The 72,089-nt window shown below is 46.0% G+C and overlaps 2 protein-coding genes across 2 annotated transcripts in view; both read right to left on the reverse strand.

Moving 5' to 3' along the window:
- Positions 1-16,168: 16,168 nt before the first annotated feature.
- On the reverse strand, positions 16,169-39,644 carry LOC144146781 (uncharacterized). The gene is made up of 13 exons (XM_077678710.1): positions 39,486-39,644; positions 37,510-37,598; positions 35,060-35,146; positions 32,459-32,600; positions 30,952-31,007; positions 29,924-30,013; positions 26,697-26,790; positions 25,614-25,672; positions 24,622-24,711; positions 23,958-24,240; positions 22,914-22,957; positions 20,476-20,565; positions 16,169-19,114 (listed from the first exon to the last, which is right to left on the reverse strand). Exons 1-13 carry the CDS (start codon positions 39,550-39,552, stop codon positions 16,433-16,435), a joined length of 3,873 nt encoding a protein of 1,290 aa, XP_077534836.1. The 5' UTR covers positions 39,553-39,644; the 3' UTR covers positions 16,169-16,432.
- An 18,428-nt stretch (positions 39,645-58,072) lies between these two features.
- Positions 58,073-72,089, reverse strand: part of LOC144146782 (techylectin-5A-like) — a 16,240-nt gene continuing 2,223 nt past the window's right edge. The window contains exons 2-6 of the mRNA XM_077678711.1: positions 71,911-72,066; positions 69,138-69,280; positions 67,439-67,544; positions 64,976-65,143; positions 58,073-58,447 (exon numbers count right to left, since the gene is read on the reverse strand). Coding sequence (XP_077534837.1) covers positions 58,149-58,447; positions 64,976-65,143; positions 67,439-67,544; positions 69,138-69,280; positions 71,911-72,061 — 867 coding nt within the window. The 5' untranslated portion in view covers positions 72,062-72,066 and the 3' untranslated portion in view covers positions 58,073-58,148. The remainder of the gene's footprint in view (positions 58,448-64,975; positions 65,144-67,438; positions 67,545-69,137; positions 69,281-71,910; positions 72,067-72,089) is intronic.

A 72,089-nucleotide genomic window follows, 5' to 3' on the forward strand; every position in this document is an offset into this window, starting at 1 on the left:
TCAAGGAAACCTAATATGCGGCCAAACAAGGTCAGATATAGCCTACACTCGCTCACCAATCTGCATTTTTTCTGGTGACGAGGTGAGCCCCCATCCTTAAAGCACAGGCATGCAATTGCGAGATCGTCCTGCAGCGAGATATAGTGAGCAAAATGAATAAGACACCTTTGTATATCATAGTACGTGGGAAGCAATGGACTCCGTTTAAGGATCTGGCGTATTAGCGGATTGTTCAGCTACCAAATGTGTCAAGCTAGGAACCTGCCGGTTAACGTACGTCACCTAGATTGTTTGAGGTCATCATGCTGACGACGAAGAGATACTGCTTGAATATACGAAAAATTGAGAACTAGACCAAGAGGATGGAGTGCAAATCAAGATTGGCAACTGCAGTTTGAAAGGCACTGCGGGAAATTAGGCGCATGGTGTAGAAAATTCATAAAGGCATTTCCTGAGCAGCTAATACCTGCACGGTGCGTGTACTAAATTAGCACCGAATATAATGTGTAGCATGCTGCATGTTGAAATGCTTAAACACCCGCCCATTCACCACGCACTCCATATTTCACACTCGGATGGTACGCCAAGGTTACAAGAGAAAACAACAAACGATTGCCAACGTGGTGCGCATTTTTTTGCTTTTATTTAACAAACGTGATCCTCTCCATAAAGTAACAATCTTATTAACAGCACAGGAATAGCAATTTATTCTACCTCTGTTTCGACTGCCCGCCATACTTGAAAGAGAACATTCTACTTTGTGTTTGATGTATTATGTATTTCTTCGAACAGTTCAGAAATAGGCAAATTTTGGTACCTTCTTCGTTCTTCTGCGATCGAAAAGACAGTACTCATTTCTGAGATTCGTGTCTAGAGTTTAGGCCGAAATAAAGGAACACCCAATGCACATCAAAATGTGGTAAAGAGATAATTACTGCACACTGATATTAGAGCACGGGTGCAAACAGCAAATCCGTGAGGTCAGTAATGAACATAAAAAGAGATTAATAGTGAATGGCTTACCCGTTTATTTAAAATTTTAAAAGTAAGACGTGAAGCAGTTAATTTTGTAGGCCGGGTAATTTCTAAGAGCTTCTTGCGTGCTCATATTTTCTCGATATTTATCACGAAAATATGCAAAAGCAGGGACGTTCCAGCTTATATTTCGAGCCTTACCGTCCAGTGTGTAGTAACACCACAGACCACCTTACACATGAAGTACGTTTTCAGTCATAAATAGCTCACAAGGTCACATGTGTCGGTAATCTTAACACATTGGCCATCTTTAAAGGGGAACTAAAAGCTGAAAATATTTTATTTGAACTCATTTTGTAACTTGGTATTACGTAGTCTAACTACGTAATAGCAAGTGTATTTAGGTGTAACTAGCGTAACTAGGTGCATTACGTAGTGTAACTACGTAATACCAGGCGCAACTACGTGCGCTAGGCTGTCGCGCTTACCCGCATGCATGCATCGATTGATTGTGCTTGTACGCAGGCAAGACGTTTCAAACAAATCAAAACTGAAACAAAGCTTTTACCGTCGGGGCTGACGACTCCTATTAAAATGTTTGGTAGTATAGGTTTCTGTCTTTTCAAAAGCACTGTACAAGCAGGAGTCTCGCACACATGTTTTATATTTACCTATCCCTGCTGCCTCAGTGTTGGTTTCAGAAAAAATCAAGAACACCTGGTACACTATGCTCTAGTGGATGGGGCGACATTAGTGCTGAATTGTAGGACGGACATGCCGGCATTGCATGCGTGCCTTATTCCAAAGCTGCTTTTCATAGAAACGGTTAAGAGTTCATCTCTTCCTACGCCGCACCATGATATTTGTTGAACTAGTGTAGCGTACAATGCAGTTCTTTGTCCTCTTCCACACATTGAGACGAAGCCATTAACAACTGCCACTGTCTCTACTGGAAGTTGTTAGTGTTTGCTATTACTATAATTACTATTTTCCCTTGCGAAGTGTTTTTTTTTCTTTACCATTACAGACCCTTGGCCAGACGACCTTGTTACTCCTATATATACGCTGCTCGAGGGAACGAACTTGGAACTTACCAACCTACTTCTCGTGTTGTTACCCGGCTCGCATTCCCACCGTACGACACATTACATGTCCCTAACGTGCGTTTTCTAAGTCGAAAGCATCCACCCGTTCACTAGGTTCACACTTGGCAAAGTGGGACCATCAACCTGTTGTGGTAAGACTGGTAGCGGGGCTCTCCGAAGTGGGGGAGATGACAGCGTCCCACTATTTCGCTCAGAATGTCATGTATTTCACAAAGTACGTGAAATGTAATGTAGCGAATGTACTGTAATGTGCTGTTGCGACTGCCTATTCCAAAGTGTTTCACTAAACTTTGTCTCATTGTCCTTTTAACTAGCTTTGCGCTTAAGTCTCCCATCCCCATCGTCAACAGTGTTGTTCCCTTCTTCATTGCTGGTTCCACGTCCTCGTGGAAACTCTCAGCGGCTTCACCATCGTCTCCTTAGAAAGTGCCAAATCACTGATGGAATCAAGAATAACGTGTACAACTTTATTTAAGGAACAGTTTTCGGTGTAATTGATCCTATAAAATGTTTATACACATGAAAATCGCAAAAACTTTACAATGGCTGCGACTCAAACACACCGTTCATTGTCTGAAACCCAGAATTATACCGTTATACCATAAAGGCAATGTGGCGGCCTTCTTTCAACCGTTTCTTGGCTCTCTTGCTTGGCTCTCTTGCCTATCTCACGCTCAGTTTTTCAAGACAATAGCGGGAGTGCTCAAAGCGAACTGGTAGGTGGCATCAGCTTATGCAGGAAGTGTCTGCCTTGTGTTGACAGGGGAACGGAGCGTCTTTTTTCCCTCAACTTCACCTTTCATTTATTCAGTTTTTCCAAATGATTAAACGCAATTCGCATTGCTAAGCCTAGTCTCTCTGGACACAAAAATCCTACTAAACGGAGCACATGGCCCCCATCCCTTAAGGTTCCGTTTAACAAGAACCCACTGTATCATTGCTGTCCACTCCATCTCTCTCTTTTCTATTTGGGTCGTTCTTATGTGTAGCTTTCTGATCACGCGCAGTATTTTGTACTGCTACTCTCGGTGCACTCCCACAACTTTCTTTTTGAAGCCACACGTACACAAAGGGTACAACAAATGCTTACGAGTTCTGTGAGAGTTGTCCGCATTTCATTGTTGGGCTACTGCAGAAGCTTGCAGCAGCCCAATATTCAAACCTCTACCCTGAATGGCGTTAAAAGTCGCTGGATTCTTATTGCACCGGTTTCACTTTCAGACGTGGAAACTATGCTCTGTTTAGCTGGGAGATTGTTCTGAGGCAATATTTTCATCACTAGTAACGTCTCGTGAGCCATTAACAATCCGTTTCTTTCACGAGCCCTCAAGGTGAGAGGCGCTTTGATCTACACCCATTACGAAACGCCGCCTCTAAAGCTGAAGCACCTGGACTCAGTTTCTCTCCGCAGCATGGGCGAAGTTGTGCCGTGAAGCGATGAATTTTTACTGTTTATCGTGCATATTTCGAACTCAGTTTCCACGTTGAACTCACAATAAAAGCACCAGACAAAATGTGAAGAAACTTGAGAGCAACTTTTTTAATGTTTTCCCGCATGCTGCGTAGACAAATATTCCGTTCAAGAGGACTGTGATTTGGGCGAGTTGGTGAATGTTCATGATTGACAATCCAGCGCGCGAAAACACGGCACAATATATGACCAATATGACCAATATATATGACCAATGTTTTCTTCAAAATAAATCAGTTGTGAGTGCAGCGCTGTCCTGTCTAACTCTCGTTCTTTTTGTGCCGTGTTTTCGCGCGCTGGATTGTCAATCATGAAATATTCCGTTGCCTAGTCGGCTGACATTTGTTTTCGTTTTTTCATAAATATTGATTCAAACCATGCAACTTCAATTTATTTGTGCAATCAGTCACCAAGAACACGTTCCCTTTATGATTATTAGGTCGTCTTGTGTCTGCTGTAATCATTCATACTGTAATCTTGCCCTTACTGCTCAGTTTGAATAGCTGTGAGGAGTCCCTTTTATGTTCCAGTTACTTTTGCGGACATCATTTCTGCGCCTAGAAGTTAGAGGCACATTTATACCACAAACTACGAAACATGTGCCAACAGCCAAATACCAATGCGCAATGTTTGGCAGATATTCTGTATGACATTCGATGGACACATTCCTGCAAATGTGGAGATTAAGACTTCTTGCTCCACAGAGGGCGGGTGTGTTCTCGGTGTAGTGTCCACCGAGAATATTCTCCTGGTCCTCTGAAGTGTCGAAAATAGTCTGCCCCGTCCGGTTGAGTTTGCTCGCCAGCCTTTTACGAAGAATTTTTCCCTTTTTCTTTGCTTATTACTGATTAATTCATTACAGTGGTGGCCACATAAGCGACACGCCTCAGATCTAGGGAAAAATAGTGTTTGTAAGCACAAGCGAGGTGTGAGCTTAAGATGTAAGCTGCCCATGCACACTGGCAATCGAACTTTGGTTTTCGAGATATTTACTTATTATAATGGTCCCGCTTGACTACGCTGTAAGTCGCAGTGTAGGTGCACACACAACGTCGTCCAAGCGGCAGCCTGCGCAGCAATATCCTGGTCTCAGCTAGACTCAAAATAGCAACGCAGCCGAAACCGAGAGCGAATAAGCGCAGCTGGGTTACTCGTCTGCTGCGTATACACGGGCAAGAAAATTAACAAGGCTTGTCGTGTTGTGGGCTTTGTTACCGGCATGCCGTGTTGAATTGAGCTGCGCGACGGCCTAGTTCGAGGAATGGAGAACAAACGCTTTATTACAAGCTGTAACAGTGGCCGCTGAAAGAGCAGAGAGATTGCTGCGTGCTGATGCCTCATTCGCGTAATCTTACTTCGACATTTGGCGCCCCGCAATTCATATCTGGGGTAGAGCGTTCTAGTCGACGGACCATGTCTGTGGGAAGCATTTTCCGGAATTATTGCCATTCAATAACTACTGTGGTAGTGCTCAAGCGACCCGGTACTCGTGGATTCCTCGAGAATGTCGATGCCGTCCGTGAATGCGTTCTCAGCAATTTTGCCCTGTTGTCTGAACAACCTAAAGAGGAAGCAAAAGTCTAGAAAGCAATATTGGAGAGGACAGATTGCCGCAAGTGACTGGCCAATCGTGAAAGAAGCTGGGTTTCCTGCTAAAACAGAAAACGCAGAAAGTGCGAACTAGAAACCAAAGCGAGGCTGCTAAATAAATTACGCATTGACAGCTACGGTGTCGCACCACGCCGTGCACTTTTGAAGAGAACATTCGAAGAGAAGCTCCGCCATCGTGGACGCCATCTTTAACGACGCCTGGCTTGGATGACACGAAGGAATGCTTTTATTTTTATTCTGTAAAGTGTGTGTTTCTGTGCAGCGCTGTACTTATTGGCCTAGTAAAGCTTTAGTCAGTTTAAGCGACACGGTAAGCTACATGGTGTCGATAAAAGGCAAGTAATCTCAGCGTGCGGACGCAGAAAGAGGTAAAGTAAGCCAATGAATTCACCAGTAAGAAAACCAAATAAACGCGTGGGTTGCAAGACAGCAGAGTTAAAACGTATAGGTTGGCAGGCCTGCGGGGTCGTAGCAAGTTCACTCTTTCAATCTCGGACACTCGAATTGTTTCAGGACCTGGAACGTTCGTGGATAAACTGGTAGGGTTAGTCCAACAAGTTTTAAAAACCAACTTTACTCATAGCGAAAGATGAACTACAAGCTGCGGCATTTCTTGCGGCGAACTGTGAAGACTTAAAGTGAGTTTCCCAAATCTTCCACGTATTTAGACTACGGTGGACGAACTACGCATCAAAGAATGTGTTGTGCGTGTCGATAAACACTGCATGCCAGCCACCAACATACTGCACAGGGACTATGTATTCTGCGCCTCAGCAGAAAGACGGCGAACCTGGGACAAATAGTTTGCCGAGCTCCATACGTTTTCAAGCCAGTGTTTTTTGACCCTACATTTCTCCCCAATACGCAAGATATTGGCATGGTTTATAGGATGACAATGTCCCGTGGCGCAATTGCCCACCATTGACAACGACGAGGGATAGGTTGACGTTCAGCCTGTACGAACTCTCTCATGGCAGCTGTGTTCATATTGTAAATAGATCGTTCTCGTGTACTGTGGTCCGTGTATTCTTCGTTCTCCCGCCGCGGAACAATATAATACCGTCGTTTGTGAACCGCTTCAATATGTAAATTAGAGAAACCAGGCATTATTCGAGAGGGGTGCTAATTCCAGACACTATTTCTGGCCAATGTTAAATTAAAGTGAATCATCAGGTTTAGAGCACGGTTAGAGTTTGTGGGAGCGAGGGTGAAGTTACTGGAATGTTTACAAAACCTTGGTATCCATAGCTCCTAACTGCTTTAAACAGCGCCGCGCTTCTGCAGCACCTATAGGTACCAGTCACTGCCCAGAGGGCGACACTGAGCCAACGACACACAGCGCAGCTTTCTGCAGATACGTGCAACACTTGGTCGGTCACCGCGCACCAGCACGCTCCTCACTGAGGTGCGCTCCTTTCTCGCCGCGCCCGGTGAATCATATTAGTAGCCCCTTTTATGTTTAAAATAAAGTGCGCTATTCTACATTAATTATGCCACAGATTGCAGTAGAACTAAGACGGATTTTCTCGATTGAATTAGCGTATGGTATGGAAGGTCGAAACGAATTGGCGTAACGCCCAGAAGGAAAACGCATGGGCGGGAGAGCTGGGGTGTCTTTTGACTGGCACGCACAAAGTTGTCATGATATGCGGGTTTTGATTATAAAAAACAGTACTTTATTGTTTTCGAGTTTCCAAAAGGTGATGATTCGTTTGTAAATACGATACCCGAGGTCGCGGGATGTTTCAGCGCGTTACCCGATCCATGCGAATACACTTGTCGAATTAGGTTGCTGACTTCAGAGCTGTAACTTAGCAACATGGGCGTTACATGGTGGTCTCATCTGAATATGGTGCCTCAGCATACGAAACATTATGAAATTCACACTTGTTTCTGTGTATGAACAGCGCTGACAATAATGAATGAAACGCACCATCGAATACGACGTCTCGACAGCTAAAAATGTCATGCTGCGTTTGAATTCATGACTTCGATTACAACAATCGAAATATTACAAGGTTGTGTATCAGGCACACCTTGTCATCCACTTTTCAAGTATCTTTGTTAGCTTCTGCAGGAGCACCGCTTGGCCGATATCAGCATCTCTATAATTACGGATAGAGAAAAATGCATTGCTTTGGGTCTATGTTGGCCCCTCCACCAATAAACTTACGGGTTCTTTGGTGCAACCCACCACGACAGCTGTGTAAAAACGCGCCACGAAAAAGAAAATTCGCTCCAATCAAAGCTGCGAGGGTGATTGGAAAGCAAAGCTTTAAACGACACCCTCAACAATTGCCCGTGCGATGTGACTTGAATCCACACACCTGGGTCTAGAAAGAGTGAAACGAGAGATTCTGCAAGCCGTTCCCTGGAGATCGCGGGGGCGGCATTCCGAACGCAGCAGAGTCGGGCGCCGCCACTGTAGCCCAGCCGTGAGTCGGGAGAAAAAAAAAACGGAGAGGAGCGTGTTTCGAGGGGTGAGACAGCGCAGACTAACCATCCTGATGTGCTAGCTCAGGGCTACACCACCGCGCGACACAAGCGCTGACACCGAAACAATGCGGCATGTGAGTTTAGTGATTCCCATTTGTAACTATCTAAACTAGTTAGTTTAGCAAGTTTGAAAATTGCGACAAAGCTGAGGGAACTTTTATAATAACTATTTATGAGCACCCGTTGCTCCTTCGCCTTTGGCCGTGATTCTCAAAACACAATCAAATTGGCATTCACCAATTTAGAAAACGGAGTCCCGTTCGTGGCAAGCAGGGCGCAAAAGGTAGGGTTTCACTTGCGGCCAGATGTCTGTATGGGGTCTCGAAATTTTGCTTGACGCATCCAATCCTTGACGCATCCTTGCCGTACGACCACTTAATTCGGTCGGGTCCGTGTTACCCAGGAGCTTCTGTCGAACAAGTTAATCAAGTCGTGTGAAGGAAGCGCGCAATGGAAGCAAAGCGCCGCCTAAACAGGCCCAAAACAACCGTGCTTGAAGCAGACAACAAAGCTGTATCGCCGATGCATCCGCCGCCTAGCAGGCACCTCCGCGCGGGGAACGCTGGGTAAGTTCGCCTCGCCATCTACAGTTTACTCGATGGGTCATAAAATGTGGAAGTCATGGGGGAAGGCTTGCGCGCTGGTCGGAAGTACCAGCTGCGATCGCGACCTCAAGGTGTGGGACGAATCGCCATGGGAGTTTTACTGGCCGCCACTTCACAAAGACTGTCCGTGTGTGCTGACTCTCGCAATGCACCGCCGCACAGTGAGCGCGACACGGAGATAAGGCTGCGCAGAATCGCCATTATCCAACGGTTGAATATCTTCCAAGAAAATAAGCAGGGCGACTTTTTCAGACCGTAATGGAAAGCTGCTAACAAGAGTAGTATAGTCAACACCTATCTGCCTCGACACGCCCATTCTAAAGCATGGCACCTGTTGTGTTTACTCGTTGTGTGCGTGTCGTCGCGATGAAACGAGTCAGCCTAACTGGTTAAGCTGCCAATCAGAGCGGTGACTCCAGATCTTTTAAAGACGATAGTCTTTCTTGGGCTACTTAAACCCAGAAATTTTGGTCTGTCTGTATGTCTGTCTGTCCGTCTGTCTGTGACTCGATTCAGCCACCCGGCCAAAGCAAAACAATGTTTGCGCAATAGTCTTATATAGTCACAGCTAAATCTACCCGTCTATGTCCGGTGTAATGTGCATACTTGTCAACATTGTTGAAGAAGAACAAGACATTACGCAAATATGAGACAACAAATCAATACACAAGTGATATTTGCAGTGTTCCTTTATAAAAAAACCAAACATGCTTGACTTTTGCGAAATTAAATACTTCATCAACTGCAGAAAAAGAATTCACTTCGCCGTCGCCTGCTGTCGCCCGCGCCACTATAGCTTCTAGCGCCATGTAAGAAATCAACCGGCAACAGTTACGCAAGGTTCCACTAGATAGGTTCCACGTTCTGCTTGCAAGGCACGTGGAGTAGGGAAACGCGGTTCTATAAACGTTGAAGTAGGGCGCCTCGATTAACGCGCGTCTTCGCCGTATGGCAGCGTTTGCATCGAGACGCCCGGTTTGGAGCAGTTGAACGAGGGAAATTTAAAATGATTTAAGCAAACCTTTCGCGTCTTTACCTTGGGAGGAGTGCGACGCAAGAGGAACAACATGAGAGGTGAGCGGGAAAGCGAAGGGAGGCATTTACTTCGCAAAAGCCGATAAACACTATTGTCTTTCGAGGGCATTTGCAACGAAAGGAGCAGATACGCGGCCAATGTTTTCTATGGTCGTGGGCTCAATTCCTGCCGCGGCGGACGCTTTTATGATGGAGGCGAAAAGCAAAATCGCCCGTGTGCGGCGTGCCTCACCGCCTCCGTTGCGTCGGTGCGTTATATCCTGCAATCAATTAATCAATCAATCAATCGAAATCAATAAATCAATCAAATTAATCAGATCTTTTTTTAGTTTCCCTAGCGCATAACAGGATGTATGGTCTCGCGTTACTTAAAGTGCACCAAACGCCTTTCATCGCACCGACGGCGTCTCCGGAGCCCCGCAATTCGGCGCTGCCGCTAACCTATCCTTCTTACTCGTGATGAGCGCAGAAACCTGGCGTCAGTAAGCATTGCATGTATTTTTTCGCACTGCGGGGTTGCATTATGCACGTTGGCACAACCAGAGCTAAGCGGTAGCGGCAGTCGCCCTGCGCCGGAGACTGCACAATCGACGTTATTTCTGTGTTCATAATCCGTGTGCGAAAGAATCCGTACATGCTCCTGGAATAAAAGTGTGGAAACGAGCGGCTAAAAGCCGCCCCATTTGTGCCAGATGTCCTCAACCTTTTGAGGTGGAGGCCCGAGTTGCATGAAGCCGATACGGCAAGGGCATGACGGCAAATAGCTGTAGGTCGGGGGAGGGCTTTTTTGGACAGATGCAAAAAGACGATGTGTACATGTAATCTGGCTAAGTGTGAAGATGGGTAGGAGTACCTGCTGGAAGCGATCTTACTTTCATTGTTCCTGTGTAACCCAATTTTGAGGTTATACTTGCCATGTCAGCCTTCAGAAGTGACAACTGGAGGAAGCTGTGACGTCGTGCTGGGGCCGCATACTGCCTCCTCGCGTGCGGCCCGCGGGCCGCAGTTTGCAACCCCTGATATACAAGGTCGCTGTGTATGTACAGATAAAATAAAATGCCGACAAACAGCTTTGAAATGGGAGCACAGGATTTCGAGGTTGGGTGCCAGTCAGAAGCGCGCTTTAAGAAGCATGTTGGGTCATTTTTCGGGACCAAGTACATAGTCCCCGAAGGTTGGCCCAAATGACTAACCGTCCGGTAAGTCCTGATTCACAGCGGCACTTCAAAATAATTGCAAAATTCGCCCATAATGCCGCTCCGGCGCTCGCGAATGCGCCTCGGCCCACTGACGGTCACGGGGAGAAACGCGTCCGAACAAAACCAGCAATGCCGAGTGACGTCAAAACGTCCAATATGGCAGCGTTCATGCAGCCAATCTGTAAAACGTGTATATTATTGGCCGCTCACGAATAGTAGATTAGGCACCGAAAGGATGCTGAAAAGCTCGAGCGGAATAGCTGGGACTCACTTGCACTGCACATCACGTCTCGCCCTTTGGGTATACTTCGGTAGAGCGTCAAGTAAAATATTTACTGACTGCACCGGTACACTTTTTGGCTTCCCTCAATAAAGCAGTGCGCTTCAACAAGACGCCTGCGATCGCAGACCACAACGATGGACTAAGGAGGAGCCGCAGCAAAACCGGCACATCTTCTGCCCGCAGCGAGGCTAGATGATGATGATGATGATGTTTAGAGGCCCTGCCTTCGTCACCAACCGACTTGACTGCGTTATTCTACTTATTTGCCCTACCCTTCACTAACCTAATGGGTTAGCCCTGCTCCCACCGGTTTTAAACTCCCATCGCTTCTCCTCCTCCTCCCCATGCGCACCAGTTTACCTCTCCCCCCTTCTGTTCCAAATTCTAATTTGGTATATTACTTTTCTTACGTCCCACTCTCTTCCCTACTTTTCTTCTACCGGCGCTCTAGCCCCCTCTTCATCAACTCTATGGCCCTAAAGTTGAGGCTCCCCCTCATGCAGTGTTGCCACCGCTGGGCGTCAGATATCCACTAAAAAGCCATAAGAAATCCGCCATATTCCGCTAGATTCTAAAACATATCCGCTAAATTTTCCGCTAGGGCCTATTTTATTAGAAAAACAGTGCAATTTCGTATGATAAATACCTTTATCATTCTTAGAATCTCCCCGAAACTGCGAGAGCTGAAATAACCTATAAAAGAGTCTTCCAAGGAGTCTAACTAGAACACTTGAAGCTTCAGTGCGGCGGTGATAGTCATTTGTCAACCTGATCACAGATGAGGCTAAAAGTTATAAATGTTCACACTGATGAAAAAAAGAACTCACAGGTCAACAAAAAACACATCGAGGTCTTCGTCGCCGCTGTCATCGACTGATATCATCTCTACAGGAACTTGGTGCTGCCTGCTGCTGCTGCTGCTGCTGCTGCTGCTGCTGCTGCTGCTGCTGCTTGTTGCTACTGCTGCTGCTGCTGCTTGTTCAGGTACTTGTTCAGGGACCAGAAAGGAGACTTGGTTACACATACGTTGCAGATGTCCCGATGGCACTAAGAACTGCCGCGGGAAGTTCGTAATCAAAACAACGTTTCTGGTGTCGCTTCAGCCCCTCTCTTACGACGAAGATGGCGTTTCTAGTTTCAGGCTTCATCTTGTTCCGCAGCTTGGATTTTAGTATTTTAAGCTGACTAAACGTCCTCTCTACTTCGGCATTTGAATACGGCAGAACGAGCATCGACATGGCGAATCTGGCCAGCTAGGCGAACAGGTTTTCGCCGCAGGCGTCCTTACAGGAGTGAACTTCACACCAGAACGACTGCGTGGATGATATTTGCCTCCAATTCAGGAGGGTGATTTTGCTCCACTAGTTTTAAATTTTTTCTATTGTCTCAGGGGGCACTGCCATTGCTTCCAGTAGAGGAATCAATGGCTCCTTCACGACGCACAAAGCGTTTTCGATCGATAAGAGTGATGTTTCCTGGAGAACTGTGATCTTGAAGGGAATTCGCTGTCTGATTTGATCTACTAGCGTGGTAATAAACCTTATGCAGCTTTCTCGCATCACAGCTTCATCTGCGAGAGAGAATCCGTCGGTCGTCTGAGCTTTCACGTTGTTAACGTACGTCTCAAACACGTAGCCCAGATATGGCTTGGGGTTCAAGTGGTCCTCAAGTCTGCACGTAAGAACGTCAATCTGCTCTGTCGGAATTACGACTTTTTAAAACAAGCTTGAAAGCAAAGTCATAAGGTCTTTCTTGCAGGGCGATTTTGAATCGGTGCACTGCGTGATGTATCCGCCAGAAATCCGCTATGTATGAAAATGGCCCGCCAAAAAATCCACTAGCCGCTAGACTAATTTTTCCCCGTCAGGACAAAATGAAATCGGCCAGATTTAGCGGAAAATCCGCTAAATTGGCATCACTGCCCTCATGCCCAATCCCAAAGCCTCCGTCAACGTCACTTCCCCATCGTTTCGCCGCGGTCGTATCTCTGTGGAGTCTATGACAATATGCTCTGCGGTTTCCTGATCTCTACAGCAGCAAACACAAGTTTCATCCGGTTGCCTATAGTTAGCCGTGTATGCCCGTGTTCTCAGACACCCCATCCGTGCTTCAAAGAGCAATGCAATGCCTTGGGTATTGCCATAGAAAACTTCCTTCCTGATTTCTAGTTTCCCTGTTCTATAAGCCTCCAGGGCCCACTTGCACGAACACACGTTCTTATTGGCGGTATTATTCACAGTCTAGTCTTAGTCACGGACTTCAGTAAGCCCGCGAATAAGATTCGGGCTAGTGCGCTTGCTCGAAAGCGCTCAGGCCAGGCTACAGAGCGGTCTTATTGAAGACTATAGGGACAGCCGGTACCTAGACGAGCACGAGAGAGGTTTCTAGGGAAAAGCGGGGAATACGCCGCAAAACTGTTTGTTGCCGTCGCCGGCGTTGGGCAAGCGTTTATTTCGAACAATCATTGCAAAAATTCAAGAAAGGCAGACCATCAGGCAGCGTGTTTGGGCATTGTCACAAATAAGTTACAATGACCGGCCACACTTAGCAGGCCAACTCAAGTTACAATGACCGGCCACACTTAGCAGGCCAACTCACGCGGCCGGGCCTCGGTCGCCCAGTCTCGTAAACGAAGGCATAAACAAACATCGTCTGTTACGAAGTGTGGGCCCGAGAATCCCACTGGGCTGACGCGAAAAGCGTTCATTTTGTCTCACATTGTGGCAACACGAGTCGTACTTTTCATCTCACCGTGAATTAGACAGTTGCAAATTGGCTTCACGTTCATGGTGGTAGACTCGGATGCAATGAGCACTCCAGCGGCTCACGCCGCCGGGCACGGAGATTCCCGCTGCCTAGCCGGCATCTCGCTTACCGAGGGCTACAGCTGTAAACAATCGCTCTGGAGAATGTAGAATATAGCCGAATGCTGTTATCATGCATGCTTTTACGTGCAAGAGATACCGACTGCTCAAGCAGATTGCGCAAAGTAGAAACCGAAACAATGAAGCTTCGTAACCGCCACCTTCGAAGAGACGCATGGAAAGACTCGAAATCTGCGCCGCTTTTCTTTGAAAACGCGATTTTATTTAACGCTCTCGGGCAGAGGTATTGCGGGCTGTTAATCGTTTGTTGTGTGTAGTTTTGTTGTGAACGTCTATTTGTTGTTTCTGAGTTAAAGGGCATGATTTTATTAAAAAATACATATGTTCCGTCACTTCCGTGCCGCCTTTTGGCAGCCACTGCGGTGACAGCCGACATTCCAGACGATCACACATTCACAATGCGCGCTTGGGCGCCCGATGTCTGCACTGGATTAATATCGTGCCATACATTATCAATCCTGTCCATTTTTGTTGGACGTGAGGTAGGAAAAAAGCCGCGCTTTTAGGGAAGAACAAGCACACGCCCACAGGGCACCGCGAAAGTTGAAAACGGTGGTTGGCTGCAGCCGTCTATGACACATCAAAGTAGGTAGGCCTTGCAGGTTTCGGCGCCGGCTTTGTCTGTTCCTTTCCACCCTCTCCCCCGACGGCGTTTCAAACGGCGCCCATCTCCGCGGAACAGGCATTTATTTGTTCTAAGCAGACGGTCAAACGGCCGGCGCTCGTCATCGTTCGCCACTTCTACGGCTTCTTCACTCGGTTTTCACGGTATGGAGGTCCATCTTTATGATCAAGTGACCTTCGACGCCAGCATAAGACTGAATAAGACTGCTCAGAGATGGCTTAACCACAACTTTATGGCGTTCTTATTTAGTGTCTCATTCGCTGTCATAAGTTTCCGGAAAGTGTCTTATAGCCTAGGGAACACAAGACCCCGAATAAAACTGCCAATAAGATTAGACTGCGAATAAGACTGTCTTATTTAGCTTCGAGCAGCACGCACAGGTTTTTTTTTCACTTCCATTCTCTGTACCCAATTCGTGGTCTCTGCTGCTTTTACCTGCTTTTTAACTGTTGTGTATACCCCACGCTCCCCTACCGAATTTCCGTACGGCTTGGCCAGCTGTCTGGTCCCCCTCTCCACCGCGTGTCCATTCTCCTGATATAACGGTACCTAACCCTCTCGTGGTCCATTTTAAACGCCGATATAATAGCACCACCTACCGGCACGAGAAAATGCGCCTGTCCTCCTAACTGGCACCAACCACTTGTGGCCGAGTTGTCGGAAGCAGTGTCAAGAACTTGGCTACTTAATACACAGTTGCCACAAGTCAAGCAAAGAACACCGGACGAGCCTCATTACAAACATGGTACAATCACCGAGTAAATTTGCGGACGCCCTATTTTCCGGACCAGGCTGAACGTCCGGGCTCTCCGCCATGGCGGTGTTACGCGCTGCGTAGAGTCAATTTATAACACCCACCAAAATGTTCCGACGTTTCAAACCCTTCTCGTACGATTTTTCCGGACTTCGTTTGATATTTCAGTCAAAAGCTACTGAAAACGCAAAGATCACTGCACTTTTGTTTGTCTGTAGCCTCAAAACCTCGTCGCCTGCGTATCGCCAGCTTATCTCGAAGACTGTCTCGATAGCAGACACCGCTTGCTTCACCGTCCCACGTGCCGCATAGAGCAAAATAATCAGTCATAAGTCGCCACGGTGGTTTAATCGCATATTGTCGGTTGTGCTCATTGCGTCGCAGCTTGAAAAAGCGGTCTTGGTTTCATCGGCAGTTATTACCTATCACGCAGGAAGATGTTGACGAGTTGTTCAAGCCACATTGAAAGTAATGTTATTTTTCGTGTGAATTCGTTTTTCCGGGCTGCCCAATTTCCCGGACGCTATCTCGCCCCCTTCAGGGTGATAAAATCGGTAGGCGGCTGTTTAAGCTTTATTCAACAGAAACAGGGCTATAATGAAAATAAGGCCAGATTCTACGTTAAACCGATAGGGAAAAGCTCACACGACGCATGTAGGCGATGGCATCGGCTGTGGAGTACGGACGTCTGTGGTGACTAAAGGCAAGCCATCAGCGCTCCACATGGAGGCAATCGTGTCGTGAGCGCAACGCGGCTACTTCTACCGCTAACCAAGATTGTTTCAGTGGTCCTTACTGCTTACTGCTTTCAGAGGCTTTTACCACAGAAAGCTTGTGTCCTGCTTTTAAAATGGGAGCAACCTTTGCCTGCTTAATATCACCGGATATATTTTTTTGTTGTTTCAGTTCTGGGCGAAGGTCTTTCAGAGTGTGCTTGTTATTGATTGATATTTTTTTATTAGATCTTCTTTCGGGCATTTGTCATGCCCTTGTGGGTATTTGTTTGCCTATGCTATGCGTACCAGGGCATAGCCAAATGGTCCATACATCATGGTGTCCGGCAAGAATGCACAGGTTCCCAATTCCCCCATCCCGTACCATAAAACAGACAAAAAAAAAGTAATCTGATTTTCGTTGTCTCACCTTTATTTTTTTCTAATCAGGGCGCTTGGAAACAATCACAACACGCGGAAAACAGTGCTGTCAAACCGTTAATTCTTTAAATTACTACATAGGAATACTTCCCACGCGTCCACATCGTATTCACAGCTCTCATATTCTGTGCTATGTCCCGTAACCGAGTTAAGTCCGACAAAGCATCTAGTTTTTCTCAATGAGATTATGGAAGTGCACTAATAATCAATGTTCCTAATCACGACACGAAAACTTAAGTCGAGGCTGCTGTCTGGTCCTCAGCGGTGGGCACTGTCACTGGCTCCTTTGAAGATACTGCTGTCTTCTGCACAAAGTCCGTAATGATTATGTGGGGTCCACTGCTAACAGCCGCTGCTTCCTCGGTTGTTGCAGGTGCGCTTTCGTCGGCCGAAGTGGCGTCGACTTCTGCCACACTATCAATGGTGGTTGGGCTATCCGAAGCGGAAACGGGAAGGGTTTCGACAGAAGAGCTGCTAGTCTTCTGAACCGATATGACATCGTCTTGGGTGGTGTCAGGATCGACGGGCCTCACAATTTCTGTGCGCGTGATTGTCGTGATGACTTTTACGGTAGCCGACTCATCCCCACTTTGCGAACTCTCTGTGGCCTCACTTGGAACAACTGGCACTGGTCCAGTGGATACTTCGCTAGGGCTTTCGGTTGACGAGGAATCAGAACGTGGGGTGTCCGCCTCAGCTGGACGGCTGGCATCAGTGTCAGTGCTCAGTTCCGCTGCAGGCAATGTCTCTACGGATGTAGTGCGCGTTGTTTCGACCGACGTAAGATTGGCGTCAGCAACATTCGGATCAACGGGCCTCACAATTTCTTTACGCGTGATGGTAGTGATCACCTTGACGGTTGCGGGCTCGTCTGCAAGGGTTGTGCTCTCCACGCCCCCTTCAGTGACTTCAGCCGCCGGAAAGTGGGTGGTCACTTCCTCCTTTGTCTCCTCTTCGGGAGCATCTGGAAGAATCGACGAGGTGACTTCCGCCGCTTCCTCAGTCACCGCTTCACTCACAATCTCTTGGCTGCTCTTCTCGACAAAGACAACGGTTGCGCCGGTCGTTGCCGCTGTGGTTCCGTCGGCGCCAAAATCATTGTCTGAATTGGCATGCGTCGTGGTTTCCTCGACGGCAACCACACTTGCGACGGTGGCAGCAACAGATGCGTCGGTGGCAGTAACAGTGGCGTCGACGGCAGCTACAGTTGTGTCAACGGCAGGAACACTTGCTTTTTCGGCAGGAGCACTTGTGACAGCGTCAGCAATAGTAAGTGGTTCGTTCTCGTTAGTCACATCTACAACAGGGTGTGCAGTTACAACTACATCACTAGCGGTCTCTGATTCACTCCTGACTGTCCATGTAGTTTCTCCCGTTCTGGAGTCCTGCTTCTGATTGGCTGCTTCAGTTGTAACTGATTCTGGATCTGCACCAGCCGAGACAGATACATCGCTGGGCCCAGAACTTGCTTCAGTGCTCTCTTGCGTACCAATTGGTTCTGAAACGTGCTGTTCTGTTGTCTGGTCCTCGCTCCTTTTTTCATCCTGGTCCGTAGCAATCGCCTCGGCATTTGTGACGACAGTCGCTCCAGTTGCACTATCAGTGGAAGCAACCTGCGATGAGGAAGTTGATGCCTCACCGACTTCTTCGGTATGCCCTTCGACAGCATCTGTGAACTGGCCTGCAGTAGCTGTCGCGGCTGCTTCGTCTGTGGCAATAACCTCAGTGGCGCCATCTCCGTCGTTTTCAGTTACAGGTGACTCGTCTGCACTTTTCGGCGCATCGGTTTTGTCAGGTAGTTCCGTGTTTACCGCTGGCTCTGAAGATAGTTCTGATGAGGTTGGACTGGTGACGTGAGAATCGCTATGTTGTGACGTAATCGCCTCGACTGTGACAATGCCAGTATCTTCCGGTAACGCTTGGGTTGAAACAGTGGCCAAGTCTTCATGCACCGATTCCGCTGGTGCTGAGCTTGTGGCGGATGCCTGCTGTGGTTTCTGGGTTGTTCCCGCAATATTTTCTTCAGTAGCTACGTCCAAGACGGTGGTTTTCGTTTCTGCAACTACTACATCCGCTTCCTCGCTTCGAGAGGTTGTCGGGGTCTCCTTTTCTTGTCCACTTACTTCGAGGTCACCATTTGCTTGTGTTGATGGTTCAGCCCCGGAACCTTCCTCAGTGGTTGCGGCATCTGTCGATACTTCAGCTAGATGTTCTGTTGCAGAAGGAGCACTCGTACTTTCTGCAAACTCGTCCCGTGAGGCCTCCTCTCCCTTTGCCGTGCTCGTACTGAGCGCTGGTAAATCTGTGACAGCACTTTCGGTGTCGGTTCCAGTACGCGCCTCTCTGGACTCATCTGTCGATTCGGTGGATTCCTGCTGTTGGCCAGTCACGTCGACAATAGGGGCCGCGGTTGTACCACCGACTGTGTCAAAGTCAGTGAATCCTTCAGGTGTTCCAGCCTCTAAGCCATCGTTTGATGTGCTCGGCTTTTCGGGAAACTGTTCGTTTTGTTCGGTAGACCCAGGTAGGCTTGGTGACTTGGTGCTGACGGCAGCGTCCAGAGTTGTGCCCATTGGGAGATCGGTATCGTCTGCGGCCGTAGCACCCGTAACCAAGGAGCTGTCTTGGGATGCAGTCGTTAGCAAATCGTGGGTGACACTTGAGGGCGTGCCGGTAGAGTCGTCGCCTTCATGAGGCGTGGAAGGTTCTGCTGGGAGTGTTGCTGCACTTTCTGTCTCATCATTTTCACCAGCGGTCGATTGTACAGTGGTTGATGAAAAGTCGTCGGTGGTAAAAGTGCCTGCTGTGGTTGCTGCCCCAGCGGTGCTTTCTTTCTCTGCTGCAGGCGCCTCAGTGGTGGGAGGAAGGGGTTTACAAAATCCGCTAGAACAAAGGCCTGGAGTTGTCTTCTTTTTCTGAAATAAAATACGAAATCTGCTATTTAGTACAGGATCGCGTTTTCCAGTGATCAACTTCAAACTGTCAGAGATATCGCATTATAGAGGCGGGAAACCTATGTCTATCGTTGCGGCGTTCACCCCACACACGCGAACTAAATCTATGCATAATGTACTAGAAAGGAAAAACGGAAGAAAAAACAATAATGACAAATAGAGTGCTTGTCGAACTGAGTGCTTCTCTACCCTTGTTTCTGATACCTTCATTTCCGTGTTGCGACTTAAGTTTTTTAAGGTCAAACTAACCACGAATTCAACATTGTGCTGTGCTATGTTTCTTTCTCTGCAAAGCAGCTTGACCATAACAATGATGATGCGACAAGAAAACGCTACTTGTGGGTGGTATCCGGCCAGTTTCTTTCTGTTCTTGCCAGCGGCGACCACGGGACGAATCGCCACGGCGTTGCATATTCTGAGCGTCTCTCACAACGTAAAGGAGCATATCTCTCTGTCGTTTGGCGGTGCCGCCGAGAATAAAAAAAAAACCGATAAAGACAACAATTGGAAAAATATATACGAGCTGTGCGGCCACATAATGAAGGGCCTGAAAGCGGCAAAAAACAAACTAGTCGTCAAATACTTTAATAAGCTGGGTAACCTCATCGAACCTACGTTTCATCATTTCGGTAGGACAAAGTAACGGTACGTGTATATCTGAAGCCAAGTGGGGGTCACAAAAAAATGTGTTCGAGATAAGAGTAAGGAAGTGCTAGAACAACTTACAAACTTTTAGTTATATTACCGAGAGCTTAAGCCAAGCGTGAATAAATTAGGTGTGCTAAAAGTGTCAAGTTCAAAGGGTCAAGGGTCAACGACTGAGATTTAAAATTCACTTACACCGGTTAAGAAGAGCTTTCCCAAGGACATCGTCACTGACCTTATTACAGGAGAAATATTTGAGTTTTTTTTAACACGCCCTTTTTGTCAAGCCTCAACTAACATTTCTTAAACCAGTGTGTCCGTATGAGCAGCCTCTGTAGCAAATAATTTGAACTATTCAATGCTCGCATCATTTTTTAGGCATATATGTCGTGACACACGAAGTGGGAAGTACTTTACTGCACGCATGAGTACTACGTTAAGCTTAACCAGGGTACCCGCCACATCAGCCTTATTTAGGGTGGTGCATCGTTTCACTAATAAATGCGCCGCAGAACCGAACTTTTCAGCAGCTACTTTTCATGAGATGCCTATCCATACGTTTTTATGATAATATATTTGAGTGACATTTTCCACTGCAGATTTACCCGAGAAATAATCTATTGAGGTCATTAAACTGCTTAGTAGTACATTGCACTACTGCTCTACGCTATGCTTACCAGACAAGGCGTTCCATCTGCTTCGAACCCAATGCGTAGTCGGGGGTAGCCTTCACAGAGGTACCGGCAGCTGGTGACTTGTCCATTGATCTGTGAGGCGCACATAAAGCTGTGACTATGGGAATCGCTTTAATTAACGCGCTTATGCGGTGTCAGTTCTAGTCGTTGTAACGTTCAATGAATGTTCTGAAATTCTTTCCAAGATTAACAAAAGCTACATTACAAAATGTTTAAAAAGCAGACAAGAACGGAGTCTTACACAGGAGTCCCCATAGAGAAATACTGCGAATACGCAGCTTGATTAGAACTGCTGTATAATTCCTCAAGAAAGGAGCAGAAAATGAACCACGCTGAGAACCTCCTCAACTTCAACAAAAATCAGCCTCCTGCATGTTTAAAAACCAAATCTCTCTGTAACTACACAAAGCAGAGAGAAATTAAACTTAAACACGTGTACCAACAGCTTGTTCAGAACTCCCGGTGTAGGAAAAGATATGCTGTTTAAACCTTTCAGGTGATGCCAAATCTCACAACCCGTTTCTTTCGGTAATATAGAAACGTATGCCGCATCACATCAGTGAGACTAAATGGATATGAAGCTTAAAGTCAGTTTGCTGACTTTTTTATGTAGAGTGGTGTTTTTGGCGTCTTATAACCGTGTTTTGTTGCCTTAATTTTCGCAGCCCCGTTAGGTATCGCGTGAAGTGTTTGAACGCAATCGGTCTAAAGTCCCATTTTAAATATTTCTGAATTACGGCCTAAGATGGGGCAACACGTCTGTACACGAGGAGGACGAAACCTACCTTTGTTGTGCTTAAATATCTACCATAATCATTAAATTAGTGTGTGTACTTTTTTCATGCTAGGCTTACAATAAAACGCCGATAAATGCACGAATCATTTACGGAGCACTACGCAACGTAACATACTTTGTTTGGCACAGCTTTCAATCTATATCACTGGTTTCCTTGTCCCGTAAAATTTCCTTCTTTGCGCGTTGTTAATAAAAACACCTTCCAGAACAAGAGCTGATTCGCCAATAATTCACATTAACAAGTTTGAATTTCTAGAAACCCTTTAAAAAGTGCAGAATTCTAGCAGATTTAGCTCGTACAGACCCGTATTTCGACGGTGCGATCCACAACTGTCATTCGCTGGCAATGTTACGTATATTGGGGAAACAGTCGACAACACATCGGTGACTTCACATGAAATACTCAATTTTCCGTCACTTTCCCTCGCCCTCGAATGATGCTTACAGGAATACTTTACACAGCCGGAATTTACTTTAGGACCTCTTACATCGTAAACTATCCCTGAACACCTTCAAACCTAAAGTAGTAGCCAAGTTTTTACCCCTTTGATAATTAAAGCGAAAAGTGTTGGGCAAAGTAGATAAGCTTTTAGTAGTTTTAAGAAAACAGATTTCCTTTCGAAGGGACACTTTGCAAAACAACAAACACCATAGCATACAGGTATTCTTTGAAGCAGTCGTGAATGCCAGGGTAACTACCGACGGAAGATTTTTACGTTTCACTTTTTCCGAACCCCTAGTGTAAGAACGTTTAGTGCACATGAACGTAGTCAGGCGTAGTTGCGCCGTAACCAGGGTAAAGCGACTATTGAACGGTTTCTCGTGGTTTCCACATTTTTTCAGATTTAGTAGGTATGTTATTAAGGAAAGGAATGCATTTCTTAGCATTGCCGGCACTCGCCACGCCGGAAAGAAAGTGCGAAGCTCATTTCGTGGTCTACATTTTACCGTTTGTTTGACCCATCTTGGTAAAACTGTCTTCGCATTACGCGTTAACCTTGTCGTTCAGTTTGGTCCTTCAGGCTTTACGTCTGTCAGCTTTGGATCATTTTTAAACGTTTGCGATTCGTGCGTTGGGCAGGTCGTCATTCCTCCCACTCTTATTCCTCACGCCTAGTTTGATCATCTAGACATGGTCCATAAAACGTAAGGCACGTTTGTTGTATCATTGGACTAATCTACAACTATTGTGTGCGCAAACATTCGCTTGTGTGTTTGAAGAAATTCCATGAATTCCAGCATTACCTTAGCGTCCTTTTATAAATTCTGTTAGAAGCGTACACAAAAAATTCCCTCCACGGAAATTTATTCAGAAGAGTCATTCTCTTCCGTAGCGATTAAGCAGAACGCACACATGCAACACTATAGTCGCGTAATGTTGTCATGATTTTAAAATATTTGAGTTTCTTTCTTGCCAGAAAGCTTTAACCCACCTTACTGGTGTTTTTGCGGAGCCAGTCATACTTGAAGATTCTATCACTAGCTCTTTCCGTGAAACACTTTCGCAATCAGTTCCCCATTACTATCTTACCATAGATACCATCAAAATGTCACCTGTTTTTTCGCCCCTTAATCCAGCAGCAAACTCTCATTAAATTACTCAGGGAATGAATAGTCATCTTACCGTCTTTGCTGGAAAAGCTCTGTCGCACTTGACTCCAACAAATCCTGCAAGGAGAGAGACCATGCCTTGGATAAATAATAACCTCTCTTCTGCAACACCAGAAATACAAATGTCGATGCAAAAGTAAATAAACAAGATCAAGTATGCAAGCACTAATGTAAGAACACTTACTGTACCAATATGACGTCCCAATTTACGACGATACGGAATGTAGCGTACACACAAACACCCACACATATATATATAGATATGTGTGTGTGTGTGTGTGTGTGTGTGTGTGTGTGTGTGTGTGTGTGTGTGTGTGTGGGTGTGCGCGTGTGTGTAGCGAATCAGAATAGAAAATGAGGGGCTCGTTTAATTAGGACATAAATAAGGGAAGGAAGACAAGAAAGCCAAGGAAAGCAAAATGGAAACTGCGGAAGGTCATTAAGAATCAATGAATCATACAAAGTTTTTTTTAAAAAAGAGAACGAAAGTGGAGAAAAACATGCCCGCCGGGTGGGATCCGAAACCAGGTATTCTGGAGTATTCTGTAGGTCATGGGTTCGGATCCCACCCGGTGGGAATGTCTTTCTCAACTTTCTTTCTGTCAAAAAACTGTATCTGTTATATTAATAATAAATGACCTACCACATTCTCTCCTTTCCTTTCCTTGGCTTTCTTGACTGCCTTCCACTATTTATAAATATATGTGTATATGCACACCTGATGGCCGCGGATCGCGTTTTGTCTTGTACGCTTGTGCTTTGTACACTTGTCTTTCTGTTTGCATATTTCTTCGTAGACCTCACGCACAACTTACAATTTTCCGGGTCGATGCTTAATACATAAACACATTTGAGGGTTTGCGCACTAACCTACATGAAATAGGGCGGGTACGGGTATTGTGGATCAGGATCACCAATAGAAGTATGCATAGGGGATCTATTGTTACATGTAGTGCTTCTTTCTGTTCGGTCAATTCTACAATTAAGCGCAATATACTACATCTGGCAGTAAGAAAAAAATATCAATCCTATGACGTTCAGCATAGAGCACACGCACCTGGTACCCACGGAGACCTTGTTGCCGGGCCAGCGGTCACTGCTCCTTTAGTTTCCGAAGCGGTCACGGGATCTGTCACAGGAGCACCCGTAGCTGTAGTTGTGGTCAATCTCTGAGTAGTTCCATCTGTGTCAGGGTCCGCAGTGCTGCTTCCGGGCTGAGTAGCGAGAGGTTCCGTAGCTGAAGCCTCTGTCTGAACAGGCTCAGCGGCGGTAGTCGGTGCTTGAACCTCGACAGCCTTGCACACGCCTTGATCACAGTAGCCTCGTTGTCCTTGCCATCCCTGAGAGCATCCATGCATCACATTACAAGAAAGGTCATACAACTCAGACCACAAATTATGCCGAGATACCCGTGAACATATTGGCAATAAGAAGACGTTTTCCAGTATAAGTACTTTTATTATTCAAGTTCACAGACTCCCCGCCCATAAACTATGTGAAAGCCACTTAGTTACGGTCACTTACGTCCGCAATTACTTCACTAATAAAACACACCCTTCATTGCATTGGAGTAACGGCAGATGGATGTCTATCACGAAGTTGAAGTTTAACATATCAAGAGCAGCACATTGTTTTTATTGTATATTGTATTTTTATTGTATTTCTAAGCATATTGTAATTACAGTGTTTGTTCAGTCAAAGATGGCAGAAGGTTTTCTTACCCAGCATGGAGTGCCGTTGTCTTCCAAGGCTACGAACGCATTCTTGCGTCTCTTGCACACGAACGTGCATGACCGGACAGCACCGTCGACCTGCAGAGTTGCATCATTCTTAGAAACCATCAATTTTCTCTAAAAAAACGTGGTCATGCTGCTACTCCAAAAATGCAACCTGCTAAATTGGGTAATAAACCGGTTCGCTCTTATAGAGATAAGTTATAATCCAACTTTTCAATAACAAGTCTAGGCATGCAACATGCCTCACCGGAAAATTTTAAATGAATAAATCCCAGGCCGAATAAATACAGGCTGTAGTTCGTGTCAGATTAGCGTTCACTGGAATCCTTAAGTAGAATAAAGGTCAAACACCGTCTGTATTACGTAGACGAAAGTAGACCGGCGGTAGCAGTTTTTATTCAAGCCATTATTGTATGAAAGAATCTGAAACCATGGCCACACCTAGGTTACAATGCAATAAGCTACGTAAAAACCCATTTAAAATGCGCGTTTCCTTCTGGAGTAGATGGACTAACCTTGAAAGTTTCCCCAGCAGTACAAACAATGTTATGTTGAAATGTGAAAGAAAGTCTTAAAATAAAACCCTGTAAAATAACGCTGAACCATCGTGATGCAAATAAATATATAAGTGGTGGCTATGTATTGCTCTAAATATTGTCAAAAAGAAGTGCCCTGGAAATTAAGCCAGTACTCCCAGTTTCACCACCTCCGCACATTATCGTGACACTAACTGCTATCTTAACCTCTCCAAACGCCCCAGTGAACGGACGCACGGCTTACTCATGAAGAAGCCAAAGGTGCTGGCTCGCGTGTCATCGTTTGTCACTAAATGTTTATCCAAATGGGGGTGCTGAAGAGTAGGTTTCAAAGGTTTATAGGAATTTACACCAGAATGAAGGGTGTGGCCGAAGCCCGAGAACAACCTCTGTTGGTCAAACAAGAACGGCCCTTCAAAGTTGGGAGAATATTCGACTCACCATTTCCCTGCCCCGGTAGTTTCGGCATCTCAATAAGCGTGCAGATGTACCTTGTTTGCCTGTAATAGAAGCCGAATAAAAACCGATACAACCTATTACTTATTCCAAATGACGTATAATAAGGCTGAGCACAAACCTTCATAGAGCAGCCCATTGGAAACGTAATTAGTTACAAAGAAGTCCTGACAATGGGATTCATTTTAAAACGAAATTGTTTATATAGTACGCTGAAGTAGCTTCAATTCTCCATCCACAACACTATAATAAAGCCCCCAAGCACAAGAATATTGTCATCTATCTAATCAAGGGCCCTATTTTCGAAAATCAATTTTGGGGACCAAAAAGTTTGGCATGGTGTTGCAAATTTGCAACCAATAGTTAACCATCTGTGTTCCGCGGCTTGTTATTTGGTTTCTTTGTAATATGAGCCTGGAAGTCCTTGGCTATTTTGTAGCGCCATGTACTATATCTACGTGTGGAATAAGCCTCTTTCTCTAAAATCAGCTAAAAGTCACTTTATTTGCTGCACATTGAGTAACTGCAAGTGATGCTGTATTGAATAAACCATCCTTATAAAAACGAAATGGTCCTGCGGGATCTTGATCCAAGATGCCGTTATTTTGCCTTTATGATACTCAACATCAAGCCCACTTTGCTGAGTCCTCACGCGTGTCTTCAAGGCGCATGTGAAGTTGGCGTATTGCATACCGCTGAAGCACTAGCCTATACCACTGTAGCCTGTATAATTCTCGAAAACACAGCTGCCCATTGTTACAGCCATAAGATAGTTTCCGAACACCACATACAATACGCTGAATTACACAGGACTACTTTATCCTACAGTGCCAATTTACCACCAAAGCGATCAATTCTCAAGTAGTAGTTCTCTCCGCGATTGTTACTGGGTACGCCCGATTTTCTTCATAACAGTATACCAATTATGTTACTTGTGTTTTGTTTAGATTTCTCCAATTTCTGCGTCACTATTTATTATAGTTATCTGCATTACTCGAAATCTGCACCCAACAGCCGTTACATTTGCAATATGTCGAATTCAAGCACCGTAATTTCGCGCCTATTTACCTTCAACGTTGTTGTCTTCGTCTTGCAGAGATTTGGGTACAGGAACGGTCTTCTGGCAATGACCCAGGTAACAGAAACCTTGGCGCCATGAAGACTAAAATGTAAAGGAGGGGAAAATTAAAAGACAGAAGTCATAAACAATCAGAAGGTTCCACATACAGGCAAGGTTGTTCGAACAGATTGGGTGTTAGTTTGAACAGCCATATTACGCATTAATTCCTCATTAAAAACTTTAGGAGCATGACTACAGTCTAGTAAGACATCCTTTTCCCTCACCTGTAGTGGTAATCATGTGGGTATAATAGAACATGAACGCCCAGGGCACGTTTGGTGCTCCCTTTAAGTGCAGCAAAGCAGGACGTTTTTAAAGCGAAGTTTGTATACCTCACCGATTCCGATCGTCCCGTCACCAAAATGCACCGAAGGAAAGCTGACTTAACGCAATTGGTTTAAAAAACGAATATGATGATAAGCGAACGCATATCAAGGGTCCCCAAAAAAAAACGCTTCCCCAGGTCGGAATGGAACCTTCGCCCCGCGTTATGAAGCCGACGGTTATCCCACTGCACCACTCCGACACGGTCAAAGCAGTTTGGATTTGAGATATTGACTTTTACTCAGTTTGCATGAGAGGAAGCTTCGCGTTTTAACCACCTTTAGATTAAGAAAGCGGCTTCAATTTTTTTTCTCAGCGCTCCTGGTATAACCTGCTTAGTGCACTACTCGTCCGACACTTTTGTCAGGGCTTGCCAGAAAAACGTTTGGCTTGATCGACAATTGTACATTTCGACTAAGCGACTACCCCAAAATATCGCCGTGCCACGCCACCAGAAGCATTTGGCACAATCTGGGAAGCAAGAGCCACCTTGAGTGTTTCTGATGTCAGGTTAGCGTTATACCACAGTACAGCTGAGAAGGGCTGCACAGTAAGATATATTCCCCTACAAAGTCAGTTTTCCCGCACCATTAGTGATGAAAACAGCATTACCCGCAAGAGCCAGATTTGGTGCCTCTATAAAAGTTTGTAATACATGCCTCTCTAACCTGATATATTGCTGGATGAACTTGCGTTAAACTGTGGCCGAGTCCTATATGTTGCTTTTGCCTGAACGCACGATTGTTACTTTCAACCTTTCCTGTAGTCGACTTCTGGCAAACCGCAAACTTCAAAGAAGTTTGACTAATACCAGAGAATTGTTTTGGCAGGAATAGTGCCGATAGCAGTTTTGTTCTGCAGGGGGAAATTTCATAGCGATAGCTGTACGGCATTCACAATATCCAATAAGCGTGTTTACTCGCGAAAATAGAACTCGCCGCTCACAGGCGCCCTTTCATCCACCCGTGAGAGTGAAAATAAAGGTGGACCAATTTGCTTCTGACGGAGCAGTCAGGCCATCGCGATGATGGGTCGCCATTGCATGTTTAGTGTCTCCTGCCAGGACCAAAAGGTCTATTTCCCTTCTCTTGTCACTGTCTCTCGCGAAGTTTTTGAAGGCGATAATCTTTCATGGGCTACTTAAATGCAGAAACTTTGGTCTGTCTGTATGTCTGTTTGGCTGTTTGTCTGAGACTCCTTTCAGCCACTTGGCCAAAGTGAAACTGATTCTGCGCAATATTCTTATATACCCACAGCCAAATCTAAACATATAAGTCCGGGGGTAATCTTCATACTTGTCAACATCTTGGATAAGAACATAACATAACGCAAATGTGAGGCAGAAAATCAATACATAAGTGATATTTGCAGTGTTTCCGCATTAACAAAAACATGGATGCTTGGTTTATGCTATACAAATGAAATACTAAATCGAGTGCAGAGCGTCGTCGCCTGCTGTTGTCCGCACCACTACAGCTCCTGGTGGAATTTTGAGAATTCAGACGGTAACAATAAAGAAAGGTTCCAATCGATAGGCTCCACGTTCCGCTTAGAATGCATTTGCAGCAGGGCAACGTGGTTCTAGAAACATTGTAGTAGGGTGCGTCGAATCACGCAGGTCTCCGCCGTACGGCCGTGTTGGCATCGAGGCACCCTGCCTGGAGCAGTAGAACGTGTTAAATAAGTGGCTTGAGCAAACCTGTGGCGTGTTATCCTGGGAGGAACCAGACGGGAGAAGAACAGCATGAGAGGTGAGCGGGAAAGAGAAGGGAGGCGTTTACATGGCAGCAGCGGCAGTAGACTATCGGCTTTCGTCCGACATTTGCAACGAAAGGAGCAGATACGCAGCCATTAATTCCCTCTACCAACGTACTAAATAGGCGAAGTACTTAAACGACCTGTATCCCTACAAGTAGTATCGGACCTCACCGCTTGGATCTCTGCAAACACTACTGTTCTTCCCCTTAGGAAGTTTATTTGGAGTGCCCACCATCATTTCTGCGATGTGAACGCTGCACCCACGGTACTCGTGAGGCTGACTTCAAAAAGCGAATGCCCAAGCCAAGGCATGTGTGTTTTCTTGAATGGATGAACGCCGAGACTGGAAGTAGATTGGTGAATGTTGCAATGGTGCCTATGCCTTTAAATGTTACATGTGCTGAAGCGGTGTTTTGAGAGCTTTATGATACCGATACAATGTTTAGGAGGGTATTTGTGGTTAGTTAATAACCATTTCGCAAATGCTAGTTACTCGAAGTGAAATAATCTCGCTTAATTTTGAACCTCACCAATTTACACTTCAATAAGCATAAAATCCAAACTTTCGATTATTTTCTCAGTATGCATTGAGCAGAGTATTTTTTGTCCGTATTCATGCACATATTCAATGTTTTTACCGTGTTGGTTCAAGCAAAATATTTTACTGACAGATCTGAGCACGCCAATTATGATTTATTTTACTTGTTAGGTAGCAAAACGAAATTTTCTTGTATCATCAGAATGCCCATAGTTCTCCTTTCCTTTAGATTTGTTTTCCGGAAGCACTATTTGGGGTGCTTTAAGACCAAAAGAATAATTGCTTGTTAATTATTAGTTAATGTCACTAGGTTGATTTCAGAGTTTGATGTTGTATATATATACTATATATATTCCTGTTGTGTTATTTTCATGATCAAGTGCGGAGAGAGTATTAAGTAGTTTCTCGTTTTTTTCCACGTTGAGCTAGCAAGTGTGGTTGGTGCATTATAAAGACTTTCACCTGTTTCAACTATCAGAAGTGGATTGTGTTGTGACAAGGATATTCGCTTAATTCAACAAGCCAAACAACAAAGGTCTTCGCCATCATACGTACGAGTTCGCAGGGTGTTCCATCGACCTCGTTCTCGTGCCTAAGAGGCCAGCCCTGGCACAAGTACCGGCAGGTCCTCCTCACGCTCGTCGCCTGTAGGTTGAATGATCCAGCATAAGCAAAGAAGCTTTCAAGGGTCTGTCACAATAGCACTTGAGCTTGATGGAAGCGATCACCCTTCCTGTCGAACACACTACAGCACTCAGTACACCACTGAGCAAGGTGGTATGCAGGTCAAATTGGATTTAGGTTGTTGACAACAAATCGCCACATATTTTAAACATTCTTGCCAGTGTTCCCACACGATAGTTTAGTTAGAACGAATTTTAAGGTTGGTTGAACGCATACGGTGTGCATTTTACAAAGAATTCCATCTTTGAGGAGGAACATAACTACCCTCCATTAGTACCAGAATTAATGTTAATAAAGTCGCTCACGTATGCGCCCAACAGGGTTATTGGGGTAAACTTCACCGGCTTCACAAAAACATCAATTGCATTATGATATCACTTAAGAATTCTTGGAGGTTGTGCTACTGCGTATATTGCGGTAGTGGGCCTTTGATTGAGTCACCATTACATTAAAACAAATATTATTTCGTCTTTTAAAATGTTCATCAAATGTTCCACAGTATCCAACTTGTATAAGACATCACTACCTTCTTATGCTACAAATCATATATTCCTGTTGAGTCATTTGAAGTTTGATAGAGGTGGTCGCCTCCTCCAAAGTGCTGCTCGCGAATACGGCAACAATGTTTGCAAGCGACTTTTTCTATTTTTCATACTGAGCCCTTTTGTGCCAAATTATGTGACAATTTCATCCGTTTTTATCGCAGTCATCTGATTTGAAATAGCCTGAAAGTAATTATCGTGAATCCCCACTTCCCACAGACGCTGGAAGTTGAATTTGTGGTAACTCCGACATCCACGCAGTCAACGAAGTTAGGCTATTTCCGTATCTTTCTTGTTGCATGCCTTACGCCGTAATTGTCTTTTGCTTGCTTTTCACTTGTAAGAGATAGAGCTCACCGGATAGGCTCGGGGGCAACGTTGTCCTTCTACGGTTTGCGCTGGCCGCTTTTCACCTGAAAGGAACAAGGTAATGCAAGTACTGAGAACCACAAAACATAATTCCCAACCTTCTTCTCGCAGAAGATTATTGACTTTTCGTCCTAGACTGGGAGATCTGTTACCAGACACTCTAGTATATAGTATGACAACCAAATGTTTGTTGTGTCCGTGCGGTGACAGCGCAAAAGAGGAACTACACGGGCTCTTCCGCGCTTTTCGTCTCCATCTTACACTTGTCGCGCTTTGCCGAAAGCACGTCTTTAACACGCTGTTTTCTTAAGTTTAGTGAGCGAGGGCGCATTTCAACGTCTGTACGTTCGTGGGAAGCGTCCTTACGGTGAACTGTACACAGCGCAAGTCATCCCAGGGCATCTACGGGCATGAAATTGGTGCGCGTGCAGAGTAAAATGCTCTGCTTGACGCGGCTGGTATCCTGTCGGGAAAGAAACTTCTCCACCGTCTTTTTGAAAGTTTAGGTTTTACGTGTGAACGCTGCTCCTCGGTTATAAGTGGTGGCGTATTGGAGGGCTGCGGTTTTATGGGTGTTTTTAACCGGGGCTGCAGTCTTGGCACCGGGGAGTGTTCATAACAAAGAGGCCGCCGTGGCCTTAATCAAACCTCGGTGGTCGTGATCAGCAGAACAACAGCTCAGCTACTTTGCACCGCGGAGAGAAGGTGGTATTATCAGATATACCGCATGAAACGGTTAAATTAGTAGGTGCGACCAGAACGACTTGTTAAGAAGTATACATATTTGTTTGACGTCAATATGTATGCCGAAATGCAGATGAGTGAATACGTACATCTCAATTTAATTATCATTGTGCCATAAACAGAACAAATATCCAGTGCAGTTCCCGTTGCGCTTTGAATAAAGGTGAGGAGAGCCGCATGTGCCTAGTAGATCCCAGCCAGCGTGTTTGTATTTATTAATACATCTGGTTTTCTGCTATCATTCAGTTCAGAAGGACTGTATGTTTGTAATGTGGTATGTACATGTACTATACTAGCCTTGCAGGTATTGTACAATATCAGGTGTAAGTGGTCCTTTTTTTCCCGCTGAAGCTACACCTGGCCGATGCCGTCCGCTGTTGTTGGGGGGTACGGATGATGTCAGGCCAGCCAGGGATCTTATCATGCCCTAAACGTCGGGATATGATACATTTCTATATCAACATAGTTCTGGTATTACATGGCGCCGGAAATATCTGAATGCTTGCTTCAGAACGAGTTGATGTGATCATCCTTCTCTTTGGAAGAGTAAATAGAAACTTCGCGTTTTTATGCCCCTTTTAGCTAGGTTCTAGCATATGTCCTTCCCAGAATAGATGTATTTTGTTTAGAGGAAGGAACTTCTCCGCTCGGCCCCTTACGTAAACATCCCGCGGAAGAGTATTTTTTTATTGTTGTCAGCGGCTGTAGTTTTTTTTACCGAGCTCGGCGGCGCGGAGAGTTGAAACCGTACCTTCGCTGCCCGTAGGTTGTGCTTGTGAAGTTGTTGCGGGTGCCGCCGTTGACGCAACACGCGCGGCCGTCACCGGAGCTGGTGCCCACCAGGCCCTTCGGCATCGACCGGCGTAGCAGGTTCCCGGTTGCCACCGGTCCGCCTGGCATTTGGGAAAGAAGCGAACCAGAAACTTTCAATTGTGCGTCTGAGATTAATATTCAAGCTCTGTGAGAACTTGCACGCTGTAGGTCAGTGTCTGTAAGTAACGTAAATTTTTAAAGGTTTATTGGAGCCAGAATTTAATTGTGATTTATAAAAAATCACCCATTATTCCGCTTTCCACTCAATCGTTGTAAAAATCTTATTGTATCCCCCGAAAAAACTGAAGTCATACACCTGCATTGCATATACATATTTTCTATGCATTTTAACCCAGAGGCTAAAACTCCAATCAGAAATTGCACTAATAATAAATTAATTTTAAGCGGCTTTAGTGGTAGGAAAACTGAATACGTTGGAGAGGCATAGAGATACAAGCAGTTGACGTTGAGCCAGCGAGAATTCGACACGTGTCGCGGGGTCGCGCTTAGCAGATCATAGTTGTCGTTCACTGTCAAACGCACAAGTAGGGATTAGCCGTTCGGTGAAACACGTTTGGCGGGCACAGCGCTTCAACAATTCGTCATTAAAAGTAAATGAACAAAAAAACAAATAAATATAGTTCCTTGCGCCATCGGGAACCGCTGAATTCCAGAAGCATGCTTCTGCAGCGTTGCGTCAACCGCCCTTTTTCACACTTCACTCTTCTGCGCACTCTGGCAGGTACAAAACAGCCTGGCCGGTATAATGCACGAAGAGAGTTCGCGAAAACGATTACGGTGTTCAAGAAAACACAATTGACAATACTGAGTGCGAAAATGGGTCACTGAATATATCCCTTCTTGAGTGCCATCACGAAATGCAAGCGCCAGAGCGAGCCAGAGCGAGCGAAGAAGCGAGCGAGCACGTTTTATAGCAGCCAAAAAGAGAAGATGCAAGTTTGTTTTCTTCGAAACATTTGGTGTTTTATACTGCCCTAGTATACTTTTATACTTTATGCTGCCCTAGTACAGTATTGTAGTACACGAAGCTTTATTCACCGAGGAATTAAACAATTTGGGCCAAACTTTTAATTATCCGTCTGCACCGTTTTTTATGACGTCGGCAATGACGTGTCTAGGGCAAGTATATAAAACAAAAGTTAGTCTGTTGACTAAGGCTGCCGCCTACGGCAAAAGCGTATGTTTTGTTAGCCTGCTTACCGTCTACCTTCCAGATGGCGTAACGGTACCGCTCTAAGGGCGCTGTCCGCTCACGGTTTTTTTTCTGACCAGACTTCTACCTGATTTACTGTTACAATTGATAGTTATCCGTCGTGAAATATTGTGTGACTCAAGAGGAAGAGTCATGTAAGTAACCGTGGAGCTTATGCCAGTTGGCCAGTGTGGTGCCAGTCAAGTCCAACGCGCTCAATATATGGGCAGCGTCGGCCAGCAGTGTGCACACCGTGCGCACTACTGCTTCAATTGTGACGTTCCCGTACGTAAATGGCATTACTTACTCCAACATGATTACTCCAAATAGCTCTTTCTGCAACCTGATACACCCTGTTTAATTTGCGTTGGTTTTTGCCGGCCTCAGCCAATCGCAACAAGCTGCCCATCATACTTCATGATTCAAGTGCGGAAAAGTGGCTAGGCTGTCGCATGCTTACTATCTGTTTTCCTTATTATACAGCTCATTTTAGTCAATTTAGAGTTAAACGTCGTGCAAGTGTTATTCTAGAAAGGTAATATTTCGAATGAAGCAAAATTGAATTTTGTCGTTATGGTCCCTTTAGGCATTACCGTGGGCCTCCTGTACGAGAGTGACAATTATGCCGCTCAATCGGTTTGTAACATTCCTGGTTTAGAATAAGGCGTCATGGGGCAACCACATGGCTCCGAAATTAATTGATCACACTGTTTACTTGGTTCCTAAATTGGTGGTGAAGTCTCGACATCGAACTACGATGACACAAAACTATTGAAATGTCATCTCTATAAGAGAATGCCACTGGAGATAATTTAGGCTTTTCTAGGCTCTTCTGGAAGGGTTTCGACCTTATGAGCCGCCATTATTTTGTTTTAGTGATAGCTCTTAGCCTAATGGTTGTTAGCACTCGTGGTTTTACTTTTGTGTTGCAGCACCGCAAAGGTTGCTATTCAAAATGTATGTCTTGGACCCAACGTGGCACCCGCAAAACCAGTTTGGGGATTTTGTATGCAATGCTACAAATAAAACGTGCGTGTTCACCGACTGTTCCTCTTTTTTTCTGTCTCTGCTGCTTTACTTTTCATAATCTTGCGCAGCTTAGCCACTCCGCCGCTTTTTTATATTCCTGCGCATAAGCTCACTTTCTGTAATTGCACCTAATACTGCTGATCTGATACTTCTCTGCACGTAGTCAGCGTTCTTCCAAGTGCAACACAGGAACTGAAAATGTTGGGTATGCTGAAATGTAAATGCTTCCTGGTATCTTCCTGCAACCTTCAGCCGATGATGAGCCAAATGACAACAAGAAATAAGTCAGCTACTTACATAGCAAGGTGTACCGTCCTCTTCAAAGTTGTATCTAACTGGGAGCCCCACGCACACGTATCTACAAGCGTGGGCGTAGCCGTTGGTCTGCAAGAGGAATGCAAAAGAAGATTAAATATTTGACACACCCAGCAGCTCAATTAAAAGAGGGTTTGCCTCAGTTAGCTGACTATAGCTTCGTAGCAGTGTTTTTTTCTTGGTGGGACCTCCAACATTCCCCAGAGGTGTTCGGACCTATCTTTTCCGCATTTATACGCTATCAGATTGGTTTGTGAGAATTTAGGGGAAGTCTCCACACATCGCCCATACTGCCTGCGCAACCGGAGGGACAGACGTCGTGGTCGAAATTATGGAGTTATGTGCAGAGTCATTTACGTTCTATATATATCGTTTCTCCGTGCACATTACTGCGTTCCCTAGTGTCCACGGTTCACCTTATTCGGACTGTTATCATCATCGCTGATGTAACTCCGAAAGGGGGGCAATATTTCGTCGGATTCATAATTATAATTTAGCATCGATGTAAAACGACTATTATCACTCAGTAATGAATGTTAATTGACATTTTGTTTATTCACACATTTGTAACTTGCTCATGGAGATCTGTGGTGGGGCGGCAACCTAATTCTTGATGTAATTCCTGGCAGCCCACGTGATTCGTGGGATGCGCCAGATGCCCACATTTGCGACCCTGTTTCTCGCCATCTTAAGATAAAATTCCCGTCTGGGATCTTTCTACACCGCATCTGCGTGCAGATCTTATAGCGTCAGGAACTCGTTCTATAATTGCAAAGTTCGTGTCATATAAGACGAGTATGAGATATTTGTTATGAAGAAGAAAAACAAAAATATTTCTCTACGCGAATGCTTTTGCCGAGAAACGCTGCAATGGAGGAAAAGAGCTCATCTACTTTTGCGAGGCTGCTGACCAATATTTTTCTCTGCGCTTTCACGAGCTTGTAATGAACAAAAAAAGTACAACTCCTGTGCCGTCGCTGAAACGGTTTGCCAACTGGGGAAACACCGTTGGAGGGACTCATGCGGCTAAAATCTTATCTATAAGTGTTCCGTATCTATCTCCTGCGCGACACCCTGAAAGCACTTTCTCAGTCCTTGTACAAACACAGGAGAATGATTAACGAGCTCTCGCAGCTATTTTCTATCAGTGTCACATGCGCTGTCTAGGTTATCATTGGTACGAAAATGTGGTTCTCAGTAACAATAAATAAAAATGAAAAAGTCGATTGTGCAGACGCTTAACCCATCAGCCCCAGAAACCAGGCTGCTACAGAAGTGCATTGAAAAGAGCTATAGGCCAGTAGTGATGGAGGGAGAGCAAGCGTGTACGCCCAGTTACTTCACGGCAACTTCCTAGCGAATCCTGCCGTTTACACGAGAAACTGGTTTGCTATGCTTCTGTAGTTGCACGTGAACATAACCTTTAGGGGTGTAATGAGTACCTGAGGAGCTTTAGCGTGCGCCAAAATTTGGAACACACGGGCGTTTTCGCTTTTTGCCTCCTTAAGAAAAGCAGTCACCGCGGCCGTTATCCAACTCGCGTCGTTAGGCTCACAGGCACAATGTGATATTCACTGAGCCACGGCAGCGGTAAAGGAGACCTTTGCGCATGCGTCGGTTATTTAAATGACATTTCTGACCGGCTGAAGGCTTCGGTTATTAGAGTTGCTGCACGTTTATAACTCATTTGGCTTCTCACAAATTTTCATCGTCTTGAATCCATTATTAAGCGCCCCACTGGCCAGCTGAACTCCTCGGTTATAGGAGTCGCCGCATTTTTGGAACTCATTGAGCTTCGCTCAACTTTTTCGCCTCTTGAATTCATATTTCAGCGTGCTATAGGTTGCCTACTGCCCCCCCCCCCCCTCTTTTTGTGCCTAACTTCCTTTTACCCTTCACACATTATCCTTAACTTAATAGGAAGACTTTTCTTCTTTAAAGGAAACATTTTGTGCAGTATATTTTACTTCTTTCATGAAAAACTTAGACATGTGTTTTTGATCCGTAAAAAAAAACTCAGGAAATCATTTGTGGACTTCGCTGCCGACGCCAGCTGTTCATTTCTTCTTCCTTCCATAAACCTCCCAATAGTATTACAACATTTCAGAAACCGGCTACCCGCTCAATTTCAGCCTCAATTCTGCGTATTGGGAGGAATCACTCTCTCATTCGAGAACTAACTACGCGCGCCATAGGTCCTATTTTATATCGTTTTAATATTCATCAGAAGTTCTACCTGTTCACTCAGCCTTGAGGTTCCTGGAAATGCTGGGTAAATACGGAATGCGCATGGGTCGATAAGAGAAGGACCAAGAAATGGCGTAATGTTTTACGATACAGGTATACTCCACTTTTGTGAGCTATAATATTTAAATGGAGAACTAAACCCAGGTATCGGGAGAAGGTTGAAAGACGTAAAAGCAGGGCCTTACCTGTTTCACTGGGTAGGCTCGTTCGCAGTTTGGGTTCCTTGACGGCTGCCAATATTGCCGCCATGGGTTCCCGCCCCAGTACTGTTGCCCTGAAAAACACACGCAAAAATACAGTTAATGCTTGTCGGTTCTCGCAGCATTTTTAGAGCAAGCCTTCTCATCGCCTCTCGGATGACCATCTCACCTTTGCCCTTCTTATTTTTTTATGTGTCCCCGTCCTTCCCTCACCATCAATTTGCATACCCTTTCGTTTATGCCTTATGCCTGTCAAAGAGGTCTTACTTGGCATAAATTCCTTCAAATACTTACAGCTCTCCAAAAGCTTCTATTTGAATAAAAAACATATAAAGTTCTAGCTCTCCAAAAGCTTCTATTTGCCATTATTACTATGGTTGAAATATCAATAACTACCTTCGTAGGCGAAAAATGCTCTTAAGCATTCGTCTTCAGGCGGCGGCTGCTTTTCTGATGGAGGCGAAAAGCAAAAACGCCCGTGTGTACGAGATTTCGGCGCACGTTAAAGATACGCAGGTGGTCAAAATTAATCCGGAGCCCTCCACTACGGCGCCCCTCATCGCCTGCGTTGCGTCGCCGCCTTAAATCCTACAATCAATCAATCAATCAATCAATCAATCAATCAATCAATCAATCAATCAATCAATCAATCAATGAATCAGTTCATCTTCAGTAGAATCTGATCGCGCAACCGCAGGCAAAACGACTGTGTTACAACGTGATGCCGCCGACCTACGATCCGCAGGCGCTGCTAAAAAAATCAATATTGGCTCCATCTGGCATATTGGCGTGGTAGGGATAACCAGGGCAGATGTTTTAAGGCTAACGGAAAGTTCCTGCACGAACGAAAGAAAGGTGCTAGGCCAGCTGATGACGCCACAAGTTTGCCATACCTTTGGGATCTAAAAGTAGTGGTCGTCAGTATACCAAGACCTCCATTCGATATACCACTAATCGAAGAGACACATGACTCTAAAAATATTAAACGCAGCTCAGAGGGGGAGCAAGCATTTCTATTTTGAATACTTCGTGCCTTTCAAACGTGGGGATTCTTTCTTGAAATCTGGTTCTGCGTGTGCACTGAAGTTTCTCTCTCTATGAAATTCTACGGTGATCGCTTACTATGTAAATATCTACATTGAAACTTCAAATACTGAGTCATAACCTAATTTTGCCCTATACCTCACCGCGCGTTGGAAAAATGGGTACGTTTAATTTCATTAACTATCGTCGTTCCTCAGCCTTCATTATTCTAAATTTCTTTTTGTTAATTTTTAATCCGAAGTGTCTATAAATGCAGCCGCCACCAATATTCACATTCAATCCTGATACCAGTAAAACACCTTAGTCTTAACCTGCAACAATGCAGCCGTCACCAATATTCACATTCAATCCTGATACCCGTAAAACACCTTAGTCGTAACCTGCAACAATGGCATGCTGGCAGGTAACATGTCCAGTGCAAGAACACAAGCGGCAAGGGTGCAAACGCCACTTACATCTCAAGTATAGCGCGTAATCAAGCATTGCGGTCAAAAACAAGATTTATCAGGTTTTCCTATACGTCTAACGTTCATGTCACAGGATTTAGTTTTAACTTATTCTCTTTGAACCTTCAGAACGGCGGTACGCAGCGGCCCGTATTACGTACAACATAGTACACTCAAGAAAATTGAAGCTTCTGCATAAAACTTCTGCATTGTTGCATTAGTATGAAATGTTCCCCATAATTGTTGCCTCAATCTACGTTGATTTTAAAGTTATGTATTAATTACTTATTTTTGTGTACTTCGAAAAACGCTGCTCTCCTTCTCCATGCTACAAGCATGGTAACGCACCCCCAGGGCTCTGTCGTAGAGCCTTCTACGAAAACAATATACGTTTGCGGGTTTCTCAGCCAACAGAAGAACACGTAGAAGAATAACAAGGACTTAAAATAGTTTTTGTCCAGTTTCACGCACCTTCCGAGGCGGCTGGCAGGCAGATGACAACTGTCAGAAGACACGCTGCAAGAACCGCTCTCGTCATCTTCAGGTCGGGTCGATCGAGCGGCACAGCGCCGCGATGTTATCCTTGAGGTACCTCGACACCCTTCTGGAGCTCTCTGAGTCTTTATACTGCCCAGAAGACCGCCCGCACTGCGCGTCATAGCTTGCAATAACCGTGACGTCAAGATAGTTGGCTGTTATCTCGTCCTGCTGACTGTGCCGGAACCACTGTCGGCCCTTATCGGACGTCATTTATTTCGGGGCTTGTTTTCAGGCGACGGCATACTGGAAAGGACGCGTGTATCTTGACTACCGTCCCGTGTACTACCCTTTCTCAACCGCCTTCCACCTCTGAACTACGTCGTACGTGACGTCTCGCCTGCCACCTCGCCGTCCTAGCATCTTAAAACTGCCGTTTATAGACATCCGGCCTAAACTTCGGGGTCGCGCGAAGGCCGGCCATCATACACTGTTAAATATAAATGGCATTCACTGGTAGAGTGTGCAAAGTGATGATACAGCAACGCTAAAATTCAACGATCTTATCATGTTCCCCGTTAATTTTACCTACGTTTCCGCAACACATGCAATAATGAGGAATTTAGGTTGGGAGCTCAGCCGTAACCGTATCACTTATCGCTATTCACTGCAGGTACCGCTTCGCGGGGCCACTTGTAGGTTGGCGGTCAGCCTCGTTGGTTTTATTAGCAATAGACCATGAACTTCACCTTAGTGGTTTTGCACGTGCGCTGAAAGGAGCCATGAAGAGAAAATACAACTTCGTTTAATTTGAAAGAACTAGGATTCAGTATCTCACTCTGCTCCATTACAGCCACAAAAGATGTTTTTAACGAAAAAAAGCAAAAATTATTTAAAAACTTTCAAATTGCGCGCCACAGTGACGTGTTATGAGCAAGAATGACGTCATACGGGCCAACAATAAAACATGATTTTCAGTGCGTTAACGGCACGTTAGCATTCAAGTGATGCGGTCAAATGGAACTCGAGGCCCCATTACAGACGTCCAGACATGTGTCGTCGTGACAGGTCAGTTAGGCGGCCGCCAATCGCACAAACAAGGTTCCGTGACGTCATAGAAAAGTTGCGGGAAATTGACTAGGGGGTCGCGACTGCTTCACACGTTTTCTTTAATATCTCCGTTATTTGTTCGAAGATTGCGATGATATTGGTATCATTGTTATCGGGACTAAGCAGTCTTTCTAATAAACACAACTTGTATTTTGTCTTCATGGCTCCTTTAAGGGTTATAGAGGTCTTACTTATTCATCTTTGCTGATCGCCTTTTTTAAATGCAGAGCATTTCAGTAACTCATGATGTCACCCGCGTTGACGTCCGTAGTCCGCACCGTCGTTGTCCCTACTATATAAAAAAATACTATCCGGCACCCGGTTTCGATCCCTAGACCCTGCGGGCGGAATGCAATGTACATGGTGCTCTACCCACTGCGCCACAAAGCCGACACAGAATGGGACGCTACGAACGTGCCTTATATCGTTGACTCATTCAAATTACTGCTGACGAGCGCTCTCTCGTCAGCAGTTGCCACAAGTGCAACAACATTAACGTAACGCAAACTACTTAACGTCGTGCGCCCCCGGAAATGCTCTGCATTTGATCGTGCCCCTCGCAAGGGGGACGTTTCACTGCGTCTTCTCTCGGTCGCGGGACCCGTGGCGCTATCTGGCGGAGGCGTGGCACAACTCGTAGCACTTTGAAAAGATGCGTCGCCAGCCAGCTGTGTGTGTGCGTGCCACACTTGTACAAATGGCGAGTGCATTGGCTGTCCACAGAGCAAAGCATTCGTGCAAGTAAGCCGTTGCAGTCAGTTTCACTGGGCTGTTCCCTCCTTTACTACCCGCATTGTGACAGTTTTTGAGGGGACGGAACCGTATGTGGAGGGTGGGGATGGTTCGTGAAACACTTTGGAAGCGGCTCACGGTATGCTGCCCCTCTACGCGACACGCTTTTTTCTGTAGTGGAAAGTGGTTTTTTTCTGGGTTTGTGTTTGCTTTTGGTTGTCTGGTCCAAGATGTGTGAAGACAATGCCATTGCTCCGAAATAACGGTGCCCTCTTCTCGCTTTCCTCATCTGTCTTAGAAGGCTAGAAATACTACCAGAGCACCCATATATGATTGTTCCACTGCGCTTGAGCGAGCGTACTGCACTGGCTGGTTTGTTTCATAGGCTATAACATTTCAGCTTGCACAAAACATAGAGGAAAAGCAAACACTTGCATAAACGTCAACTACTGATATATGTTTGCATTGCTGAAGATAGTATTGTTTGAATGTGAACAAGTACCTCCTTGAAGTGCAGAAAATAATAGCTCCAGCACTGTTCTAGTCTAATCAAGACGTCAAAATGGCTGAGACTTAGAAAGGGTGATGCGTTTTCGAAACCTAGTACTAATCGTAATATTTCTCGTTGCACAAATTTGGAGCCAGACTAGGGGGGCCTTTCACAGTTTTCGCACAGGAAACGTTGGTATGACATACCCCCCAAATGTTCCTCTATCGCCGATCACGAGAGGAATAAAGTAAATCTGAAATTTTAGTTTTTGCTTGACAGAACAGGCATAGCACACTGAAAACAAGGCTTGTCTTGGATAGCCAAGCCGTACGAAATGCTGCGGCTACGTGGGGCAATAGGTGGAACGATGTTAACGATCATCGAAGGATATTAAACAGGCATGGTTGGGAGAAGAATATCCTGAGTTTCTAAAATTAGAAGTGCTTTCTAGATTTATAGATATGGTTCAAGAGGACTACTCGTTGTTAAATCTCCACAGACGGCTTTAGGTGTAGAGTATGACCATTTTTTATTGCCAACGCTACAAAATGTATCTATTGCACGGGAAGATCACAGAAACACCACAAAATCTATAAGATCTTCACAAAGACGACATGTACCTCGTCATACCCCTGCATGCCTACCCGCCGCAGAGGCTTAGTGGCTAAGGCGCTGTGTTGCTGAACACAAGGACCTTGAATCTTGGCCGCAATGACCGTATAACAATAGCTAACAACGAAATCGCGATTGTGTTGAGAGTTTAATGCAGGCTAAAAACTGTGACGTAGTCTAAATTAATTTGTAGCCCTACACTACGGCCCTCATCCCTGACGAGGTATAGCATCGGCGCATTAAACACCCAAAATTTTAATTTGCTTTTTCTATGACGATGTTGCATCGCTTTCACACAATGGGCACAGATCGAAACTTTTTGGCGCTGCTGTGTCTCAAGTCCTTTTAAGGGTCGTTCTTATTACCATGTCTCGAGGTTCTTAACTACAAGCGACATTATTCGCGTCGAGAGGCTCATGTTATTTATATTATTCAATAAAGCGCGGCTAGACATGAGCGATATTTTCTGTTCAACCGGAATTCGCTGTTAACATGTGCATAATTCTGGGCGGAGCAGCAAAGGTATTCAATGACAAAATGTTTCGATTTGGTGTTGGGTCGGACGCCCTTTACAGGAAGACGAATCACATAAACTAGGCCTGGCAGGTTTCAAATCTCAAAATAACATGTAGGGTCATCCGGGAATCCAGTGCTTTCGGAAAGCCAAATGAATATCCTTTCGGCAAGCAGATGGTCACTATACCTACCACCTAACCTGTGCGACAGAAAAAGAAGAGTGCGGGCTACCTGCAGGAGGAAATGAGAAAGGTGCACTTAATCACCAACTAATGGCTGCAGGTGTAAGGAAAATCGTGGAAGGTGGCCCAACATTATAGCACTACACCAACAAGGTGCACCCTCCCCCCTCCCTGTGAGCCGTCTTGACTGCATGCTGTGTCACCTCGCTCTCTTCGGCCTAATACCATCCCTTCCAAAAGCGGATAACATGTTTATATATTCAAACATATTTGCAATTGGGCAAGCAGTGGACGTTTCCATAGGTCACAAACGGCTACAAAAGTCGGTCTATGCAGCCAGTTCCAACCTGCCCATGTAATAGTTCGAAACATCTATCAGCAAATGCGAAAGGCAGGCGCGAACACATTCTTCTATCTTGAGATACCTGTTTTGCCACCCCTCTCGCATCTGACTACTCGCACTCTGTTGGGATTGTTTTTGGCAGAGCATTTCTTAGAGCGCTTACTTGGGCTTTTTGGAGAGGTGACACTATGCTGTTACTCTTCGCATCGTCGCTATGCACCGAACGCCGCCGGGATATTGGCAGATATTCAAGAAGGAAAGCATTGCCGAAAGAGAGTGCGTAATAATTTCTGTACCGAAAATGACCTGCGTTGTATCTTACTCAGTTTCAGTTTTAAAAAAAGAAGCGGCAGGTATTGACGAAATTTTCGTTGCAGTTGTCTGTAGACATGTTTACATAATCAATAATACTACTGATACACAATGTTTACCTGTGGGGTTAAGACAGGCTCTTGTAACCACATAGTACAAAAATGGCTCGAACATTGCGCTACGAACTATATTTTCGTTCTTCCTACTATTGCCCTTATTTTAGAAAAAAGGCAATGCAGCATTGATGCTTAGTTTTCTTGGTGTGCATGAACTGACCTCAGCCAACCAATTTTTTGCCCGAGGGTGTGAAACACAAAAGGCTCTAAAAGAACTGCCTGATCTTCTCAACAATGCTTCAGAGTATAATCAATTTGCCTGTGCCATTTTGTGGATGCTTCAAATGCATTATATTTTATTCATATCTCCACTTTACCATATAAACTATTCCAGTATGAATTCAGAGAGCAGTTTCTATCTTTAGATTAAGCAGTACCTGTCCAATGGTTCTCAAATTGTTTCATTGGATTCGATCAGAAGCAATCCACAGCACTTAACCTCAGACGTCTCTCAAGAGTCCATTGTTGCTCCTATTTTCTTTAATATATACGTTAACGATGTGAGTAGTTAATGCATTCACTGCAGAGATTTCCAATATGCGGATGACATAGTACTTGTATGCGGACATAATAGTTATAAACATGAAATGGAATACCTGCAGCATGACTGTATGCCAGGGATTCGGTGGTACAGCGGTAATTTAATTACAATAAACAACAATAAGTCACAACTGGTCTGTTTCCATATTCCAGCTCAGCTCATTCTTCACAACGTTCCAAATTTATTTATATAGTAGTGATTATATCCAGTGTGCATGTACACCTGTTGCCCGCCTATCTACTGTAAAATACATAGGTTTATTGTCTGATTCGATATGTCCTGGAATAGCCAGTCTGCGGACGTATGTAACGAAATCCCAAAGGTGTTTGCCTTATGTTTTCCACTAAAGCCTTATGCCCATTTAACATACACCAACAAATATCCCATGCGCTTGCTTACAGTGTCTCACGGTATGGCATTTGCAGTTTTTACTTCTGTACCACCTTCTGGAAGAACAAAATCAACTGCCAATTGAAATGGGGGTTAGGTCGGCAATGGGTGGTGTATCGCATGTAGTTGTCTATCCGTTGTTGCATATGCCTGATTTTTTTAGCTGTTCAGACAGACAGTGGTGCTGAAATATATTTGCTCACACGAACGTTCTATACTGCACACGCCCCAACGTTGCCTTCGCTTACGTGACCGTTTTGTTTAGTCGAGCGTTCACTTCAAATATCGTGAGCGCTTGCGCACTTTTTATATCCATTCTATCCCTAACTCCTTTCCCTTCTAACTATTTTCTCTTAGCACGCATGTTCAAATTAGAGACGCTGTATTTCAATTACGTGGTTGATGTATCTGTTGAGTGTATTCTCTGGTGCTTTTTTCTCCAAGTCCTTGTTTGTTCATTGTTCGTAATTTCTTTTTCTTTCTTCGTTTTTCTTGATATTTTCTCTATTTCTTTATAAGTGACAATGACAATGTTTATATAGCCACGTACGGGATGTGCAGCACCTGCTGGGCACGGCCCAGAAGCCTTTTTTGAGTAGGGCTGGCCCGCATATGTATCCAGTGCTTTGAGGGAATAAAGATTATGGCCATTACAAGCTATTTTTTAACTCTATCAACCCGAACCTGTAGCGGCCCCTTTTATTTAGGCTCCTATAACCTGTTGAAGCCTGTCCTTATCGCATCTGACCTGAAGTGACATTTTCGCATGTCATAGTGGCCTAGGCTATAACGTCTTTGTTGCACACCAAGTAAACGGATCTAGAGTACCTTTTTCCTTAAGGATCTAAAGTACCTCTTTCCTTAAATACCAGCGGCTGGCAATCTAAGTAGAAGTGCTACCTCGTCTCTAGTCTCCATTGTTGCGACTGAGAAGTACCCTAGTGTCTCCCTCTCGCCCTCCCCCCCCCCCCCCCCTTGTTGTGCTATATCGTTTCAGGTTGAATAGCGCTGAACTTCTCTTGGTCCTACCCAGCCTGCGTCACGTGTTGGGAAGACGACAACTTCGCGTCATTGAAACACAAGCGATTCGTTCCCTCCGCGTCCCCATCATTATCAAATCACATAGTCCGCAAGACGTGTTTGAATGCGTGAGAATTTTTAGGCGACTAGCCTACCGGAACTAGTGACGCTTGTATTTGCCAAATAAATGCTTGATTTGTCCGATTTACGCATTCAATGTCCTCATAGTGCTCCTGTAGATGATTTGCCTCCTTCGGCATTAATAACGAAGAATTTAAGTATATTAAATAAATATTGGCGCAGCTTGCATTAGTGGTTGCAGGCTGGAAAAAGAGCAAAGCTGGCGGCCCCTCTTCCTCCGTCAGAGACCCAGCTGTTGCGCCTCAGATGATTTTCTGAATTTGGCGCTGAAATTTCTTCATGACTCGAATGCCTGGATCGTTTCGTCCGCAGCCTTTGACAACTCTTCCCAAAATAGACCACATTAGCAAGCAGGAGAACCCACGCCAACCGGCTTCGCCAACTCGGCGCCTACTGCGCGAGCTCGGCGTTTGTGCTCCCCACTTCAGGCGCAAACGCTCGTGATCTGGTGAGTAGAAGAGCACGCGAGAGATCGCGCCACGAACGCTGGGCAGAGTGCTACCGAAAGTCACGCTGGCGCTGTAACGTTCGGCCGGTGTTTTCCATTGGCATGCTTGCGCTGCACTGCCCCCACCACCACCGCCCCTGCCCTCCGTTGTGGCTTCACGCAGTTGTTCGCTGCGTGCGCTCTGTTGACGTAGAAACTGTTTTCTAGCGCAAGCTACACTGGTCGAGGTTTAGCAGTTTCGTTTGGCTACTGGAGAGCCTTGCTGCGCATGCGCGAGGAGCAGTACCGTCGCACGGCGCACAGCTGGCATGCCGGAGCCGCCGCCGCCGCGACTGGATTGGATTGGACTAGAAATCGTTTTAGCAGCAGTAAGCATGATAATCAGCTAATCCTAGACAACCAGGAAACTTAGGAATAACCAGCTGAACCTTGGCTCACGCTACGTATATCCTGGCATAGCCGAGCTAAGCCACTGCTAATTTTTTTCGCTTACTCATATGCGCCATTCCCACTTGCCTGTGTCGGTAGATCTGAGAGAGTAGCTACGTCATCTATAAATGCATCTAATCTACCTCCTCTTACCTCCAAGTCCTGTCCAACCTGTTTTTTTTTTTTACGAGCATGCGCATGGAGTTGCTCCGGGGTAGCTTTCTGCGTACATGAGACCACCAGATTTTAAATGCAGAGCATTTCTGAGCCTCGCCTGTTCCTGCGTCGGACGGTGTCAACAGTTCCGCGTCCGCAGCAGGCGCGCCTCTCCTTCCCTCCTCTCTCTCAACAGCAGCTGGCGCGCGCATGCGTCGTAGTCAGCCCGTTCGCTCCGTCGCGGTCTCGGCGTAACAGGTGCGAGATAGCAGCGCGGTGGGGCTTGGAAAGGCGCGCGCTGCTTGCGCATGCGCGCTCTCCTCCCCCCCCCCCCCCCCCCCCCCCCGTACTGCTCTCCCTTTACTGCGCGCGCTGCAAATATAGTGGCTAGCGGTCGCTCGTGTTTCAGTCACTGCGTTGCTCCTTCCTTCCTTGGTTGACGCTCATGCCCACGTTTACTCGTGTCTGCTACTCCAGCATCACGGAAGAAGCGATGGAAGCAACACTGCCTTCAATCAGTACTGAGGCCCCAATGCTCTGCATTTACTCGTGTTCCCCTCGCGGGAAGGCGCGGGAATTTTTTTATTGTGCCTAGGCATACAAACCTTCACTTGAAAACGCAAGAAAAGAACGTGTTAGACGATGCAGGAAAAATATTTTAGGTTAGTGAAGCCTGCATTCCAGCGAACCAGAGTAGGGTGTTCTATGGCAAACATGCGTTCTTCATTGTTTCATAGGAGGTTGTTTACACTGACCCTTGTAAAATATATTCCCAGAGAAAAATTTGTGTACAATATTCAAGCCATCTTTAAAAATAAGGGTCGAAAAAATGCTTGCGCATCTGTTTTAATTGCTAACCCATTATTTTTCGGCCTCAATACTGCGGCGCTTTGGGACGTTTACTGAACTTGGTCACTCATACGAGCAGAACGGCCAACAAGTGACGACTATTTCATAAGCCTTTTTTTTATCTAGAAGGAGTTGGCATGACAGGCTTAGGGACATTCTTTGCGGACAACTGTTTTCAGCACGTTCGCAGCGGCCGCTATCTGTGCGAACCTTCCTAAGCAGCCTTTTATCTCTGCCATGCGGATACTACGCTGACCCAGACAGCCGTGTTGCATCTCAAGGTGAAACGCTGTGAGCTCATGTCGCTTCGCCGGCGTAATACCTCATCTCGAAAGAAATAAGGCTTGTCAGAATCCGTCGACAAATTGCGCTGTCTAAAGGTCTGCTAGCGACTATTAAACTGGACATGCGAACATGCCTCCAGGTGACACGACGCGTGAGCATAAGTGAATTTCTTCTACTCCAGAGTAAGTCCGCACTTTAAACTGTACATGTGAACATGTCTCCAAATGACACCATGCGTGAGCATACGTCAATTTCTCCTACTTAACAGTACGTCCGCCCGCTTACCGGCACACTAGCTGCCAGGAAAGGAAAAATGGGCCATTTGCCAACACAATATGCACTGCCGATAAAATCTGAATAACCTTGCCACAGAGAAGATGGGCGTTCCGATATTTACCAGCACAGCGGTTTCACGTCTGAAAAGGCTTGTTTTACAGCTGTAGTGACGCCCCGTAGGGCCCCCGTGGCTTAACCAAAATGGTTTTGTGATCCTCGTTAGTGGTTTCTATTCGGCGTCGCAGAGGCGTATTTTCTGCTGAACGGGAAAAACAAACGACCCCTGTGGGTGCGTATGGCCCCCTCCGTGAAAACTCCAGAGGCGTTATAAATTATTTTTAGCCCACCACTACGTCGCTCTTCAGTGTCCAGATGTTTCGACAGCGATTACCACAATTCCTTGCATTGGATAGAAATTAGACTTTCCCATTATACTGGGAAGCATTCCTCTCTTTGGACAATGCCGCGTCGACATGGTGATGACAAGAATGATAAAGAACATTAGAATTGTCAGAAAATGGGAATTTCACCAAACCTAAACCATCAACATTTTTTTTACCGTATCTATGATGTTCTTTCCAAATTACAAGCATTGGAAACACAGGAAGTACACATGGACTATAAGTATTGCCGGGGGGGGGGGGGGGGGGGAGAGCTACGGGTTCATTTCGACAACCTGGGGATTCGTAACGGCCGCCCAAATCTAGACACACTGGCGTTTTGCTTTTCCCGTCCATAAAATACCGCCGTCGCTACGGGGATTGAATCCGCTTCCTCGGGTGAAGCAGTATTACGCCTTAGCCACTGAGCTGCCACGGTGTGCTCCGGGCTGTTAAGTGTCATTTGGAAGTCAAGTTTAAAAGCACTTCTGCTCCTAGCTTTTATGAAAATGTGATAGATGATGTTGTAATGCGACGGAAAAAGCAATGTCCACATGTTTCCGAACAACAATTTAATATCAAATTCCGTTGGATGGTACCAATTACCCGCCGCGGTGGCTCAGTGGCTAAGGCGTTGCGCTGCTGAGCACGAGGTCGCGGGTTCGATTCCCGGCCGCGGCGGCCGCTTTTCTGATGGAGGCGAAAAGCAAAAACGCCCGTGTGTACGAGATTTCGGCGCGCGTTAAAGATCCCCAGGTGGTCAAAATTAACCCGGAGCCCTCCACTACGGCGCGCCTCATCGCCTGCGTTGCGTCGGCGCGTTAAACCCTACAATCAATCAATGGATGGTACCAATTTTTTATTTACCGTTTTGGCGAATCCAGCGTTGGCAGTAACAATGACTACGATACTTCTAGCTCAACAAGAGATGCGTTCAGCATAATTATTGCGGATTATACGATTCCTGAAGAAGTTCCACTTACAGCTCCCCCTCAAATGCACCATTGTCATATCAAATGTGCAGGCCAGAGATAAAGACGCATCACGTTAGCGTTGTCCGAATCGATAGTAATTGTACATGACAGCGCTTGAACTTAGGCATTCGGTTAAGTAAATTTCTTGTAAATGAGCTCATATCCATACGTTAGAATGGGATAACCCACTCGTTGAAGTTTTCTAGAATTATTGCATTTTGAAAAGGTGGAACTATCCAGTTAGAATTAGTGTGGGAGTATATAGATAGTAGGCCGTATTTGATATGATAATAAGCGCCCCCAGAAATTGAAGCATGACAAATATTTCCAACGAACGTTTTCTTTAGAACTATTGTCTCTGCATACTCCCTTTATAATTTGCCTTGCTCGCAATTTTGTAATAACCTTAAACTTGAAAACGTGCGTGGCAGTCTCTGAAACAGAACGCAAAACATTGGAAACGTTTTTTTAAGAACAATAAAACGGTACAGATGATTTCAAATAGTGAAGTGCTAGTCGTATGCACACGTGAATGGTAACGCTAATAATTCGTAAGAATGCTTGGCCGAGAACCCCAGCCTCTAAAAAAGTAAAGCCCTGTATCGGCACAAAAATTCTTCGATTGCTGAAATAGCGTGATTTGCGCGTCAGAAGAGCGTAATTAAAAACAATTTGTATAAGGAAACAAAAAACACAACTAAAGCACGAACTGACTTTTGAAATCATAAACGTCTATCTAATCAACTGAATTTTCTCCGAAACTTTGCGGCCGTGCCCATCGCCACCTGACCAGCCCCCTGGACACAACATTCGGCGAAGCTGGTTCCGCTCGCTCGTCATGTCCATAAGCCGCCTGGTCACCCCGCCGGTGCCTTCAACTCTCAAAGCGACTCGTACGGCACGTTCGGCAACGGCCTCTCTCTGCCCGCGCACTCCGTTAGATTTCTGAGAACCTCCGTCACGTGCTGCTCCCTTTCCCGGAGCGGTCCGATTTTGTGTGCAATTCTGTGTACATCACAACAATTTTTTGTACCTCACGCGCTACATGAAACAGAGATTTAAGGCTTTCGCCTTAAAACTGACAGCTGACGCAGAAGACAAAGAAACAGAATATTTGTGAAACGAAGGAGTGGCGTGAGAATGCGCATGGATTAACAGCAATTCTCAAAACTTTTCTGCAATTTCTATTTTACCCAAAAAAACTAAAGGTTCAGACATGACGCACTAGCTAGGTCACGTTTTTCCGTCAAGCCAAAAGCCCGAGATGCAGTTGGCTACTCTTGCAGCGGCTTGTAGCACAAAAATGCATAAATACTTAAGGTTATATTACAGAATGGGATATCTTGGCGCGGTGGCCGCTTTTTTGGTGGAGGTGAAACGCGAAAACGCCTGTGTCTTCAAGATTTCAGCGCACGTAAAGATCTCAGATGGTCAAAATTATTCCGGATCTATCATCGCCTCGGTACGCCTCATCGCCTGTGTAGCATCGGCGCGTAAAACCTCATAATCAAGTCAATCAATTACAAAACAGAGTACTCAAGTAAAATATTTATATTAAAAATTGAAAGGAATTGGCATAAAAACATTATTAGATGTGCACGCAGAGCGGCATGCCGAAGAGAAGCGCTGAGAATCTACAGATTTTTCAAATGATTCGTAAATATTTTTAGTGGTTTACCATATGCGTATTGGCACAAAAAGAATTGAGTGTGTAGAGAAAGACTTGTTAACGACAGGTGAAATCTTAAAAAAATAGTTTTTTTTTGCCAATGTCAGTGCTTTTGTCTTTAAAAGCCGGCGTCAGATTGTTTTAAGGTAGTAAATATTCTAATTGTCAGACACTTTCTCGTAGAGTTGGTTGTTATGAAGGGATTGCAAGTAAACAAAAGTAAAAGACATGCTTGGCTCACAAGTACGGAGCCAGAAATATTCCTGCTCCGTGCCACCTTTGAAAGCAACGGCAAACTTGGTAAATCTATTGTGGGCTTCAATGGCATTCACTACCTAGAATGGATTTTTTTTTTGTAGTTGCAGAAGGAACAAGGAACAACAATTGCCAAATGTAGAGTATTTTATAATGTCATACACGACCGCACGAAAGCCTGGACTGTAGGAGAGGCGAATGCCTCGCGCCTTCAGTCAAACAATCGGAAAATAGCAAATCTAATAAAGGCAACCGATACTTCAGCTTAAACATCCAAACATCCAAACATCCAAACATCCCAAGATTCCAAACATCCATCCCCTTTAAAAGATGTCACCAAGAACAACAAAATTGTGTACACTTCACCAGTATAGTTAGAATATTAGCGTAATCTACACTCGTTTTATAGTCATAAACAATGCCCACTGGATTGAATATATTAAAACTTGCTTTACCGACATTTAGAAATAAGTTGTATGTGTTTATAAGGCTGAATTTTATGCGACTAACACTTCTCCAGTTGCGTGTACTTCTCACTTGTAGAATATACTTAATTCGACAGATCGCAAATATAAATGTGAATGGTTTGAAGCTCAGAGTTTGGCGCTCAGAAGTCGTATATAACGCTGGCATTTTAACGTGACGAAGCGTTTCACCAATCTTTGAAAGTGGACCCTAACAACGCTACGTTTGAAGAACTGCACTCTTTTTAGAGCGAAACAGCGTTCGGCTTGATTTATATGCACCTTTCTATGTGTTCGCATCAAGGCTCCCGAGTCTCTAAGTGTTTTTGAAGACCCAGACATTCCATAGCACCAGGCGTTCTGTCGCACGCACTTATCTTGGCATTTCCGAAAGGGAACGAGCAGTGGCGGAACACGTAGAAGATAGATGAAAGCCATTAGGAAGCGGGTCGGGAAAAAAAAACTGGCCGCGTATCTGTTCCTTTTGTTGCAAATGTCGCCGAAATACTATAGTCAACTGGCGTCCCTGCCAAATACATGCCTCCCTTCTCTTTCCCGCTCTCGTCTCATGCTGTTTCTCTCCCGTCCCGTTCCTCCCAAGATAACAAGCTAGGATGTTTGCTCAAGTCAATTTAAATTTACCGCGTTCCACTGATCCAAGTCGGGCGTCTCGATGCCAGCGCTGCCCTGCGGCGGAGGCGCGCGTGAATAGAGCCATCCTACTACATTTATAGAACCGTGTTGCCCTACTCCTCCAGCGTTCCAGACGGAACGTGGATCCCATCTACTGGAACCTGTCGTTGCTATTACCGTGTGATTTCTCCAATGCCGCCAGGAGCGCGGGCAACAGCAGGCGACGGTTTACTGCAATAGATGTAGAATATCATGTGCTATCGGAAAAACCAAGCATTAATTAATTTTCAATGAAGGAACGCTGGAAATACCACGTATGTATTGATGTTCCGCTTTATGGTTCCGTATTGTATGGTTAATGTTCAACAAAGTTGTCAAGTAGGAACCCTAACACTGGACGTAGGCGTCTAGATTTGGCTGTGAGTGTTTAAGACTATTGCGCGGCTTTCGTTTCACTAGGCCGGGTGGCTGAATCGAGTCACAGACAGACAGACAGACAGACAGACAGACAGACAGACAGACAGACAGACAGACAGACAGACAGACAGACAGACAGACAGACAGACAGACAGACAGACAGACAGACAGACAGACAGACAGACAGACAGACAGACCAAACTTTCTGCGTTTAAGTAGCCTGAGAAAGACTAAAGTCTTTAAAATTGTATCAAACGGCAACAGGGCGAAGTCCTTCAAGAACGCAGGCGAAATCGCAGCGTCTCAGCCGTTCAAGTGGAAGTCAACGCTTTCGTATTCATAGCCCTTCAGAAGTGATCAGGTATCATAGCCCTGTCCTTGGACCGTGGGTCGGTTGCGATGACTCTAATTCCTGTAACCGCAGTCACTCATTACCATATGGATGTTTCGGGACCACCAGCAACGAAGGTGCTTACACGCTTGGTGTTGTAGACGTTTTCGTTGCGATAACAGATTGTGTCTGGAGTTGCGAGTACGACGACCAGTGTATATGATAGTAAGAACAAATCCATCGAAACCGTTGTTACTGTTACTAACTGGCACTAACTTTCTGTCCCCTGTGGTCACCCACATTCGCAGGGTGGAATGGCCTCAAAATTGTTTATTGTTATCACTTCAGTGCTCGTGTTTATACCTGAATCTTGGCTTTCAACTTGCAAATAAATACGGAAGCGCGAAGCGCTGTCCACATGAATTGCAGTTAAGTGCTCAAGAAGTGCGCAATTAGCAGCGGTCGTGATAGGCTTCTGGGAATCGCGCGCGCTTGGAGGGAGCCGTAGGTTTCGTCCTTGAGTGCGCACACAGCGATTTCACAAACTCGGCACACTCGTCCCAGTCCTAGGCGACCACGTCGCACGCAGGCGGCGGCGACCGTATCTTTATTGCGCGATACTGGCGCACACAAGAGCCGCCTCGCACTCAGGGCTCGCACATACCACGCCACTGTCCGTTCCGGAAACCTGACCCTAAAAAGAGCCATAAAACAAGTGTCGTCCACAACGAGCCGCAAATATACCCGGTATTAGCGCCGTCTTAAATCATCTAGAAAAATAACAAGTCCTGCAAGCACATTATCAGTCTTGATTCATACATCTAACCTGAATTTGTATATCTAGTGACGTAAAAATAATGCCCGATGTGTACATCAGCGGGGAAGCCACCTAGTTTACCAGTCTACCGGCTGTAAAACCAGGAAACCCCCACACGGTTACCATCACTGTCCCGTTTTCTGTGATTTGTATATCTAGTGACGTAAAAATAATGCCCGATGTGTACATCAGCGGGGAAGCCACCTAGTTTACCAGTCTACCGGCTATAAAACCAGGAAACCCCCACACGGTTACCATCACTGTCCCGTTTTCTGTGCACCGATTTGTCAGCCCCAAATTCTGAACACGCAAGCGTCGTCCGTCTGGGAGCGACTATATGTAAGGGCACGAAGGTGTTGGCAAGCGGACGTGCAAGACATGACTCTGGCAGCTTTCGCATGGAGCATGTCACTGTCTTGCTAACGATGTGCGACGTTTAAGAGCTTGGTCGGCATAAACAATTCACCATGAATGACATAGTTTCTTGCTCTACTTGTTAATAATGTAAGCAGGCAACTTTACCTAAAGTAACGTTGAGTGGGTTGTGTTTTAGAGGCAATAGAATGCCTAAGCTTGTCGTTTGTTTAAGAATATTGTATCCGCGCGGTATTCCCCCAGAAATTGGTACCGGTTGGTTTCATGTTTCATACGCATTTGAAAGGTCGTAACTGTTTCCGAGGCTTCACAGTGCGCGTAGAGTATTCAAAGCACGAGCACAGATTTCGTAGGTGACCCTTCTTGCTTTTGCGCGCGAATTTGATTCGTTGACTGCTTGGTGCAGCCTCATTAGGTACTATGCTTATCAATTGTCGCCTGATTCTCCACTGCGATTATTTATCACTTCGCTGGAATAAGAGCAGTATATGCCCCGGCTAACGCCTAAAGTTTTGCTCTGAGGTCTTACGACATCAACCGCTACCCACAACTTGGTGTGCAATGTGTGCATTTTCCAACTGGCCACGGATGACAGCGTCATAACTCGAGAGGGTATTTAGGCCCAACGTCCAATCATTAGGGTAACGCTCGATACCCTTGAAGTCGAGCCTTCCGATTTTCAAAGCCGCTCCCCTCTCACTCATGCTCGAACTGCGGGTATTCATTCGTGGACGACGTTGACCAACTAGCGTCACGTTAGGCCTAATGTCGGGCCGGCTTGTGTCCGCGTCGTTTCTCCCTCTGCTCGTCATTAACCTTTGAGCTGAATACAAACTTCGAAAAACAGAAGGCTTCGTGAAATAGGCTTCACAAAAAAAAAACTTCTCAAAAAGCTTTTGCAAACGTCCCGTGAAACTGGAAAGGAATTCAAATACTGATTTCACTGCAAAATAGCGTTGCCCGGTGACTCTCAGGTGTGTCGGGTACGTAGAAACAGCGGCTGCTGTATGCGCCAACCTAGAGCACGGTAGCTACACTCTGGGCATATAGGGTCGCAATACGTAGAGTAGGGAGCAGTTATTTATATATAGCCAACTATACCTCGGTAGCTGCACTTTGTGCATATAGGATGACAACACGGAAAGTAAGGAACAGTTGTTTGTATGTAGCCAAGTGCTGGCTGAAGTGGTCTTATTTCGGCCACATTACCCGGGCTTCTACATGGTATCGCCTCTATCGCCTTTATCGTCGAGCAATAGTTTCACAGAATAAGCTGACCAAGTAGTTCGAACATTAGCGACGCTCAAGCGTCGCATAGACCATCTGAACAAAGCTAACGCCGAATATACCATACTGCGAACCCAAAGTTGTGGCTGATCAAATTAATTACATAAACAAAATAAAAAACTCAAGAAAGCCAAAAGACGCTTCCGTCGCTCGAGAGCCCCCACTCGCATGCGCCTCAGTGAAACGGTTTCCTATTTTTTGCCATTTTATGTATTCTTCCCATAGTACCTCCAGTCAGAATGTATGTTGAATAAATGCTTTTTGGACCAATCAACTTGAATGCGACTTTCCGTTTTGTAAACCGCACAAAAGTGAAAGCGTCTAGTGCCATCTACTGGTTAACGTTCAGCACTTGCGATAGACATTTTTTTTTTACCATCTGCTAAAAAAAGCCGGCTGTTCTAACTGTGTGACTGTGAGGCATAATCTCAAGGTTATATTCTAATGGCCTGGGTTCCAGCCCACGCGCTCTTACATGTTCGCGTTTAGACCGAGTGAGTTTTCGAGTGACTTATGTAGAGTGAGGGAAATTCTTCCATCAATACTTGTACCCATTTTTTCACACGTGGATGGGTATTACACTGTTTTAGCGCAGTGCGAGTCGTATTACAGTATTTATTTAATGATTTGCGTTGTGCTGGAGGCGCCGTTTCTGCACCCTGGACGAAATAGAATATCGGAGCCTACACACCAGCTTACTGAAGACTGCTGGCCTCTAACGAACAAAACACCGCCAGGAATAAACTGACCCATTTCAATACGCAACCTGAAAGAAAACGGCTGCAAGGAACACGTGACGGAGTACACAGCTGTAAACACCACCGTAAACGCTACAAAAATTCAGGGACAGCAACAAGAAGACTGTCCCTCCGAGATTGCCGTGCGCAGCCCCGAACCGTAATGTATGACGTCAGAACAGCAACGCTGCGAGGCTCTTTATGACCGTTACCCAAGGGCACACAGCTAAGCGGGTTCCGAAATAGACAGTACTTTATTCTGCTTCCACACCCACGAGAAGCGTATCTTGGGCTCAGTAAGAATCGTTTACCCATGGAATGCTTGGCAGGCTTGCTGATAAACACCATAAAGAAGCTTGTGTCGTTTCCTCTCTGAAAAATGGGGTTGACCGTGGAATGCCAATGTGGGTCGCTTTATAGCTGGAATCGTTTTGGCTCTCGTGAATGATTGTTACATGTCGGTTATCATGCCCAACATGTCATTTTACGCTGCGAGAGATCATGTACCTTACGCAACATCCTGTTTTCTCCTTCGTGAAGGGCGGCATGACTAAAATGTTCGTATTCCATGCCAATTCAAAATTTCAGGTTTCCGATATTCGATTTGCTAATCCGTGAAAAATGGAATAAAGGCATCATGCATTTGTTACCGCTGCTGTGTGCGTTCCACTCGGCAAAGTGCAAAACACAAGCAGTTGCAGCTCGGTTATAAACGTATCTTAATGAATACACGTATAAATGAATTGATTGTGGGGTTTAACGCCTCGAAGCTACACCTTAGCTATTTGTTTGGATTGATCAATTTTCGACCAGCTGGGGATCTCTAACCTGTACCTGAATATCGAAACGTGGGCATTTTCGCTTTTCACTGCCATCCGAAAACCGGCCACCGCGGCCAGGGTTAAACCCGCGTATTGCCGCTCAGCAGCACAGCGCCCTAGCCACAGAGCCATCGAAGCGATTATAAATAAAGCAAGAGTTTATCGAAGGGTCAGGGACAGCTGGCATGAATTTGTAATGAAGCACAAATTTAAAAAAGAAAACTAGGAGGGGGTAGTAAACATTAGTAAAACCAAGAGTTCGGTAATTTGGACCGATGGGGACAGGGAGTCAGGGGGTCTTCTGCCAGGGCCAGAAGTTCCTCGTAGATGGACTCCAGATGGCCCCTTTGAAATTTTTGTAAACTTCTGACTCTTTATTGGTCGAATTCCACTCCGTGGTTGAATTATAGAGCAGAATTTAAAAACGAAACGAAGCACAAATGGAGGCTTCGAACAAATAGGCACGAAAACGCTGCGTATGCAATGTGTTTATTCCGTAATTGGATCTCACAACGGAGGGATGAAGGTGTTAATGTTTTCCGGCTGCCTCTAGGTGAGGGTGTTGCTCCGCTTGTCTATTTGCGATCCCACGGGCCGTATCATCATCGTGACCCTGGGGTAAGAGTAGTGGTAGTAGCTTCCCGGCACACCGCGTCGGCTCCACTCGATGCCGTCGGCGAAGCTGTCGTGGGCGCCGTTCAGGTTCAGGCCGTTCAGGCTGGCCTGGTGGCAGTCGCGGTGCCACCATGCACCGCGGAAGGTCACTGCGCAGTTGTGCCGAGCGCGGTCGTTGTCTCGGTCGAAGGTCGTGAAATTGCATTGGTGGCCGTCGCTGAGTGCGTCCCACCCTGCAAAGAGGCAAATCACGGCCAGCCCCAGATACTTTGTAAGAATAATAAATAAATAAATAAATAAATAAATCAGCCAGGAACAGGCAACACGACTTGGAATGGCTGAGGGTTAACACAAAATCCTTAACCCGAAAATAACAATTGACGAACCTACATACCATTAAAGGTGCACCAAACCGTTCTCATACAACCCGAAAATATATTGCGTCATATAGACAGAAACAGGGAGAAAGGGTGTCTTGTTGAAAAAGCAAAGAGTTTTGCCGGCGTTTACAATGGCTTACGTTCTTCGGTTCCAAATATGTCCTATGTATGAAGAAAAGGCCTTGAAACCGGGACACGGGAATAAACAAAATGACGTGGGCTTCGCATGCGATCACGGATTAATGCGCTTGTTTTTAGCTTTCAGCACAAAATTTAGAGTTTCTAAATAAGGCCAACCTCGTCCAAATAAGCCCACACATTTTTCAGAGCTTGATACGGATGTATGAGAATATATACTACTTTGATACGTACATGTAGCGTAAGAACAACAATTCTTAAATAGACAACACAAAGAAGTGCGATACGAAAACTACTAACACGGGTTGTGCAATACAAACGGGAAATCACCGGGAGAAATACGCCTAAAGAAATTTAGATGACATTTGACGGAACCAAAGAAGCGATCCAGATTATGATGCTGTTCCCTGGTGGAAACGAAGTAGGTGCTATGCTCGGTGACAACTTAAGAACGGCACCGGAAGTTGCCGCTGTGCCGTATCACCGTAGCCGGATGTTTCTCCGCGCGGCGCACGTAGGGCGTTACTGGGAATATTTTGAACATGGCGTGAGCCGTTCCCGTGATTTTTTGGACTTAATATGCTTATAAACGACTCCAGTGACGACAAACAAACTGCGTGAGACAAGGCAGACGATATCACGCATTCACAGCAAACCCCTTTCAAAACGCGCGCGCACTGACGTCACGGGTCCGGCGCTTTGGCGGAGTGATACACTACATGAGGTGGAGGCGTTCTTGAGTTGTAACCGAGTATAGTCTGCGTCTAAATTGAATAGCGAGAAAGCTGCTATTAATATGGTCATCGGCCGAATTGATATCATAAATAATCCCCAGCGTCAGGAAAAGGCAGTGGCTGTGTAATAGCAATGGTAGAAGCGGCAGCAGACGTACTAGTAATAACAATGTTAATAAAGTTAGCAATCTTAATATCGTAAAGGTACAGGTATGTCTGGCCCTCCTATCTTTCCGCCGATGGAAGAATGATAAAAATGAGCATCACAGAATCCACTTGATAGGTTCTTTAGAACTGAACTTATCTATTGGCTGGGTAGTCTCAGTTTCACAAAATTCAGTGCGCTTCGATTGTGCTCCCACTTAAAATATTGAAGCTTTATTGCCTTCATTGCAAGTGTTTTGGCTGGTGTTGCTGGTGTACCGGAGTTTATAAGTAAAGCGCATTTTCCTAATGGAACAGTTAAGGGGAAATTGCCAAGGTTGGGCACGTTTCTGCGAAGAGAACATTTGACATTCTAGAAACTTACTCCACCTTTCGAATTTTCCCTAAGCTGGTCGGTTAATTGTGGTCCCGCAACTCAAGTTGTTGATCCATTCGCTCTCATGCTGCAAACGGCTAGCTCCTGATTAGCTCAGTTGGTAAAGTGGCCACCGTAATAGGAAGGGTTCCGGGTTTGAATCTTTTGAATTTTTTTTTCATCTGTGGGTTTATAATACCCCTGCTACACTGGCGTCTCGAATGCCTTTGAGCCTAATGTCATTCGACTCAAATGCTACTTGTGTGCTGCTTCATCGCTTTTGTAATGACATTCGGCTCAAATGACAGTCGAGCCGAATGAGCACACCGAGAGAGAATTGGAGGTATATAATGCCATTTCTTGCACAATCGCGAAGAGCGTTTTAGGTCAGTATTAACCAATATATTACTGGCGTACTTATAACAAACGAAATGTTTTTAAACGGGGGGTTGTTTACTTTTCATTCCCCTAAATCATGGTATCAAGATGCAATATTCCCATACTCTCGGCACCAGTGCGAGCAAGCGACAACCCAGTGCGACCAGACAGCACAAAACATGCACCCAAAAGTAAAAAAAAACAACTTTGATTGCAATTCGCAATTAAGCAAACAGTGTGCCAGAGCTTGCAGTATTTATATTTTGATACCATTTTACCACAAAAGACTGCTTCTAAATTTGATTGTTGCATTAATGTATATAAACAGGACTCGACGGTAGCAGCGCTACGCAGCACGGTGAGTGATGTTTTGAATTTTTCAAATGCCATCGAATTTGTAGTGGAGCACGGCGAATTCTGAATGGCATTCAAAGCCACTAATTGGAGTCGAGTGGCATTCGGTTCAAAGGCATTCTGGACGCCAGTGTAGCAGGGGTATAAGAAAGCTATGCATCTGCCGTTTGAAGCCATATGGCTGCTGTTAAGGTCGGTTTATAACTGTTTCTTTCGCAAAACATATTTTCGCAGCACAACAAGTCATTTCCAAACGCTTTTGCGCTGCTGAGCACGAGGTTGCGGGTTCGATTCCCGGCCGCGGCGGCCGCTTTTCTGATGGAGGCGAAATGCAAAAACGCCCGTGTGTACGAGATTTCGGCGCCCGATAAAGATCCCCAGGTGGTCAAAATTAATCCGGCGCCCTCCACTACGGTGCGCCTCATCGCCTGCATTGCGTCGGCGCGTTAAACCCCACAATCAATCAATTAAACATTTCCAAACGCTTCGCTGCACAGCGCCCCACGTCACATGTGTGCTATCACTGTGGGTGCTGTAATATTGAGCTGCTGCGAGGTACTTTCACTGGCGGCGTGGGTTCGAGCCCCAGCTGGTGTGCTTTAATTTTATGTTGCTATTCCTTTCTAAATTCAATTTTTTTTATTGCAAAAGGACTCAACGCTGGTGGTAAAGAAGAACCTCCACCGCGCCACGCGTGCTTTACTTCCACCGCGTGGAACTGACCTCCCCAGTGGGCTCGCTCGCTGGTAGGAGGTCCTGCTGTGGAGGCTTCCATTTGGGGTGGCCTTATCCCCAGCAGTGACCCACGCTTGGCCTGCCCGCTATCACGCACCGTTTGCGAGCACCTGTCCCTTTTGTATGGTCCCTGCGTCCGAAGCCGATACGCGCCACCTTGTATGGACCTGCCCTGCCCTTCAAACTTCGCGCCTGCAACATCTCCGGGGCACAGGGCTCCATCCTGGGAGAACCCCTGATCTACAGCGGTGGGTATGGGGCCCTCAGTACCGGTCTCTGCTGACGTTTCTGCGTGAAACCAATGTGCTGTTTTATGTATAACTGTTATGCCGTAAGGCAAACTCTCGCAAAAAAAAAAATTCTTCGTGTTAATTTTATTATATATGGTCATTTGGTATGTTTTACGTCATCATGGGTTGTTGGCGCAGCTTATGGCCGCGTATAATTAACGTTCTGTATCACGCGAAGACACATGTCACGTTGGGCGCTGTGCAGCGAAGCGACACAGGTGGACACATTACCACACGTTTTTTTTTTTTTTTTTAATTCCTCGCTGAATGAGGTGCCTCTTCGGAAAGTGGGTAATCATTAGCGCCGCATTCTCCGTTTAGTTGAAACCGCAATGCTTATAGGCCTGTTGCGCCGGTCAGAGGCCTCTGCAAATCTAGCAGTGTACCAACCGCCGTTTTGCTCCACATTTTCAGCCGGATATCGCCCAGTGTCTGCCAACCTGCACCACAATCTGCGGGATAGATGAAGGTGTACCTTTGTACACTGGTATCACTGTGTACCTGTCCTTTTTACGCAGCATGAATGGATGCCTTCTGAATTTTTAGGTGGCAGTTTAGGTTGTTTGTATCCCGAAAACAAAGGAGTTAGTGATTTTGTAGCCCAATTTGTTCTGCCCACGTTATTACACATGTCTCGCATAAGAATGCTTTGCCGGCTAGGCTGCTAATAATGGCATCTGTTATAATCTAAAGAAGAGTGCTGACATTCACGTTCATTGACATCAACGAGAGATGGCAGCTACCAACGCTCGATTAACCACCCAGTTAACGGCGCCTCAAGCCACTGTGATGGGTGAATGCGCGCGGCTCCTTCGGGATGAAAACTTCAGCGCAGGAGACCTATTTAAATAGAAAATCGGCGACGAGAACGAAACCTTTCTGGAACTTTTAAGTGCAGAGCACTTTAGGCGCTCGCCTTGTCGTCCAAGCTCGCTCGCTCGACCGAAGTATATAGAGCACCAAGGCGGCGTCCCGGGGTAACGCTGTTGTTCGCGGCGTCGTACCCCCGAGGCATCCAAATCCACGCAGTTTATATAGTCGTAAGCGTTCGAAACTCGCGAAACGCTGGCGCTTGCCATACATCTTCCCGTTGTTTAGCACAAAAAAAACTATGGGTACATTTGAGGAAAAATATACGTAATTTACCGGAAGCGCCCGCGTTCCTTTAGTTAAGGACACCCGTTGGGTTGGTTTTTACGATAGTAAACGCAAAATGTCGCAGTGCAACGCCGGCACGGGCGGGGAGAAAAGCACAAATAAAACAGTACTCCCGCTGGCGCAGTTTCAGGCAGGGGGCGCGCGAGCACTGCGAAGGCGGGAAATTTTAATTGCATGTGGTCGTAGCTGTTAGCGGATAACGGTGGTACAGCCCGTTATGGCGAACCAATGCTCTGCACTTCGGACAGCTTTCACAGTGAGTGGAACGGCTTTATTTTTTTACACGTCCTCGTGGGTCCGCACTCCTGAAGATCAGCGTTTCCCGGAATATCAAAATTTTCAATAAAGTTGCATTCCATCGCGATAACCATATACCAGTGTTTCAACCCATATGAATGCGTCGGCGGCAGCCAAAGAAGAGCCAAAAAAGAGGCGAAGCGTTCGTGACAGGCGGATCCCGATGATCACATATCAGGAGATAACACGGCGCTGTAAGCTAGGATGTATCACCTACCCAGCACCGCATTAAATCCCAACGAAAACGGAGTAGCGGCCGGTCCGTGCACTCCAGACGTATTCCTTTCCCCATCGAACTAAACACCATATATTGCAACTCAACCTGTATTCCCCGCTATGCCGCTTCTCCGAAGCCCCCGGGAAGCTCTTTGATATGGTAGGGGTCTGCGACCACGCCCCACTACATTTCCACAATCCCTTCCATTGTTCTTGCAAGATTTGCAAGAGAGCTCACACGGGCAGCGACTTTAGTGATCAGCGCCTGCTGGTGTTGAGGGCTGCTCAGTCTGGAAGAGCTCCAGGGGTCTTTGACTAAGGACTACTTCATTGCTTCTCGCAAAAAAACGTTTACTCTCTCTCTCTCTCTCTCTCTCTCTCTCTCTCTCTCTCTCTCTCTCTCTCTCTCTCTCTCTCTCTCTCTCTCTCTCTCTCTCTCTCTCTCTCTGTCGGAGTGTGAAGTGTGAAGCTTTTTCACCATGGTCACATTTCGCAGCAGTGTCAGTGTCGCGTGAACAAGACAGCGCAGTGCAAGACAATGCTGCGTGGCGCTGTAGGCGGGAGCGTTCAAAGCGGGTCGTTTGCTGCCGAGCATAACCAAGCAGTGTTCCCCCCACACTAGGGCTACCTACAACACGCATTCAGCTCAGTGAAACGACCTGCTGTGTTGCGTGCGCGCGTATATTCTTTGACACTAAAGATTTATGTCGCGCGTATATGAAGCTCAGCGATAAAAGTTGGTACAGAGGCAAGAATGAGGTCAGTGGTGCAGCTGGCATGGCGTTTAAATTCGCCTTTGTAATTACTCTACCTTGCAGTGGGTTTTAAGAAATCGACAAACAAAAAATAAGAAGAAAAAGGCAGGTAACCATAAAATATTTAGGCAAAAATAGCGACCGAAATCGGAAACCCACGCTCACGTGAAGTACGGGTTCATTTCGTGAAACCGTCCTCAGATTTTTTTAAAATCAGAGGTGAGAGGGCCAGGGCTCGCCATCTCAAATAAACACGACAACCGATATCTGCTGATTCTGACGGATCAGCTCGCGGGGACTACCCAGGGGCGTTTTGTCTGAGAAGACCCCTCACAGTCAATGCCCGCATGAACTGAAAACCTTGGTTATCGTAAGGTTTTGTTTCTTATTCGCCTGGCCAGGACTGGGCGCCAAATTGGGTAAATAGTGTTGTACGCCTCAAATTTTATTCCACCTGTTTCGGTGCAAGCTCAGGTACGCCCTCGGGATCGTTTGAAGTTCCCCTCTCTTGCACTTGTTTTTTTCTCATTTCCCATTTTGTACACCACTTGCATTGCAGGTTCGAATGCCTTGAACTTAGCCGAGAGTACTTACTGTAATCTGATTACCAGGTTTACTCTTTCGCACGCCTTTGCCCTATCACCTCCGAGTGCCCTTCAATTTATCACTAAGACTAGTAACGGCGCGTTCTACCCCCTCCACTCCCTCCCACAGATGATCACTCTTGTTACCCCTGTTTTCAGTGCTACGCCGGCGTGCCCCGTCGCGGAGCTGGGCATATAGTACAATCCAAGGAAACTTCATACCTGGTGGTCCCAGATGCTTTCCTAGCTCCAACTGGAAGAAATCATCCTCGGAGCCAACGCGAAAGGTCTCGTACTCGACCGAGACAGTCTCGCCAGTTCCGTTGGTCAACTGAATCCTGAGCGCCATCTCTTCAGGGCTGGCTGTCAAGGCATGCAAAGCCTTGTTGCCTGCGTGATAGGAAAAAAAAAACATAGTTCGGGAAAAATTCTCAAAGGAGCCATCAGAATAGATTAAAAGCTGCCTCGGACATAACGAGTAGTCTCAAATTTTCCTAATGTTAAGTAATGTAGAAAACAACGTAACAAATGTGGAGCGCAAGTAACGGGACGTCGTAACGCACTCATTCATTTCGACATTTATTGTTTTGATGCGGGAAATAATAAAATAGCAAACAGCGCAAGGGATAGAATTTATATTCAGAAATTGATGTTTTACAGAGACCCTGCCACACTTTTTTGAACTTAAAATAGTGTTCGGAATCTTTCGTAATCTTAAATGCTTGCTCTCCAACAAACCCAGCACATAGATTAGGGATCGCAAAGAACCCCAGTCACAAATTGCTGCTCTCCGTCCATCAGATAACTTAGAAACTTGCTCTAAACATTTTTCTCTCTTTTTTGTCTTGGTGTTGTTCAAGCGCTGAAAGTACGTTATTACAGCGGTATAGCGGCTATTGGCCGCTTTTCTTCAGTTGCAGCAATGCACGCATTCGATAGTCGCTTTAAAAAGAAAGGCACAAAAGCAAAGCATAAACGTGAGGAGTATCTGCTCCGACGAGAAAATCAGCCATTGCGGAATGCTTGGCTGGCGATACCTATAGCTTTCGCAGTGCTCCCAGACGAGAGGTAAATACTGAAAGCGTTCATTGGAAGTATAGCAGGGTCGCTTTAATAGCCCCCCCCCCTCCCCCCCCCCCTGTGACAAATATGTCGTCAACGTTAAGTGCACGAAGCTTTAGCTCCAAGTTAGGAGTCAACACCGACCTTATCGGTGTTTTGACTATTCTCCGTATTTTAAAGCACGGTGGTGACGACCGCGCTCGGAAGTTGATCCGATTCATCCAATATTTCAAATTGTCCGGTGGGAAGTCGTCGTTATTCCAAACAGGTAGCGCTGCCACGTAACCGATAAAACTAATCAGGTACGTTACCCACTACCTTGAAGTAAAAGCAACGCGTAGTTAGCTTCGAATGAACATAACGCGTCACCATTCACGTCAGCAGAAAACTGAGAACGCTTTACTTTGTCGTTACGCTTTCTCACGAACTAAAAGAGCCAGCCAGAACTTCAACTGTTCATAAAATTAACCAATTGTATTGTTTAATGAAAACAAAGCAATATGTGCATGCCAAAAAACGTTTAGAAGTGGAACAGCTGTTCCAAAACCCAAATGTGTGCGCGAAGGGGGTTCCCGAACGCTTCGCTTGCTGGGTACGATGTACTAGCGCTACAGGACGGAACACCAAGAAATGCAGTGTACGAACGCTATACTTTAACTGAGTTTTTACTAGACACCCATACAGGCTACCTCATCGGCACATAAGAGAAAAAAAAAACAGAACTTATTCGCGTTTATCGGTGATTCATCTTCGTCTGGTGTACTTCTTTTTTGTGTTCTCCCCTAAGTGAAAGTGCAACGTACCGAGCATTTATTAACCAAATTGCCCAACTTTTCGTCAATAATTCGTAACTTCGCTGTCTTTGGCATAATCATAAGCAGTCTCGCAACCGCAAATGCAATAAAATATAGTTCTTCAAGGGGATAATCATACATAATCCGTTCTGAAAAAATCAATGTCAGCGTGACCAGCGTCGCTATGATGGCACCCAAAATCCCATTAGCTGAGATGCATAGACGTCAGCAGGGGGGTGCAAAAGCGCCATTGATACCCCCCCCCCCCCCCCCCCCGAGTCACCCTAGCACTTTGCCCCTCTCCCACACCCACTTTCTCTTCCCCCGCGATGCAGTGCGTTTGCCCCCCTTAAGACAAAATCCTGCCGACGCCCTTGCTGAGATGCCAACATAACCACTCAATATTCCAATCGAGTTGGCAGCCAACGCCTGTATGCACAAACTGCCCGAACGTATACCCATTGGCTCAATGGGTCATCTTGCCTTTACCGCGATTATTAAAGCAAAATCTTTCTCATTGGTACCGGTGGTGTCATCTAAAAAAATTGTTATCCCTTCCTAAAAAGCGTCGAGAGATGCGCGAGAGCTTTCTAAGACCAAAACCGCGACAAACTTGCGTCAAACCTTCGCGAATAGTTCATCCAACCTTCGCTGAAAGTGCATCCAGTCGATCGTAGAAGTTTCAAAAACCCAAAGCGTAAACAAAGAACGAACCAATGCGACGATTTCTCGCGCATTTAGCAAGTGCTCGAAATACTGTGCTACAGCGGCTTCAAGCAGGCGCACTCGGGTAACCGCAGAAAACGGTGCTCGTTTTGTCCCTTCGTACCGATCCAGTATTCTTTCGCTGGGTCACCGAAGCCCGTGGCGTACTCCGTCCAGTTTCGGTAGAAGTAGTAGGCGTTGTTCCCGAATTGTCCCCGTCTCTGGATCACCTGCGGGAGCCACGGGGTAGGAGAAATACATCGTGCGGCATGAGACGCCTCTGCGATACGTCCAAAGGCGCCATCTCTCGTTAAATCTCTAATATCACAATTCCAAATTATACTTTGGCCGCATTTAACCTCCAGGGGTATTTTTTTTTTACCTAAGAAAAATAACAGCGTTATTTTGCTAATATTCTACTAAGCGGAACCGTGATGTTCTGGCGAATATCCAGAATGTACGTTCGGTAGTACGGCGGCTTCTAGTCGTGAAGGGAATTAGCTGCGGATGTTTCCGTACATTGCCGCATTGATTCCGCTTACTTATCTGCAAAAAAAAAAAAAAGCTTTCGTCGGTGGCGAAAAGCAAAAATCCCAATTAGTCAATGTAGTCACGAGAAATGCGTGTCACGCGGGGTATAAGAAAATTTCTATCCGTTGCAGAGTCGCCCAGTGGCACTGCGGCTTGTACGTAAAATTTTGCCTCTGTAAAATGCGGCGTCCCTGTTGCGGCGTCACCACGACGTTAAATTAATCCGTTGTCGCGGTTGTTTTCTTACATGCGACCCATCTCTTGCTCTGAGGCATGTCCCTCCTGCGTCGGCGTCGGCGTCGGCATCGGCGGCGTCCGCACGCCACCTGCGCATGCGCGACTCTCCTCCGCTCTTCTCTCCGACAGCTGTGCGCAACACTATAAACTATAACTCCGTCTCATTATCATAAACAACAGCTGCGTGCGCGCGCTTCGCTCCTCTCCCGTCGCGCAAGTGTGCGCATGCGCGACTGTCCTCCGCTGTCTCCTCTCCTTCAGGCGCTGTGAATATAAAGCGGGTAGCGCGATGGGGCGGTTCAGTCAGCGCTCGCTCTCTTTGGACTTCGCGTCACAACACATTTCACCCGATTTAGATAATCAACCCAACAGAAACACCAATTGAACTCCCCGATGCGTCGCATCACACCAGGGTTCCCTCGCGGGAAGATGGGCGTATTTTTTTTTCTTTTGTTTCACGTACCAGCGTGGGGGATTGGCCATGAATCGAAAGGTTTTTGGAGCCCATTAATTAATTTATTAAATGACTGGCTGGCTGGTTTATGGATTTATTATTGGACTGGCGGTTGAACATTTGTTTAATTACTTAATGACATTTATTTATTTATTTATTTATTTGTTTATTTGTAATTGGCTGATAGACGCATTGAATAATTGATTGTGGCGTTTAATGTGCCGAGGCTACACCTTGGCTATTGGGCGCGCCGCAGTGAAGGGCTCGAGATTAATTTTGACCACCTGGCCATCCCTAACGTGAGCAGCCATGGTCACCCCTTAGCAAGCTGTTGTGCGTTGTTACGACTTCAAAACTCACGAACTTACCCATTTAATTTATAAGTCCTCTACTCAAATTTTACAGATGGCTCTTGTATGTGTGTACCCACATACAAGAGCCACTTCGCCACTTCAAAGAGCAGATGACGCATAAAAGGTAAGAAACCATGTATTGCGCTGCCGACTCTACCACAACCATCGCGTAACTTCGGCGCGCTGGGCTCCATTCCGAAGTTCTTTATCTTCTTCACATACACACTGAATAAAAGGCATGGGCGTACCGTCCATCCTCCGCCGTCAGTGTGCATGTCGCAGTGGACGGTCTGTCCGTTTGGATCGGCCCCGAGGGGGAAGATGGTGTAGACGCCGCTCAATCTTTGACCCGCGTGCCGGAGGTCTTCACAGTGGCGGGAGCGAATGCTGTCTGGAAAATAAGTTATAATCCGTGAAGATATGGGTGCGGCGGACAGGGACTGTTTGGACGACCACCTGAGCCAATGCGAATACACTGAAATTGAGAACAGAAGCGATCTGGCCGGGGCTCGGAACATCCTTGAAACTGATGCCGTGTTTCAAATGTACAAAGAGCACAGCACGCATGCAATTGACAAATATTTCTTAAGATACAAAAAAGCAGCTCTCCGCACTGCTGGGATTCGCGGGTTCGGGAAATCCATCTTGATGGCCTGACTGGTGATTGGAGACGTTCATCAAGAGACTGCTAGTTGCTGATTAGGGAGCAAAACATTATGCACGTAATTACATGATGAGTACACGTTTGTATGCTCTGCCTCGAACGAATCGCACAGACAGTAAGAGCAACACTCGGTGGCTCGCAACACCGCCTTTTTGTTCCAGCCAGAGTCCCTAGAGTTCTCCTAGGAAATTTAATTCCCGAATGTCTGGTACAATCACAGACCCCCAATCTAGGAGAGGCCCTGACGTCACGTTTGTGAAGCCACAGCCGCCATGACATGAGCCCATTGAGCCCCGAGCTTGTTCCCACTATACTCTGCTGTTTCCGGTTTGGTTTCACCAACATGGCGTCGCCATGCCCTCCCGCTTCGCAGCGAAAACAGCTTCGTCGATGTCATGTTCTAAGCTGTTGATTTCGCCTTCAATTTGCCCATTCAATCGAAAAACTGCCTCAGTTTTTGAGATAGGAGGACGATTTTTCAGCTCTTAAGCATGGCCAAGTAGCGTTCGTCGTCGTCATAGCAACAGGCTCGCGGGATCACGAGTGGCTGCTGCAGTGTCTGTTCGTAGATGGCGCCAGGAATCCAGGCACCCTACGCGCGGCGAGTATCGCGCACGAGTTGCAAACTACATGCGCATGGACTACGTACGCTTTTCACGTTTGCGCACATGAACTCTGTACACACGTGAAACTAAAACTGTCTAATCTCATTTCACGCGAATAACTGGCTGCAGTGGTTTGCAAGATGCCTCACTGTTGCGTGCCGGGTTGCCGGTCGCACTCAAGGTTCACAGGTAAGTATTTGTCGAGCAAAACGGAAGCACTACGTGTCTGACTCACTTTATTTTGTGTTCATTCAGAATAGATTCCCAACTGAAGCAAATCGCCGCAGTAAGTGGGTCGACGCTGCCGAAGCTGCCAACGCGCACCTTTTCACCGGCAGACCAATAAGGATTGAAAACCACTGCGCGAATCGACGAGATATCGCCACAAGATAACGGCAACTATGCTCACCGACCACGCCAATTATTAACCATCGGGTGTTGTTTTCGAACGAAAATTAGACCACAAAGGAAATGGAAGTAGAAGAAACGCTGCGAAATCAGCTGTAGTGCATATATTGCAGACGACGACGCCGCCCCAGCGGCTGCCGCGCTGTGTTGCCAACGTAGCGAGGAAGCCACAGTCAAAGCGCCGTAAAAAAATTTCCCGTGGCATTTTGCCAGGTTTAGCCACCGCAGCCGTAAGAAACTAAGCAACACTGTCTATGGGCTCAAAATGACGTCACTTCCTCCACACTTTTTGCAATGCATTGGGATGCTAGGGGCCTCTACTAAGTATTCTTTCCTCCATGCGCTGTAGGCTCCGCCATCGCGCGAAGCCGTCCTGGTTGCTTGCCATGTTGCTTGCACACATGACCACGAGGGAGAGGATGCGATGGCGCCCCTGGTACGGTGAGACCTTTTTCTCCAAGTACGAAGTGCGTCTCGGTGCTTGACTCATGTTGCTCGCCGATTACCGATTTCATGGCCCGCGTCTCCGAAGTCGTCTCCTTCCTTGTATGTGCTGTCTCTATTCATCAGAATCACCCGTGCGGGGGTGGCTCGTGGAGTCGCGTTCTCGGACTCGCCTACCTCGTTGCCTCTGAAATCACTCACAGTGGAACTGGTGCGGTTCACGCAGGGTTTGTGAACCCCTGTATTCAATGCGGATTGGCACGTGGCACAAGCCGATACCGACAACGCGCTGATTAGCGACGAGTACCGCGCTTGGGGGTGCCGGGTCCCCAACCTGGTCCTAACACCACATGTAATTGCTTGTTTGCAACATTTTATTGAAAAGAAATGCATTCATGGTCCTGACATTTAACATACAACACGTAAGTGCCCCTCAACGCAGTGATATTCCGCTTTGGGAATTCCCATTAAGATAGTATAACAGAAGTCTCCACAAGCCCTGGTATAGTTCGACGAGCCGTGTTAGCGTTATTGCACAACCAAGGGGACATTCCTTGATTGTAAATAAGCGCTGCCGGCACAGCTAAGGACAAGACACGACAAGAGGGACAAGACGATTACAAGGGAAAGGGGACGGCGTCTGCGCCGTTCCAACATTTATCGTCCCTTGTGCTTCCGCGTGCTTGCCACTGTGAATACATTTCATCCCCTTATTTGACATCTTCTTACACTTCTTATTTTGTGTGTCTGCGTATGAGAAAACACAAGAGATTCATTCAAGAAGCTGTGGGGAACGTGTGTGTGTGTCTGAAAGTGCACGTTCAATATGGCATGTACACGATACAGTTACTTCCACCGCGTACGCTTTGGTGGAAGCATTAGCCCCATTTCCCGACTCACTTTTTATGTCCGACATTATTTGGCTGAGTTCATTCAGTCGCGCTTCGGCTTGCGCTATGGAAGGCTGCACACTTGGGGCACCCAAGGCACCAGCTGAACAACAAACCACGACGGTGACCAGCAACATCCAGGGTGAGGACGGAATGGCCATAGTTCCTGCGAGCGAAGGTCATATTATC

The sequence above is a fragment of the Haemaphysalis longicornis genome, unplaced genomic scaffold (genome assembly GCF_048455015.1).
Source record: "Haemaphysalis longicornis isolate Haplotype H1 unplaced genomic scaffold, Haemaphysalis longicornis Haplotype H1 scaffold_7, whole genome shotgun sequence".
Classification (NCBI taxonomy): Eukaryota; Metazoa; Arthropoda; class Arachnida; order Ixodida; family Ixodidae; genus Haemaphysalis; species Haemaphysalis longicornis.

What these genes read in the sequence shown, in the direction of transcription:
- LOC144146781 (XM_077678710.1), bottom strand. Translation starts at nt 39,552, where the DNA reads ATGACGAGAGCGGTTCTTGCAGCGTGTCTTCTGACAGTTGTCATCTGC. An exon ending in GAGCCTACCCAGTGAAACAG is followed by an intron (nt 35,147 to 37,509) that starts GTAAGGCCCTGC and finishes TTCCTCTTGCAG; the next exon opens with ACCAACGGCTACGCCCACGC. An exon ending in CAGATGGAACGCCTTGTCTG is followed by an intron (nt 19,115 to 20,475) that starts GTAAGCATAGCG and finishes ATTTTATTTCAG; the next exon opens with AAAAAGAAGACAACTCCAGG.